General features: G+C 37.3%; 7 protein-coding genes and 1 long non-coding RNA gene across 12 annotated transcripts in view; 4 read left to right on the forward strand and 4 right to left on the reverse strand.

Annotated features, from left to right (window-relative positions):
- Positions 1-1712: 1712 nt before the first annotated feature.
- Positions 1713-7577, forward strand: LOC133727145 (kinesin-like protein NACK2). The gene is made up of 15 exons (XM_062154768.1): positions 1713-1900; positions 2315-2570; positions 2676-2765; positions 2869-2969; positions 3194-3307; positions 3395-3476; positions 3747-3814; positions 4136-4195; positions 4292-4416; positions 4633-4831; positions 4941-5030; positions 5126-5215; positions 5302-6216; positions 6620-6930; positions 7018-7577. The coding sequence occupies exons 2-15, from the start codon at positions 2339-2341 to the stop codon at positions 7343-7345; spliced, it is 2805 nt and encodes a 934-aa protein (XP_062010752.1). The 5' UTR covers positions 1713-1900; positions 2315-2338; the 3' UTR covers positions 7346-7577.
- Positions 7578-8090: 513 nt separating this feature from the next.
- On the forward strand, positions 8091-9932 carry LOC133714561 (eukaryotic translation initiation factor 3 subunit K). The gene is made up of 8 exons (XM_062140697.1): positions 8091-8367; positions 8446-8502; positions 8593-8643; positions 8746-8808; positions 8964-9014; positions 9087-9153; positions 9291-9373; positions 9518-9932. The coding sequence occupies exons 1-8, from the start codon at positions 8224-8226 to the stop codon at positions 9719-9721; spliced, it is 720 nt and encodes a 239-aa protein (XP_061996681.1). The 5' UTR covers positions 8091-8223; the 3' UTR covers positions 9722-9932.
- A 363-nt stretch (positions 9933-10295) lies between these two features.
- On the reverse strand, positions 10296-18299 carry LOC133714547 (phosphoinositide phosphatase SAC3). 2 transcript variants are annotated; one of them, XM_062140689.1, is made up of 16 exons: positions 17572-18299; positions 17148-17352; positions 16888-17053; positions 16448-16670; positions 15988-16064; positions 15392-15579; positions 15220-15317; positions 14831-14964; positions 14599-14727; positions 13502-13862; positions 13219-13340; positions 12865-12978; positions 12174-12359; positions 11460-11636; positions 11207-11318; positions 10296-10894 (listed from the first exon to the last, which is right to left on the reverse strand). In XM_062140689.1, the coding sequence occupies exons 1-16, from the start codon at positions 17692-17694 to the stop codon at positions 10775-10777; spliced, it is 2535 nt and encodes an 844-aa protein (XP_061996673.1). In that variant the 5' UTR covers positions 17695-18299; the 3' UTR covers positions 10296-10774. The 2 variants fall into 2 exon arrangements, with proteins under 2 accessions (XP_061996673.1, XP_061996668.1); XM_062140684.1 differs by having other exon boundaries at positions 12174-12365; positions 17572-18295.
- A 28494-nt stretch (positions 18300-46793) lies between these two features.
- LOC133725148 (uncharacterized) lies at positions 46794-47921 on the forward strand. The gene is made up of 2 exons (XR_009854283.1): positions 46794-46867; positions 47704-47921. It is a non-coding gene; the product is annotated as an uncharacterized LOC133725148 (long non-coding RNA).
- A 12015-nt stretch (positions 47922-59936) lies between these two features.
- Positions 59937-61040, reverse strand: LOC133737396 (cyclin-A1-1-like). Its single transcript, XM_062164976.1, has one exon. It carries the CDS (start codon positions 61038-61040, stop codon positions 59937-59939), a length of 1104 nt encoding a protein of 367 aa, XP_062020960.1.
- A 1835-nt stretch (positions 61041-62875) lies between these two features.
- On the reverse strand, positions 62876-65052 carry LOC133714572 (E3 ubiquitin-protein ligase RSL1-like). Of its 3 annotated transcripts, none has more exons than XM_062140712.1 (3): positions 64899-65052; positions 63812-64788; positions 62876-63126 (listed from the first exon to the last, which is right to left on the reverse strand). In XM_062140712.1, the coding sequence occupies exons 2-3, from the start codon at positions 64678-64680 to the stop codon at positions 63045-63047; spliced, it is 951 nt and encodes a 316-aa protein (XP_061996696.1). In that variant the 5' UTR covers positions 64681-64788; positions 64899-65052; the 3' UTR covers positions 62876-63044. The 3 variants fall into 3 exon arrangements, with proteins under 3 accessions (XP_061996696.1, XP_061996708.1, XP_061996702.1); XM_062140724.1 differs by having other exon boundaries at positions 63812-64713; positions 64899-65042; XM_062140718.1 differs by having other exon boundaries at positions 63812-64784; positions 64899-65041.
- An 8-nt stretch (positions 65053-65060) lies between these two features.
- LOC133714565 (GDSL esterase/lipase 5-like) lies at positions 65061-67533 on the reverse strand. Its single transcript, XM_062140702.1, has 5 exons — positions 67128-67533; positions 66911-67029; positions 66362-66592; positions 66000-66264; positions 65061-65615 (listed from the first exon to the last, which is right to left on the reverse strand). The coding sequence occupies exons 1-5, from the start codon at positions 67390-67392 to the stop codon at positions 65317-65319; spliced, it is 1179 nt and encodes a 392-aa protein (XP_061996686.1). The 5' UTR covers positions 67393-67533; the 3' UTR covers positions 65061-65316.
- Positions 67534-68219: 686 nt separating this feature from the next.
- The window catches only part of LOC133714585 (suppressor of mec-8 and unc-52 protein homolog 2-like), a 3885-nt gene continuing 2318 nt past the window's right edge, over positions 68220-69786 (forward strand). The window contains exons 1-6 of one of the 2 annotated variants that reach the window (XM_062140735.1): positions 68220-68383; positions 68613-68753; positions 68852-68901; positions 69118-69232; positions 69368-69416; positions 69529-69618. In XM_062140735.1, coding sequence (XP_061996719.1) covers positions 68337-68383; positions 68613-68753; positions 68852-68901; positions 69118-69232; positions 69368-69416; positions 69529-69618 — 492 coding nt within the window. In that variant the 5' untranslated portion in view covers positions 68220-68336. The remainder of the gene's footprint in view (positions 68384-68612; positions 68754-68851; positions 68902-69117; positions 69233-69367; positions 69417-69528; positions 69619-69786) is intronic. The other variant, XM_062140732.1, reaches the window with a different exon arrangement.

Consider the following 69786-nt stretch of genomic DNA (forward strand, 5'->3'; position numbering starts at 1 on the left):
TGAAACTTTGAATAAAGACTTTTCCGGATTTCACAATTTGATATGCTATTTTGAGTGCAATTATATGACACTTTTTTATTCTAAAATTATCTTTACCGGGCGTTCCTAAATTCTTTAATGCGTATATGACGGAATGTGGTAAAACATTGGCAAATTCCATTTTAAAAACAGCTGTGATAGTTACTTGGAAGAGTCGTTGATAAAACAAAAGCAAATCTCACTAATTAATTATCTGGTGACCGTATAATTAACATAAAAACGAATATGGAGAAAAGTTGAAGTCTTCATCTAGTCAAGTTCAATTTGGAATAACATAAACCTATCTGATGGACATCTATCTCTACTACTATAATTGAAGGCCCTCTTTTAGTGTCAAAGAGTTTCACTAAATTTTGAATACCCTTCAATAACATAATTATCAAATTAAGTTAATAAAATATAAATAAATAAAAGAGTAAATTAAAAAAATAGCCAAGCCACCACTACTCTATGCCTAAAAAATAAACAACCACTATTTAGTCGATCTATTTTCCATTAACATCATTATATCATCCGCGAGAAACGCGGGCACGTTGCTAGTTTCTATAAAGATTAAGGAAGAGGAAATCAAAATGTTCACCTTTCCCAACAAAAGAAAGAAAAGAAAACACTACTAAAAGGTGGTATATCATTTGCCTCTAGCCCCATTAAAATGGAAGTATCTGCATATGTAGAAGAGGTTTGGAATTTGCCTTGTGCTTGAATACAAAAACGAAATCTTAGAAAAAGAGTAACAGAATTTTATGAATCATGAATAGTTGAATCATCTTAACACGGAGTCATATACATATAATATTGAACTCTTTAGTTGGGCAGTGTTCATTTTCCGTTTGACATGGCTATATAAAAAAGTGGGAATCTAATTAATAAAAGGTGGTATAACTTGACAAAAAAAAAATAAAAGGTGGTATATCATTTGCCTTTAAGAGTGTAGTCCCAATAAAATGGAAGATGTATATTCGTGGAAGAGCTTTGGAATTTGCCTTGTGCGTGAATACAAAAACAAAATCTTAGAAATTCCATTACTTTTTTTTTTTTTTTTCAAATCTTAACACGGAGTCAATATACATACGTAGAAATATTTAAAGTCTTTAGTTAGGTCATACTCGATTCTCAGACGAAATTCCTAGACAAAAAAGAGGGAATCAAACCGAACACCTCTGCTCAACAAAACAAAAGAAAACTCCGTCAGAAAATGACATGTATAAGAGTGCATCTATAGGAATAACATGGAAAGTATCGAGGTAGAAGAGGTGTTTGGAATTTGCCTTGTGTGCTTGAAAAAAGACTCCCTCTTCTTGAAATTTGACTCCTTCTCAATGAACTTTGTAAGACTTGGAATATGCTTGCACATTGGGTGGTTTGAATCTAACGTTAGCCTAGATGTGACTGATAGTGATTGCTAATTTTCACCAAGCCTACATCTTCCTTCTTTTCGTGGGCCGTCTACTCTGGCCTTTTTCCTGGCCTCTTTCGGCCCGGTTACCAGTTCCGCCCGCTCGCACGTCGGGCATTAATGACCCGTTTTCCGTTACGACGCAGAACGTGACTACCGCACGTGCGCTGCGTTGGGTGTGGGTCCCATCTTCAGGCGCCAGTAATTCAAAAAAAAAAAAAGAGGAAATATTCAGGTGCGCCATAATCGAACGGAAAATAAATAAATAACACTAGTAGCCGTTACTTCACTGCCATATCTGTCCTTCTCTCTCTCTCTCTCTCTCTCTCGCTTCCCTGTAAAATTTCATCACACTCTTCACTGTGACCAAACCCTATCGGAGCCAAATCGGAGTGAATCGGAATCTTCCGCCGGCAGTTCTGGACTTCGGCGACTCGCGGTCTCTTCAAGAACTCCATTTCCACCGTAAGCATTAGGGTTTTGGGATTCTCTTTCTTGGTTTTGGATTACTGCAGTGCTGTAGATTCGTCAAGTTTTTCTGTAGAATGTAGCCGTTTTCAGGTTTTAGTGATTTTGTTTTTTTGAAAGAACGAAGGAGTTTTCAGGTTAAATTTGTTGAGCGGACAAGAAATTATTTCAAGAATCGCAAGGAATCTGATTGATGTTTTAGGTTTTAGTTGACGATTATGAGCTTGATTTCGTTATGGAAATGCTTGATTTTGTTCATTAATTAAGCTAGGGTTTCGTTTTCCCCAATTTGTTTCTAGATTTTGCAATGCAAAAATTAGTTGCGTTAGTTAGTATCAAGAAACAGATGAGATTGCTGACATTTTCGTTATGGCCTAGATGAATGATATTATAGCATGGTTGATTTTGTAGAGTGGAGGCTAGTGAGTGAAGAAGATGATGGCTGGGACACCGGCGACGCCGACGTCTAAACTCCATAGGACTACTTGTTCCACTCCGGGTGGTTCAAGAGTTCGCGAGGAGAAAATCTTGGTCACTCTTCGATTGAGGCCGCTGAATCGGAGAGAGCAGGCAATGTATGATCTTATTGCCTGGGACTGCCTGGATGAGAACACTATTGTTTTCAAGAATCCAAATCATGAGAGACCTGCTAATCCATACATATTTGGTATGTCCTGCAACTACTGTTGTGTAAAAGTTCTCATTAGGAAAGTACATTTGTCCATTTTTTGGGCACAGAGTTGATTTATTTGTTGTTACTTATATGTGACAGATAAGGTGTTTGGCCCAACGTGCTCAACTCAGAAGGTCTATGAAGAAGGGGCTAAGGATGTTGCTTTATCTGCACTTACAGGAATGAATGGTAACTTAACATATAGTTAGTTACTGTAGTTTTAGTTATGTTTTATCGTGAGTGGAAAGGACTTTAGGCCAATTCTAAGAATTCCAAATTCTTCTTTTGGCAGCAACAATTTTTGCATATGGGCAGACTAGTAGTGGAAAGACATTCACCATGAGAGGAATCACTGAAAATGCTGTCAAGGACATTTTTGAACACATCAAGAACGTAAGGCCAGTTCTGTCAAGATCTTTATATGGCTTTCGAATTGCTCTGCATATTGTGAGGGGAAATTTTAGGGTCAAAATAATAAGAAACACACTTATATGGTTGGAAGTTCCTATGACGTCTTATTACTTATGCCTTGGTTGCTTACATTTAATGCAATGGGTTTGTTTGTTATGTGGTGAGTTTATTTGATTCCCTAATTTTGAATAGTTTTGATCTCACAGACACCGGAGAGGAAGTTCATTCTTAAGTTTTCTGCATTGGAGATTTACAATGAAACTGTTGTTGACCTTCTGAAACGCAAATCTGGCCCCGTTCGGCTTTTGGATGATGCTGAGGTATTTACAAGAAACTTTCCTGATTGAGATCAGATAATTTTTATCATTTTTTCTGTTAACTTTTCATGCCTTTTTGTTCTAATGTAGAAAGGGACCAATGTGGATAAATTACATGAAGAAATTATTGAAGATGGCCAACATTTGAAACATTTGATTGGAATTTGTGAAGGTAATACATTGATTCAAGTGAATTATGTTCAGCCATCATTTGAAGTGATAACTTGAAATGAGGCTTTACACTTGTCATTTTAAGAAACAAATTATTTTATGTATCAGGTTTCATTCCCTTGTATTAACTTGTTTTCATCTAGTGCTTAGCGAACATCTTTCTTGTTTTCATCCCCTTCTACAGCATTTTCCATTACATGATATATTTGGGTAATTAAGATGACCCTTTCTATTCTGTATGATCCTCTAATAGTAAAAATTGTGTGTGCAGCTCAAAGGCAAGTGGGAGAAACTGCCCTAAATGATAAAAGCTCAAGATCACATCAGATAATCAGGCTGGTATATTTTAATTTGAATCTTTGCCTGAGTTTTTTCAAATAAATGTTTCATGAATGGTAAATATACTCTTTGCACTTTCATGCAGACTGTATTATTACTTCTCCTATCATTCATCGTTCTGGGTTCTTTTTTCCTAACATTGGAATTTACTATTACAATCTTATGAGTCTTTCTAGTTGCTGGAATATAGATGGCTTTTTCACTTTTTCTGTGTCAAACAAGGTTGCAGACAAAGCTATCATATATAAAACCTTTTTTCACTAGCAGTGGTATATGTCCACGCTTAAGGATACTAATCACCTTTTTTTTTTTTTTCTCCAGACCATAGAAAGCAGCCTCCGAGAGAGTTCAGGCTCAGTGAAGTCTTTTGGAGCCAGTTTGGTATATTTATATTTATTTCCTCACTCAGATTCTTGATAGTAGACAACAACAAACTTTTGTAGAGTAGAAACTGACTAGAATTTTGGAAATTTGCAGAACCTTGTGGACTTAGCTGGAAGTGAACGTGCCTCCCAGACAAATGCAGATGGTACAAGGTTGAAGGAAGGTAGTCATATAAACCGCAGCTTGCTAACACTCACAACAGTTATCAGGAAGCTAAGGTAAGCAACTGCCACTGCCAAATTGTTGATGCCTTAGAACATCTCATATTACAACTTTAGCTTAACCTAACCCTGCCTTTTGATGTGGTGGAACAAAAATCTTGAAGCTTGTAATTGCACTTGGTTAAGAACTAAAGATAATTGTGGAGATTTTCAATGTTTCTTAATTTGTTGAACATGAAAGTATTTCTCTCTTAATAGTTTTTTCTAATGCAGTGGTGGAAAAAGAAGTGGCCACATACCATACAGGGATTCAAAACTTACACGAATTTTGCAGTCTTCACTCGGGGGGAATGCTCGGACTGCTATTATATGTACTGTAAGCCCAGCTTTAAGTCATGTAGAGCAGACAAGAAATACACTATCATTTGCAACTAGTGCCAAGGAGGTCACCAATGCTGCAAAAATAAACATGGTAAAAGGATTAGCAGCTATTCATCTTCTCTGATATTTACAACCTCATATACATCACTTCCAAATTAGCATAAGGTAAACCTGCCTAACCTTGTTTCCATAATTCGCAGAGAATAGCCAGACTTGAAGCAGAGCTGCGGAGTCCAGAGCCTTCTGCGCTTAAGTCCATACTAGAAGAAAAGGACTTGAAAATCAAGCAGGTGTGATGCTAAAAAAAAAAAAAAAAAACTGAACATTTATTACGTCCTCCTATCTATTTGCTTATTCTGACATGTAAAGGACTTTCATTTTCCAGATGGAGAGGGAACTGGAAGAGCTAAAGCGACAAAGAGACCTTGCACAATCACAACTTGAATTAGAACGGAAAGTAAACAAAGTGCAGAAGGTACTATGATATTGTATTTGTTATTTCTGTTTTATGATTTTCATGCATGGTTATTAACTTAACTCTTTGACCTATAAAATATGCAGGGATCGAACCAATGCGGACCTTCTTCTGAAGTTGTTAGGCGTCTTTCTTTTCCAGGAGAGAATGAAACAGTTGCTACTACTCCACAGTCTCGTACAAGAAATGCAGTTCGAAGGCAGTCAATTATGAGGAGATCAGTAACTTCTACAGATCCATCCATGATTGTGAATGAAATCCGAAAGTTAGAGCAGAGACAGAGGCAGCTCGGTGATGAGGCGAATCGAGCACTTGAAGTACTGCACAAGGAGGTAGCTACCCATCAACTGGGAAATCAGGAAACTACTGAAACTATAGCAAAACTGCTGTCTGAGATAAAGGACATACAAGCAGTTAGCTCCATTCCTGAAGAATCTATGATTGGAGGTGAGACCAATCTGAAAGAAGAGATCACTCGATGGAAATCTCAGGCAGGCAATATTGAATCTTTAGAAAGGAAGCTTGAGAATGTTCAGAAATCTATAGACCAGCTGGCTTCTGCTTTTGCAACTAGTGAGGAAACTTCAGAATGCAAGACCCCGTCAAAAAAGAAGAAACTCCTTCCTTTCACCCTAAGCAATAGTACAAATATGCAGCATCTAATCCGCTCTCCTTGCTCACCTATGACCCCTTCGCGGAAAGTGATGGATTATGAGACTGAGAACAAGGTGCCTGAGAACAACGATGCTATGCCTAGCGATGGCATTGCCATGTCTGGGAGGTCTAAATCTACTCCACCAAAGAGTGATGAAAATGGTACCCGTAAATCATCCAGAGAGAGAAGTCCTGCTGCTCCGCAATCATCAGTTAATGTGAAAAAAATGCAGAGGATGTTCAAGAATGCTGCAGAGGAGAATATACGCAGCATTAGAACTTATGTTACTGAGTTAAAAGAGCGGGTGTTGAAGCTCCAATACCAGAAGAACCTTCTGTTATGCCAGGTAATTATGCATTTCACATAGAGTTCAAAAATTACCATTAGAAATCCATGCCATTTCAATGTCAGAAGTGCTAGTGAAGAAGCATAAGAGTATATTGATTGGGCATGAATATCTGGTTTTTGAGATTGTTCAGTTTTCCTTGATCAGAGTATTTACTTTGCTTTCATTCTCTATGCCTTTCCGCAAAATGAATACAACTGTTTCAATCAGTGTTACAACTCATGAGGACTGAAAACTAGAATCTGGATTTTTTGTCCCCAAAAATTGTTGACAATATCAGTATAATACCAATGTGCCATGACATGAAAAAAGAAAGAAAAAGCAAAAAAAAAACACTAATGCTATGACTCGTATCTGTTAACTTCACCATTTAACATTTGCTATATTACATATATGGTTTCAGGTCATTTCAATGGAGGAGGACAAAGAAGCTGGAACAGACGAGACAGATAAAATCGATGAATCTATTCCATTGGCATGGCACCTGACTTTTGAAGAGGATAGAAAAGAAATTGTCATGCTATGGCATTTGTGCCATGTTTCAATTACTCACCGCAGCCAATTTTATCTGTTGTTCAAGGGCGACCCTTCTGATCAGATATACATGGAAGTTGAACTGAGAAGACTGCAGTGGTTGGAACGACATTTCTCCGATCTTGGTAATGCTAGTCCAGCACTTCTAGGTGACGAACCTGCAGGCACTGTTTCAGCAAGGTACAATTTGAACTAGGTTTTTAACTCAGCTATTTCATTATTTGTTATAATCTGCTGAAACATTGGCATGGCTTTTGGCTTTTGCAGTATCAAGGCTCTTAAGCAAGAAAGGGAGTATCTGGCCAAGAGGGTGAGCTCTAAGCTAACAGCAGACGAAAGAGAGATGCTGTATGCGAAATGGGATATCCCTCCAGGCGGAAAACAAAGGAGGCTGCAGCTGGTAAACAAGCTGTGGACTGACCCTCATAACATGCAACATGTACAGGAGAGTGCTGAAATCGTCGCCAAGCTGGTTGGATTCTGTGAATCTGGTGAACCTGCTAGCAAGGAGATGTTCGAACTCAATTTTGCGTGCCCTTCTGATAAGAAGACATGGTTGGGCTGGAATTTGATATCGAATCTATTAAATCTGTAAAACAATAGCACTCTAGCTAGTAGTGTCAGTTCAGTTATAGTCTTTCATCATGCCTGTAGCCCTGTATTCTTGTATAGAAAGTTTTGTAGTCTACAGGAGTCAGAATGGTGAGTTTCTGTAATTAATTTTCTATTGTAATGAATATGAAGGGCTGTTTCAGTAGGCATTGAGGAAAAAAAAAGGGCTAACTCAAATTTTTTTTTTTTTTTCTTTCCAAGAAAATAGAATTAGTGTTCTTCCCATTTGGAGACAGGGCAGACATGAGAATGACAAGTTTGACCTTGCCCACCCAGCTTTACCAACAGTCCACAATCCCTTGCATGTCACACATTCATAACCCATAAATTGAATTATAATCATAACTTTTAATTTCTGTTTCATGTATCCATTTCTACTTCATCAATCTTGACTCCTTTTTTTTGCATAGTTATTTTTCATGTATCTTATACCTCTTTTTAAGCAAACACAAAAACTTGTAAACCTATCAAAAAAATTATAATTACAGTGAATTATAATTTATTGTGAGCAGGGTTTTATTACATCAACAACGAAGAATTATAATAATTAGACTTCCCTAAGTTGTACCATCCTCTCACTTATGAAGTGAAAACTTATGCTACTAGATCAAATCTCTCGAGTCGGGTGGTTTTCCAAACAAAAAACAAAAAAAAACAAAAATTTACAAAACTAAGGGGGTATATAGGTAATTTCGCATGCCTTCAATCGTTAACTTCCCCTATAGTGAACCAAAAACCCTCGAGGCTCTCTCGCTGTTTCGTTTTGTCAGAAGAAGAAGACTAGGACTGAGAAACCCAAAACCCCTCAAAATCTCTAGGTTTGTTTGAGAGGTAGGGTTTGTTGAATTTCAAAGGCCAAAAATGGGAAGAGAGGCTCCACAGCAAACGCCGCCGTCGCCGCAGCAGCAGCAGCAGCAAGTGTCGTTCACGGTGGAGCAATTGGTCGCCGTCAATCCCTACAACCCCGATATCCTCCCCGATCTCGAAAGCTACGTCAACGAGCAGGTCTTCTTCTTTCTATTCTATTCCATTCCATTCGATTCCTTGATTTGATTGATTGAAATTTTTGTATTCGATTTTTAGGTTTCGTCACAGACCTACAGTCTCGATGCGAATCTCTGCCTTCTTCGTCTCTATCAGGTGATTTAGGGTTTTTGGTTTTCACTAGTTTCTGTTTGGAATTATGAGCTTTTGTTGTGATGGTTTTGCTCCTCTAATTTTTGCCTGCAGTTTGAGCCGGAGCGTATGAGCACTCAAATTGTTGCTCGTATTTTGGTTAAGGTCTGCATTTTAATGTCAAAAAGCTTTCGACGTTTGGTTTCTGATTGTTATTGTTAAGTGGTTGAGAAATGTGTTTGAAGTTTTGTGTATGTTAATGTATAGGCACTGATGGCAATGCCCGCTCCCGATTTCAGCCTCTGTCTCTTCCTAATTCCAGAAAGAGTGGTATTATTCTCGTAAACGATTTACTATTTGATTGTTCTCGTTAACAATTGGAAAGTGTGCTGGCTGGTTGTTTGTCGATATATTTGAGTTCATCGAAAGTTTGAGAGTTTTGATCAACTAATCGCCTCGTTTGTTTTTGTCTTTTCGTTTATCAGCAAATGGAGGAGCAGTTCAAGACACTAATTGTCCTATCTCACTATCTAGAGGTACAATTGCTTTACTGGAAATGTAGATTCATCAGCTATGCACTTCCTAAAACTCTAGTTTTTGTTTCGCAGACAGGAAGATTCAGTCAATTCTGGGATGAAGCATCTAAGAATCGTCACATACTTGAAGCTGTCCCAGGTATTTCAGATGCTTCATTTGTTATTGTGTTTTATTTTTCTGATGTGGTCCCTGTCATCGTATTTCTTTCAGTATTCTGTCCATCATTTATGCTATCCACGCGATACAGTTTTGGCTTACAAGAGAATCGATTGCAGGTTTTGAGCAAGCTGTCCAAGCCTATGCAGTTCATGTTCTTTCCTTGACTTACCAAAAGGTTCCCAGATCTGTGCTTGCTGAGGTATATACTTGTTCCTCCCTTCCTTACTCTAATAAGTCTGTAAACTGTCTTGTATTGTCTGGTTAGTTTATTGAATCTCTGTAGATTTACCTACAGCTTTGTGCACCTCTCTAAAAACTTATAATATGTTGTGGTATGTCACAGGCAATCAACCTTGAAGGTATATCCTTGGACAAATTCCTTGAGCATCATGTTGCCAATAGCGGTTGGGTTCTTGAAAAAGGTCATGGTAAGGGCCAACTCATTGTCTTACCTCGAAATGAATTTAACCATCCCGAGCTGAAGAAAAGCACAGACGGTGGAATTCCATTAGACCATGTGGCTCGAATCTTCCCCATCCTGGGTTGATTATCTTTCCTGCCCATTTCTATGCTTATGGACTTTGTTCACATATTTCAAGCTTTGGATTCCAAGACTGATGATTACATGGCTTAGGTGGTTGGTTCATTATGGCTCTGTAGTTTTCTTTTATTTTGTTTCGACTTTGAGTATATGTTGAAAACCACATACGCTTAAGCAGCAGCAGGATTCAATATTAAGTCTCTCTTTGTTATTGATCCCTGTATGGTCTTCTTTACCTTGTTGGCTTGGGAGTTTGCAAGAAAATCTGAAAATGCAAATCATTCCTAGGTGTGCGGATTACCACTCACGACTCACCTAAAACCTATTGCATTTATATTGATGATGAAGTGTGCCAAAGTAGAATCTGAACAAATTAATCCTTGCTATAGTGGACTGTGTTTCTTTCTTTCTATCTTTTTTTTTTAATGAATTATGGCGCTTTATGTAAACATGCAAAGGAAGATGTAATTGTCAATTGTTTAGTACATGTAATTGTAATTCTTATTGGTTTGAGTAGTCGCCTTAACCAAGGACTCTTGAATGGGATGAATGGCTACTATGAGATTTCTGAACATTCTCCTTAACCGTTCATAAACCCCACTTATTGCACTGAAAGGCCAATAAACATTTCAACAACAGTAAGATTTCAAATACATTTACCCACATGGTTAGTTTTATGCACGTCCACAAACATGAAGGTATATAAAGAATCAATGACCTGGGAATTCTAAAGTGGAGTGTCAAACAACAGAGCAAAATATTTACAAGAATCAGATCTTGAGTCTACGAACCGATGGAGGAAGAGCTCCTAAAGAATCTCAACTGTTGACTATGTACTCTCTACTTTGGTATAGGTTCCCGACTGAAATTTTTTTATGACCAAATCAATGCTGTATCGTACACAACCCCCCGGCTCCACTGCTTTTGTTTTCTCCTTGTTCCGGATATGGCTAACATGCCATCCTATAGTTTCTCATCCATGGATCAGCATTTTAGTAAACGGCTAACGTGCCATCTACAGAGCCGAAAATGCAATACAGGGGAAAAATGATCCAAATTTCAGTGGCAGAGTGTCTCTCCATAATTGACCCAGTTCGAGAAGCTATCTGGAAAGTCTTCAGGAACATTGGAACTCTCTCCGTTACTAAAGGATAATCCTGTTCCTGTTTGCTCCTTTCCCTGCAGATTATAAGACAGCAACAGCAAGTATTAGGAAATGACATCCGAATCCATTCTGTAGGAGAGACGGGTACAAGTAACAAAGTTTATTCTCTGACGTCATATTTTGCCAGAAAAAAGAATGACCATCCAAGCTCAAAAAGAAGAGAACTGGATAATATGGAAATTAAGTTTTCCGTCCTGCAACTATTTACATACAGTAAAATGAATCAACTATCAGGTTTCAGACCAAAAAGGGGAAAAGAAGAAAGAAAAAAGAACTACTATCAAGTGGGAAATTACTTCTAGCATTCCAAAGGAAAGTTTACTGACCTTCAAGATGGATCCATACACACTTGTGGAGGGTGTAGAATCTCCTATTATTCCGTTGACAACATTTTCCGATGATAGCCCCTCAAGTGGTGAGTTGGTAAGTATTGACGATCTGCAACCATTACATCTCCACTTTCAGGCAACAGTTTAGTTATCTTATTTGATGGGAATCCCATTAGAATAAAAATAACTCTCTTTGGTAATCAATGAAAAAGATCTGTTTTAAATTTTAATTGGTAATCACAGTAGGTACCTCTCATACGGCTCCTCCTCGCATGAATTCCCAGAGGAAGATAGCCAGTCTAGATCCACAAAGTTTGAGAAATTATACCCATCTCCATGTTCAGAATAGTAAATATGATCACTTTCATGACACCGATATCTTTGCAACTCTCCGAAAAGTTGTCTGCGAGGCATCGAGGGAGTGTACCTATACAGAAAAACCAAAATCACAATCAGCTGAATGAGAACTGATTGAAGGATCACAGTGTGGATGTTCACTTGTAGTTACTACTGTCCTCAACTTCCTTGTATTTCCTTCTCATTAAAACAAGTTTTTACGTTTCCTCAGATTTACTTGTGTTTGCCTCAGCAATGGGACTAAAATTCTACTTACTCGTAATGTTCGTAATGTATTATGGAATAATAGACAATGTTGAGCCTTTCTTGATGAGTAATCCAATAAAAAAAATTAAGATCAAGACAGCATGCCCTACATTTATTCATAGAACCCTGAATATTAGTGAGTACATATAATATCACACAGAGTGCCATTTTTTATATTGCTTCTTTAGACTTCCTAATTTCTATCATGCGCTCTTTGAAAAATTTCTTCTCTTGACTGATTTCCATATTCGAGATCAACAACGGAACAGTACAGATTTCATATTCTGTTATGCTCCATCATTACAAGTTGTCATACAAGAAAAGGATAATTTGAACAGAAGAACAACGGTGGTTTACAAACCTTGAATATGCAATATCACTCTCACAAGTTGATATTTCAGGTGAGGATTCTGAAAGTATCTTGCTTTGTTGAGTTTGATCAGGCAAAACCGGATAGTTAGTAAATTTCTCCTGCTTTACAGTTGGTGCTGACATAGGTGAGCTATTTGGATGGAGAATGTTTCCATCGGAATATGATCTCTTGAAACTGAACCTAGATACAGAGAAGCAATTAGTTAGGAAAAGATTTGACAATGAATTTGAAAGAGGCAAGCATCACTGGTATATAAGTGAAAATAATATTAAATCAAGCATAAAGCAAACACACACAGTATATAATTTCCTTGCTTTACGACTTTCTCCATAAATATTCTGGAAACAGAACAGATGCAAGGAGAGGAACACCAATACAGGCCTTTATTTTCTCCAAGAAGCTTCAATATCCTAACCTTTTGTCCAGTCAAATGTTGTAGGCCATACAACGGAACTAAAAAGATAATTAAAATCACTAAATACCAACAAGAATTTTACCATTCATGGAGAGCAAACAATACCAGGTTAATGTAAACAATCATGCAACAATTAAAAACAGACCATGTGAACTTGATATTAGAGAAAGCACGTTGGAATTAGGCTTCCCAGGATGAAGTAGCAAAACACTCTATTGCAACAAGTTATCAAATCTCAAGGCATTTGATTGGCCTACTACATACCATCCATCTTCATCCGTGTCTTTTGACCCATGCCTCCCATCATGGTAATGCTGGTCTGAATCCAGTTCCCAGAGTGCAGGTTTATCTTGCTGTGGTTGAAAATACCCGAGAAATCTGCTCCAATATCAGACGAAGAAAGACTTTTAGCATTGGCATGCATAATTGTAAGTGAATACATCCATGGGAAAAAAAAAAAAAAGCTGCAGGAATGTCAAAAGCGGAGCCGCTTGTTTTAATGTATGCATAAAATATCACACACACACACACACACACACACACACACACACCAACACCCACCCACTTACTTTTTTTTAGGAAGGTCATACAAAACATGACAAAGATTCGAGAACTTACATATTAATTGCATCTTGCTTCTGTGCATCCATATACGCATTGCTGTAATACCGTTGAAGAGTTCTGAAGAATTCCTGAGACTGAGTTGCTGCTCTCCACTGACCTCTTCTCTCAGAAAATATCTATACAGCATAGGAGTTCAATTAGATTCAAAGAAAGTAATGGGTATATGACCGTCAGCATTTGGTAATAGATTGCTAATGGGTAAGCAGGTCCAATATTAGTCAATCTTAAAGCCCAGAAGTTATTCGATCCAATTTACACTTCAAAACATATTCCTCACCTTATTGTGAGCAGCTGAACCACCATACTGGTGTGCAAGTGTGTCACCCATTCTTTCATAAAATCCCATTAAATCATCAGCCAAGGGATCGTCAAGGTCTATCTTGGGATTCTCTAAAACTTCCAAAGCATGAAGCTGGTGTCCTAGAGCAGCCAACCCATATGCATACTGTGCAACATTTGTCCGATCAAGGCAGTCTATGCAATTGGTCCTCAGCACCCCATTCTGGAATGTGGCTGGTTTGGTAGAATGATTTCCATTTGCAATGTTGATGCCTCCAGTTGGTTTCCCCACTATGCTATCAACATCCTCATCTCCATTAGCACAATGTCTTTGGGGAGACATACAATTGTCAAAATTCCTGTTCCATATATACATCGTCAAAGAACTATCAAAAACCAGAATTATTTCTTAGAATTTACGATAGTTAGCCTATATTGAGGTTGTATGTGAATATGTGATCATTTAGTATATCTTGGTGATGTAATGAACTACACAGAAAATCCACTTTCTGAAGAGGAGTGCCAACACGTAACTGAAATTGATGCAAAGAAACCTTTTGGACCTAAACTGACAATAAGAGCTTTTCACTATAAGTACAATAGAACTAGATACTCTAGAAAACTAATTAAGAAAGTGAACAAGGAATCCATAGACAATAGACCTGAAAAAAAAATGCAAAAATCTGAGACACACACCAAGAAGAAGCTGAACAAGACCTCAACAACTGGACATACACTTAACATGATTAACCTACAAGAGCGACATCACAAGTCTACGGCCCAGGACAAAAGGAACAGTATTGATTGTCAGAACTTGGGACAAATGTTCTCAATGAATGTTCCATTTCTACCACCCGTGGCATTGATACAAGTACTAAGCACGCAAAATATGAAAACCTAAAAGAACGTTAAATGAGATGACAAAGTACTCGGGAATTTTGGTGTGAAAAACTTCATACCAAGACAAAAATGTACTTGTGAATACAGCAAAGTGAACAGAACTTCTACATAAATTTGCAGGTAAGTTCATCCAAGTGCTAAAGATTCGTACAGATTACTTCAACCTGCAAACTAGTAAAATAAATGAAAACTTACTCTGATGAAGGCCAATTAATCATGCCCTCGGGTCCCATTTCTGGTGTAACTTGACAATAGAAGAACCCAGTTAAAGTCAAGGCATATGTAGCCACCTTGCTCAAGAGTAGTAAAGCATTTATAGCTTTGCTGGAGGGAAGGACAAAACAATGTCACTTCTTTGTTTAAGGAATACAATGTCAGACTACCATATTATTAAAATAAATGTTGGCAATTAATGAAATCAGACTACCTTCGAGAATGTTTGTGCAAATCCCAGTGGAGAAATCTGAGACGGTTCTCCTCAGATAGTTCTTTATTAATGAAATCAATTGCATTAGCAAACTCTGTGCGTAGAATGGACTCTCGAGGCCTTTTTTCCTGTGTCTGTTGATTACAATAGATAAAAATTACATAAGTAAATCAAAATGCATAGGTCAAGAAACTGGTAGAACTAACAGCAGTACTACATTACCAAACGCCTCATTTTGTAACAATTGTACGGTAAGCATATTGTAATTTAGTGCATATTTCAGTTGGGATTGTGCAGAAGAAAGAAACAAAAGGAAAAGAAAGCATGGTATATTTAACATGAATACATGATTAATAGCATCAGGATAGGACTCTCGCTACATAAATTACCTTGATGAGATTTAAAATAATTATGGGGTTCCCATATCTATTGGCAAGATTTTCAAAATGAAGCCTAGTGGCTTCGTAGTTTGGATCCTTCTTTGACACTGGAAGAAGACAAAAGTTAGTTACACGAATTCACAACATAATCTTGAGAGTTACATCTTATAACAGGACATACATATTATATCTGGTTTAATGTTTAAACGCGATGTTTCTTGTGACCAATAGAGAGGGATTGAGCCACGGTTCTGTACAACAGAACTTATTTGCACGGGAAAGCCCTCAGGAACATCCTCAAAAACTATCTGTTCAGTCTCAACATCATTAGCTACTCTTCCCTTCTCATTAACACCACGTTTTAGATACCTATATGAGTAAAAGCAACAAGTGAGACATACACACATGAACATATTGTATGTGCACAAGATTGTGAGCATGTTAGCTAGCATATGTTATCATCCCATATTCAAAGAAATGGAGAAAAAAAAAACCTATGATTTAACCATGTTAACAGCTTCAAAATATTCCTAAATCCAAGAGAACCAAGAGATAATCCATTATGCAAGAGAGAGAGAGAGAGAAAACACCATTTTACTGTTTTTCAGAAGAGCCACATTCAGAACAAGACATATATGATAAACCATCTAACAAGGTTACCCAAACTTACCTATTTCAGTAAGGAAGACGATCAATTTTCTTAACCTATCCATCAAGACCAATAAAATCAAAAATACCTAATTGAATAAGGGAATATAAATTTGAATGCACCCTCACCTGGTTCCCGCATAGTGACGTGAACGTCTTGCAATGAGGGTCAGTTTGAAGTCACGTCCAGATGTAGAGAGAGTGGCCTACATCAAGTTTCAATAAGCCATCAGTCCAAAATCCAAAAGTGAATAAACAAGAACAGAACAATCATGCACCAGATCTGTCTTGCAATTTTTATAGCTGAAAAAGCTACTAAAATTAAAATAAATCTTGAAAATATCAGGTAGAGCAAATCTTCAAAGAATTTAGTAAAACACAAAATATAGTTATCTGAGCAGGTAAGCTGAAGTGAGTTACGTGAGATAGTAACGCTTGTTCCATAAGCAAAAATTTAATGGGACTATTTGAAACTTATTGAAACTTGTACTTGAAGAAGGAAGTTAGTTTCCATCAAGAAACCGAGAACAATACATACTAACTGAAGTACTGTTCAGCAGGTATATTGTGAAGGGAAGTACACCCTCACCTGTCTAAAGAAACCATAAACCAATGCAACTGTCCAAACAGTATTTTGCAGGTGATTCCTTATTCCCCGAGTTAAGAACTCATTCCAGACGAACATGGTTTCATAAACAACATGTCCCTTCTTATGATCACACATGTTCTTTTGAAGACTACGCATAACATTGTATGAGTAGCTGAAAAAGAAGTCCTTTGTGAGGTCCATTGTGCACAAGAGCTTCTTGTATCTGAAACCATCAATGAAAAAGAGAATGCGATTATGCTTGAGATCTTATATGTCTAAGATACAGAGGGCGAAATTTTATGTACTAGAGAGTTACTAATTCAGACGATCAAAGAATGACAGATCATTAAACTTAATTCCCTCGTAATGTAGCGATCAATACATTGTTTTGGGGACGATGCCATGCAATAAGTACATCTACAAGCAAATTGGACAAATACCTGTTTTCATCTCTAGAATCAGCAATACTGCACTGAACAGGTGAATTTGGAAGTGGGATCATCTCACTTTTGGAGATGGCATACACCGCGTGGCCACGAATGGCACCTATCTTTCTTCTCTTTGTTATAAGCAGCATGTAATAGGGCCCCAGAAATTTAATGAACCCTACAACCACCGAGCCACAGTGAGTAGAGAAATAATTTTGATTTTTGTGGAATGCGAAAAAAAAATAAAGAGTGAACTCAGAGAATCCCCATACCAATAATGCCGTAACAAGTAGTGACAAACTTCAATCCGCCAGTGACCTTGTTCCCTTCATGTACCCGCCTCAAGAGGTCAGAACATTCACGTTCGGTATAAGTAGTAGAATCTTCAAGAACATTGAGCTCACAAGGATCCAATCGATCAATCTTTAGTACCCTCCAATACGTTCTACTCTTGTCCCTTCCAATCATGTAAAAGTTCTGTAGGCATCAAAACGAAAATGCACAAGTTGGTATCCATAAACACCCAGTTTTACAATAGAACACTTAAAAAACTGATGAATTGCAAAACTTGATTAGAGCGATAACAGTTCATTCCTAGGCAAATACAGCTAAAATAAAACACATTCTTAATTCAATTATACCAATCTCCAGAAAATAATATAATGATTGCAAAATTGAGCTGAACTGAGAAATTACCGATCGAGTCTCGTAAAGCCTGAACTTCTGCATATCTATGTGCTGAGGAGGAGTAATAACTTCCTCGTCTCCTCCGGCGTGGGAGGACGGCGGCGGCTCCGGCGCATTTTCCGACGAGGCCATTATAAATATTCCCGAAAGGTCAGATCCCCGAGCACAAGCTCAGGGCCCTATCAGAATATCATGCACAGCCGAATCAAACCCCCCAAGAACCCAAAATCCAATTCCGACTCGTCGTCTTCGAAATCATTCACCAAATGAACCCCAAATTGGGGAGTTTGGCTGCTTCAAATACAACATTTCACAACCAAATTCCCAATTAGTAAACACAAACACGAAAACAACGAAGCTCCTCCTCCTCCTCAGCACCAGACCTTGCCTCCTCTTCTTTCCATTCACGAAAACCAGACCCTGGGTGCCGCCGATTTGATTCAAATCAAAATCAAAATCAAATCTTTCCGAAATCCTGATCTCGAATAAAGGCGACGGAATATAAATTCCGGGATCGAGTAATAATCAAAATGAAATTGGAAATTACTACGTAAATTTAGGGAGACAGAGAGATAGATATACAAAGAGTGAGAGAGAGAGAGAGATACAAGATGGGGTTTGAAAATGGAAGCTTTATATGGAAGGGAAAAGAAGCTATAATATTATCAAACCAGAAATGAAAATATAAACTTGGGGGGCGCAAATATCAATTATATATATATATCATACACACAGAAAGAAATTGTAATTAATTAAATTAGAAGAAATAAAAAAAGAGTTTGGGAGGTTCGAGAAGAAAATAGGGTTGGAAACCAGAGAAAGGAACATAGACCTAATTATTGATCATCTTAAAATTTTTTGGTTGCTGTTGTTTGTACGACACATCTGGACCAAAAGAAAGCCACAACTTTGGGTGACCGCTCTCAGTTTGTCCACACATTATTTTTGTTTTTGTTTTTTGTTCTTTAATTTTTTGGTTCTTATTTTTTTTTGTGAGATGAGATTGATTGGGGTTTTAATATAACCGACATTAATACCAATTATTGTAGATGACCCTATCATTTAAATTGTCATTGTGGAGTAAGTTTTGTGACTTGTGCTATATATAATCCTGCTTATATTTTTGGTAATCTTGATTTAGAAATATAACACTATCCTAATCAATGTTATTAGACAACACTTGATTTGGAAACCAAGGCAAGTATAAATTCGTTAAAAGTCTATGTAGATGTAGACTTACAGTATTTAGACTAATCATGTAATCGAACATGATTTAGTGTAAAATGATCGTTTTTTTCTTCTTGATTTTATCTCATTAAATGATGTGACAATTTATTGACCATCTGCTTATTTTTTATTGATTTAGAATATTACAATTCAAACATGTAAAAGCGTAGGGATTAAAGAGAGTAGGAAAATTCGCATCAAACTCCATAACTGCACTAAAAAAAAATAAAAGATGGTAAGAAATAAATATATATTCTTTAGAAGACAAATGAGAGCTTTCTTTTCTTCCTTTTTTTTTTTTTTGGTTGGGCATTTCTAAGTCAATTGGCTTTGACTTCGATTGCCGTACCAGAAGCTATTCATAACTTAACTAGTGTTTATTTTGGCCGGTGTGTTTGAATTTATATAACTAGCCCCATCGCCAGTGGTGACGATCATGAGTGTAACCAAACCACCCAGATTTGGTCCTCTCTGCTGCTACCCACGATTGCATTGCCCGTCATTTTTAATACCCGTCACTCTATCAATTATTGATCACCGTTCACATTGCTCATCATTTTTCTGGGTTACACACTTACATGGTCCTGGTCCATTCATAACAAAAAACAAAGACATGTCGCATTAAACCCAGAAGACTAAGATAGAAACGTGCATCATGCATGGAAAAACCCCAACCCTAGTTAACCCAAGCTTATCATCACCCTGGTTCAATCATTGATGCCTGGTCTTCTTCGTAAATTTCCTGCATGTGTGCTTGAATTTTCGTATATGCCATTGGGGCTGCGGCAACCTCCTCGAGCATATTCTACGACCTATATATATTGTGAACCATATGCTTTTCTTGTATAACTGGACTTTTATATATATATATATGCAGAAGAGGTCCATCATTTTGGTAATACCAGGTCCTTGTTCCTTATTAAGCACGTGGCAAATTATTATTTTGTCACATCAAAACAAGGGTGTGATGAGTTGTGTGACCAAATAGTTTAGTTTAATTATAAGAAAAATGTTTGAAGTTTAATCGGGATAAGTTATTAAAATTGTGCATTAAAACGCGTGATCAAATTTTTTTGTTGAAATATATGGCTACATATATAACACAAAATACATTGACATTAAATTTAGGGAAAATGATCATTTACCCAATTTTGGGGTTAATTAATCTCACTTACCCAAACACTCTAAAAGATTGTCCACTTACCCAAACACTCTAAGAGATCATTTCCTTAATACCCAATTAAGTTTTTTTTTATTCATTTTTATTTATTTTTGGGACAATTTTGCCCTCTCCTTCTTTGTCACTTAGAGAGAGAAGTCATTGGAGACCTTGCTGGACTCCGGTGACCAATGGCCGGCTGCGGACTCCAGTGACAGACTCCGACGACCGGTGATAGGAATCCGGCGACGGGAGACCGGAATTCGGAGACCGGTCACCGGAATCCCGAATCCGGCTACCGGACTGGTGACCGGATTCCGGTGTCTGATTTTATTACCCCCCAATAATACACAGTAATCATATTATTGCCCCCCAATAATCTTATTATTACCCCACAATAATCTTTTTATTGGCCCTCAATAATGTTATTATTGCCTTCCAATAATCGTTTTTTTGCCCCCCAATAATCTTATTATTATCCCCAATAATCTTATTATTGTCTTCCAATAATCGTTTTTTCCCCCCCCCCCAATAATCTTATTATTGCCCAACCAAATCATAATAAACAAAACAATCACATATACTTCTTTAATCTCTCTCTCTCTCTCACCAAACCCTAGAGAACGCCGCTAGTGTACCTCTGTCCTGTCCGGCTGCTCCTCAGCGCCAGTGATGGCATCTGGCCTAGCCGGTGCACGAGCTGTGCGGCCGGATGGGAGGTTGTTGGCTTATCTCAGGTCGGGAGGCTGGGGTCGGGACGTGTTCGTCTTTCTCGTTTGGAAGGAATGGTCGGGGCGTGGTTGTGTAAGGGGAGCAGAGTCGAATCGGAGTCAGATCGGCGTTGGGGCTGAGTTGTGGCAATGGGCGTTGGATCGTTGGATCGGTGGTTTGGGTGACGGCGGCGCTCGGAGGTTCAATTCGGATCCGGATGCAGTGCTCCGATCTTGGGGCTGGCTTGGGGTGGGACCCATGACGGTTGAGATCGTCTCTGATGGTGGTGGAGACTTGATGGAGGTGTTGGCCCGAATCCGGTGGTGGGGCACCGGAGCTGCCATGGCAGAGAGAGAGGACCATGCAGATCGGAATCAGAGGATGAGAGAGGGAGAAAGCGCAGATTAGAGGGATGAGAGAGAGAGAGATATGAGTGTAATTTATAAATTAAAATGAGGGCAATGCTGTCAATAGATGTTAGATTTGATAAATGGGGTTAAAAAACTCTTAGTGGAGTAAGTGGGCAATTTAAAAGCTGAAATTGGGTAAGTGGTCACGACCCCTTAAATTTATGGATGCGGCTGTTGCCACCCTTCTGCTTACTTATTTCAACAACAAAAAAATATATTCCAAAATATCCGATTTTGCCCTCAATTAAACATAAAAAAGAAATAAAAACTGAAAAGAAAAACAAATCATACACCATTCTTGCAATTAGTTCCCTAGAAATATGAAAACTATTACCGAAGTTCTGTTACTATTGATAGCCAAGCTATCAACTGCTGGTAACTTTACCGGTTCCTTTCTCTTTGTTTTTCTCTCTTATCCTATTTCTTTTTAGATATCTCTATCATGATGGTAAATATACTAGTTAAATGATAGTTTTAATCCACCCTTCAAAGAAAGTAATTGACTTGAAGGAAAATCTACTTTTGGAATCATTAAGCTTGAATCAAAATTGATCAGATGTTTTTTATCATCTTTTTGTTCTTCTTAATATTGGAATTGGTCAAATTGACAGTTTATAAATATGGATTTTGACAATTTACCCTAATTCTAGGGATTTTTTTCCCCCTTACACAACCCAATTATTTTTTTCCCACTTACCCATAAAGACTCTAATAAGGTATTCCCTTAGAGCATCTTAACAATACTAGCTATATTTGAGTCAAATTTTAGCTAAAGTAGCTACAAAGTTATTTTGGCTAGCTACTTTTAAAATACGTCTGCATCAATTCACTCTATTTTAGCTAGCTTTGAATTATATTATTTTTCGAATGAAGATTAAATAGTTTAAATGTATTTATATATCACAAAAAATAATTCAAAAGGAATGTTTTAAATTAACATAAATTATAGAGAGCCTCATCTCGCTCTCTATATTTAGGAGCGAGATAGCTAAAAGTTATAATGGAGAGCCACTTAGGAGTCTGGTGCAGCTACTAAAATAGATAAAAAGCTAAACATGCTCTCCAAAATAGCTAAGAAGCCAAAATAGAGAGTTTACTAAAGATACTCTAGTACTCCATTTCAAAAAAAAGAAAGGTATTCTCTAATTAAGTTTTTTTTTTATTTTTTTTTTATTTATGTTTTTTGTTTATTTTTGAGACTATTTTGTCCTCACTCCTTTGTTACATAGAGAGAGAGAGAGAGAGAAAATGGAAGAGAGAAGACATATGAGATTTCACCGGAGTCCAGTCACCAGAAGCGGGAATCCAATCATCGACTGCCGGAATCCCATCACTAACTGCCGGCCACCGAACTTCTTTGAAAACCTAGTTGGAGATCCCTAAAGAGGTCGTCAGAGATCTCATAGGTCGCCGGAGAGGTTTATTGCCCCTCCAATAAACTTTTATTGCCCCCCAATAAAAGTTTATTAGGGGCAATAAAAGTTTATGAAACCTCGCCAAAGGTCCCAAAAGAGATCATCGGAGATCTCATAGGTCACTGGAGAGGTTTATTGCCCCTCAATAAACCTTTAGGTTACCGGAATGGGAACTAATCTTCCTAAAATTAGACAAATAAAACTTTGATTAAGGAAAAACGAGGAGATTACATCAATTCAAAACATTTATGGGGCAATAAACGTTTATTGCCCCCCAATAAATGTTTTATTAGGAGAGTAGGAGACAATAAAACATTTTTTTCTTTTTTATTTCTTTATGGGCCTTCTACCCCCATTTTACCAACAAACAAAAAAAAGAAAAAAGAAGGGAGACGAGGCCTGAGCACATCCGACCCGGCAAAGATCTTGATCATCACTGACTTCATGCCCTAATCAGACCCCTTGTTGAAGGAGATCTGTCAGGCGTCAATTATACTTTGTTGAACCTGAGATCAGTTTTTTCTCTCTGATTTGATTCAGAAGAATCCATCTATCTTCCTTCCATACTGTGTCAAATCTATTGCAGAAATCTTGAGTAATCAGGTACTGCTTCCCGAATCTCCATTGGAAAAGCTTCTAATCTCTATATGCTTCTTTGTACTTTTCCACATACGTACATAATTTTCCTCCTTTGCATCTCACTCAAATTTGACCCTGACACTTCTCCTGAAATTTCAATCGCTTCAATGACAATTGGGATGCAGGAAAGCAAGTTGTGGATGTGAAGCTCAACGCAATCGGTGTTCTAATAGAGCGAGATAGCTTTTGCCCACCATTCCTTGTTGATCACAATCGAAGGTCTCGGCCTGTTCTTGGAACCCGGCAACTACTAATTGCATGCCTGAAGTCTAATAGTCTGATTCTGATTCCCCTCTCTGCAACTACTAATTACATCCCACCGTCAAAAGGAACCAGAACTTCGCCGCTAAGGTCACCGGAGTCGTTCCACCTGAGCAGGGGAGTGGTGCGTAACGCCGGCCTTCTCAATCTCGCGCCATCGTCTTCATTCCAGACAACCGGCGACCACCACCACGAAGACAATCAGCAGGGACCTGCCGAGAGAGAGAGAGAGAGAGAGAGAGTGGCAGTGGCATATAATTAATTAATTAGATTGAGGGCATAATAATCATTTCTCTTTAAATTAGGCTAGTGGGCATAAAAATATGTTGGTGGGGTAAGTGAGATAATTTTGGCTTATTTTGGTGCTTTGGGTCAAGAACCCTTATAAATAAACAATACCGATTCTTTTATCATGATTTTGAAATTATGGGTCCGGATCAAGGGACACATAAATTTACACAATTTTTTACACGTCTTATAGACCATTGGATTTTAAATCTTTTAATGGCTAAGATTAATTGTGCATATTACGTGGCATCAATTTAATTTCACAATAATGAAATTGAATTAGATTTTATTTCAAAAAATAAAGAAAATTAAATTAGATTAATTTTTTCTTTATATAAATAGAAGATGAACATAAGTATTACAACTAACAAGTTAATTGAGCAGAAGTACAGAAGAACACAATCAAAAAAGAAGAAAAAAGAAACAAAAAAGAACATGAACAAGAACGCCCAGATGAAGAATTCTATCTCTATCTCAATTAGTAATTAAACTAGTTTAATCCATGAACTTGTCAGTATCAATTTGGTATTAAAACTAGTTCAATCTTGTTTTGTTTCCCACGCTGGGAATTTCAGCTTTGATGGTTTGATCAGCCCAGAAACATTGGCAGCTGCAAGAGGCTATATAGGTTCTGTTAGAAAGTATATATGAGAACTTGATCAAATCCTCTTGAAGAAAAAGCAAAGCACATCTCATTAGGAACTTAAGAGAAGAAACACCTCCAGACCATTATAGGTGAAGTCCCTAATCCATATGAAGAGAAGTGACTGGAGGCTAATAGTATGATGGTTAATATATCAATGAGAAGAGTAGTTGAAATAACAAGTTTATTAAAAGAAAGGGGAAGAGCGACTAATAGGTTCTTTGACTAATTGTATAGGTGAAATTGGGCAAGGGAAACAGAATCTAATCCATGCTTTTGATACAAGCTTGGAGAAGACGATAGGGATATACAAGAGCTAGGGTTCTTTGTTTATTGTTTATGTTTTTCTGGGAAGTATTCATCTAATTGCATTTTTTTTCTTTAAAAAAAAATTTAATCTAATCTTTTTTTTTTTTCTGATAGGTTAATCTAAGGGCGAATGATAAAAGAGGTCATTATGAAGTATCTTATGATAATCCAGATAACACAAATGTCTCCATGATAATTAAGGTCACCCTTTACCAATCTAACACTAAAAATAACAATAATTACGAAAACTGCCCCTGGCATTTCTCTCTCTCTCTCTCTCTCTCTCTCTCTCTCTCTCTCTCTCTCTCTCTCTCTCTCTCTCTCTCTCTCTCTCTCTCTCTCTCTCTCTCTCTCTCTCTCTCTCTCTCTCTCTCTCTCTCTCCCCACCTCCCGTTACCCAAGCTCGTCTAACCCTTATTCGAATCTCTCGACCCTTACCAAAATGTCTCTCTCTCTCTCTCAAATTCTCTGCATCTGGATTATCTATTCGTTCGCGAAGCTCAGAAATCGATGGCTTCTCTGTCCTTGAGACCTTCATCGACGACAACGGCAGCGGCGAACAATGGCAAAGCTGAAAGTTTCGAGAGGCAACAGCTCCATCTCGCTTGGTAAACGACGTCGTCTGTTCGATCCAAGCCGGCGTCTTCCTCGACTTCATGACTGAAAGAGGAGGAGGCGTTATTGTTGAGCATGGAGGCTTCTATCGCAGATTCTGAGGCCGTTGACGTGGAGGGGACCATGGTCACGGAGGTAGGCATCGCTGCTGGGCCTGAGAGAATCATGAAGATCATGCCGATTCAGAAGCAGACCCGTGCCGGTTAGAGGACTCGCTTCTTCTGGTAAGTAACAATCTCTCGCTCATATCGTGGTCATAGAAATCTTAGTTGTTGTTCGTAGTTGAACGATTGCCAATTCAATTGAATTTTGGTTGAAGAGACCCTAGATTATCATGATTGATTGCTAGGCGTTTAGTTTTGTATGGCTGAGATGAAGCAATTGGCAATAGTTTTGTGAATTTGGAGTCTGAATACTATAGTGTTTGATGTGAATGTTAGACATGGAACCTGCTTCGCATTGCTATATTCAATATCACTGGGTATGATTAGAATTTGCTATCTTGTTGACTTTTGCATTGTACATAGGTTTACTGTTAGTGAGTATGTATGATGATGAAGCTCAATGCAAGAGTGGCCCCAACTTGCTGCCACTCTTGCCTCCCATGCATCCCTCCAAAATTTCGCTCCACCGTTTGAGATCGGTCAGTTGCTTCTCGCATTTCAGCTTTGTATTTATATTTTTCCAGCTCTATTTTTTTTTTGGTGATTATGTGAGGGTTTTATTGTTTATACTTCATCTTTGATATTGGTGCTGGGTTTACTTGTATGTCCTTTTTCTTTTCTTTTTTAATCATCGTGATTAATAGTTGTTGGGGATTTGTTGCATTTTGTTTTTGGGGTTGAGTATTTCACTGGGTATGATTAGAATTTGCTATCTTGTTGACTTTTGCATTGTACATAGGTTTTACTGTTAGTGAGTAATATGTATAATGATGAAGCTTTAGATTGTATTTTAGTGTAGAGAATCCTTAGATGCTATTGATTTGTTAAAATTGATTTTGAGGCCAATGATAATGATGCAAAACTTGAACAAAAAAGAACAGAGAGTTGGGGAGTGGTCTTCCTGGCACCCATTATCTTGTTGGTGCTTGTTCAATGATTATAGGATTAATGAAACATTGGATTTAGTGGCAGTTCCTTGCATGCCTAATTTTGTTGAAATTAGATTATCAACATATAAGCTATTCTTTATTAGTTTTGTTTTTATGTACCTTTTCTTTTCAAAAGATTTTATGCATTCTCACTAATCTCATTCTATCTTGATTACCCATCCATATGTGTACTCGTATTTCTCCCTTACTGATTCTGAGACCGAGATTGAAGCCTCTCGAGGTAAATCGATTTGTTATCTTCTTCTTTGATTAAGTTTTTGGGTAACTTGATATGTCTTGCTTTTTGTGATTGCTGATATTTGGTATAATAATCTCACTTAGTAAGAATTATGGTCTTAGTTTTAAAGTTCATGAATAATTGCAACAATCTAGTGCTGCTTGTTCATGGGTTTTTGTTGTACTTGTTATAGCTATGCAGTTTCTTTTGTTAAGTTTATGTAGAATGTAGCAGAAAATTTTAGGAGTTGTGGGTTTTGTAGTTGATGAGTGCCAGTGATGACCAGACTATTCGTATATGGAATGCTAGCAGTCGCTCACTTGTATTTCAGTTTTGATAGGCCATAATCATTATGTTATGTGTACGTGCCTCATTCCATCCTAAATGACCCTGCTTTACTGATGTTGGTAGTTAGGTGTCATTCATTTCCCTTAGTTTGGGTTATTTGTTCTTCAAATGCAATACAATTGGTTTTGTCATGACTTTCTTATGTAGTTTCTCATTTTATTTATGAGTTAGATATCGTGAACATCTGCTTAGTTTTTCTACTTATACTAAGTATGCTTATTAATTTTTGTATGGATTTTTGTATGCGTGCAGCTTTATAGTTACCTCCAGACCAAAGGCAGAAGCCGCCTGCCCTTCCAATCCACCTGCAATTGATTTTCCCTTGATTGATTGAATGGGATTTTGATATTCTGTAATATTGTTTCAGCTTTGTTACTTTGTCATACAGTATATGTGCAATGGAAAATCAAGATTATACTATTTCATTTACAGTTTTAGATCTGCTTTCTATTACTGAAATACCTCATATGTGACACTATTAATTGATCATTCATAGATCTTGGAATAGTAATTGAGAATCTTAGTGGTAACGACACTACGAGATTAAATGTATCGACAAGTTACCCAAGCCAAGTGGAATTTTGTTATTTTTTGACAAAATTTTCTTGCAGAAGAAAAGCAATGTTCTTTAAGATCCATATGGTTTTTTTTGAGATTTTGGGTTCTTCATTTTTATGCATTTGCTTTTCAAGTAATCATTATCACTGCAATATTATTCTTTGCAAGTTAGTAATATATTGTTCAATGAGCCATAACATTAACTGTGAAACTATAACTTCCCCTAGCTAACTGAAGATATTTTTTGGCAAAGAGACGTTTTATATCCATGTCCTTAGCCAAGTCATTGTTAACCTCAAGTCACTGGTTAAGTTACTAGCCATTTCATAGTTACGACCATGTCATTGTCAATCCATGACCAAGTCACTGTTAACCTCAAGTTACCGGCAAATTCACTGACCATGTCACCTCACTAATCATTTTACTGTCAATCTCTGGCCATGTCACTGTTAACTGCAAGTCACTGTCCATGTCACTGTCAATCTCTAGCTAAGTCACTGTTAATCTCAAGTCAACGACAAACTCACTGATCATGTCATTGTCAATCCCTGGCCATGTCACTGTTAATCTCAAGTCACGGGCAAAGTCACTGTTAACCTTAAGTCTCAGATTATGTAACTGATCATGTAACTGATCATGTCACTTACAATGTATGTAACTGATCATGTAACTGACCATGTAACTTACAATGTATGTAACTGACCATATCACTTACAATGTATGTAACTGACCATGTAACTTACAATGTATATAACTAACCATGTAATTGATCATGTCACTGACATTGTCATTGACATGGCCTGTGACTTCACTAGGCCAACTCCTTGGCAACGTGTGTTAACCTCATGTCACAGATTATGTAACTGATCATAATCACATGTCACTAATTAAGTAACTGACCATGTCACTAACCAAGTACCTATCAGTAGCCAAGTCATAAGTTAATAGCCAAGTCATTGTTAATCACATGTCACTAACTAAGTAACTGGCCATGTCACTAACCAAGTAAGTAACTGACCATGTCACTAACCAAGTAACTGTCAGTAGCCAAGTCACTATTAATCACATATCACTAACCAAGTAAGTAACTGACCATGTCACTAACCAAGTAACTGTCAGTAGCCAAGTCACAAGTTAATAGTCAAGTCACTGTTAATCACATGTCACTAACTAAGTAACTGACCATGTCACTAACCAAGTAACTGTCAGTAGCCAAGTCACTGTTAATCACATGTCACTAACTAAGTAACTGACCATGTCACTAACCAAGTAAGTAACTGACAATGTCACTAACCAAGTAACTGTCAAAAGCCAAGTCACATATTAATAGCCAAGTCACTGTTAATCACATGTCACTAATTAAGTAACTGACCATGTCACTAACCAAGTCACAAGTTGATAGCCAAGTCACTGTTAATCATATGTCACTAACCAAGTAACTAACCATGTCACTAACCAAGTAACTGTCAGTAGCCAAGTCACAAGTTAATAGCCAAGTCACTGTTAATCACATGTCACTAACTAAGTAACTGACCATGTCACTAACCAAGTAACTGTCAGAAGCCACTGTTATTGGTCAAAGTCACTGACTATGTCACTGGCCAAGTTACTGGTCATGTCTATGTCACTGCCATGTCACAGTCAAGTCCTGGTCAAGTTACTGTCAATCTCAAGTCACTGTTAACCTCAAGTCATTGGATAGTGACATGTTGTTGGCCATGTCACAGTCATGCACATGTTATTGTCAATTGTTGGCTATGTCACAGTCATGAACATGTCACTGTCAATCCATGGCTAAGTCACTGTTAATTGACTTGTGATCAATATTGGACATGACCAGTTGTTTCACATCATCAATGAATATTTGTTTTGGTTCATCATGCATATCCATGTAGCATAGATCGATAATGAAACAGTCGGGAGTTGCGACTTTTTTTATACCAAGGCGAGCATACAAGCTCAACCTACTTTGACAAAAGAGGCAAATACATCATGGAGTGCATATACAAGTGTAAAGAAATGAGAATAGAAGTGGAGGAGTAAAGAATTAGAAGTCCAACTATCATTTAACAAGTATCATTATGAAAAAGAAAAAAGAAAAATAACATGATGAATAACATTAGAAATTTCCAGACAAAAAGAAATGAAATATGTCGAAAATAGAGTTTATTATCTTCAAGCTCCAGCCACATTACATATGATTCTAAAGAACTACTCAACTCATATCCTATAAATTATGACACGTCCACAACATTAAAAAACATAGATTTGACTCGATGATATGTTGTTTTAAACCAATCTCCATTCTCTCAAAACTGATGACATATAAGTGCTTCAAACCATGAAAGCTGAGGGGATGCCACACTTCTTCACAAAAATCCAATGCATTCTTAGGTTAAGACCTCATCAATCGCATTTGGACCTCATCAATCACTCCCACCATCCATACATCTTCTACAAAACCTATGCTGGTATCATAAGAAAGATAGCCAATCACTGAAGGAAAGAAGGTTAAGACTTGAGAGGATAAATGTTTTAATTCTATCAAAGAGAAAGGACAAAATAAAATGCATTCTGGTCCAATTTAAGAATATATAAGTGCATCAATTTCAGAGAAGCTTCATGAATCATTTTCTAAGAACTAATCCTCTCAACTTATCAAAAACAACATCAATCCCATACAAACCAGACTCGAAAACTTCAACAACAGAAGCCTTCTAACAATCTTAACATCAATTCAATACACATCTGAAAAGGCACAAAAGCAATTTCAAAAATTCAATATCTAACTACTTGGACATTGTGATCTTTCTAGAATGAGGGGTCTTCGCCAAAATCGATCGAAGCTAATAAAATTACTTCATTACAACCACAACCACATGTAATAACATTATACTTCATTTACAAAATAATTCTAACAAGTTATTATCAAATATCCTTGAAAGTTAATAAAATATAAGAAGAACTTCCTCCAGCCTCACCTAAGGAGATGGTCTGTAAAATTTTCTTATCTAGGTCATCCCCTAGCTCAGCAGTCAGTTGAACTAATCAAACTAATCGTCCACCTAATTCATTCACCAAATCATATCACTATAGAAGCATTGATTTTCAAATAGCAAATCTGAACCTAGAATTTGTGCAAGTGAAACCTTTTCAAGGAAAGAGCAAAGTAGCCATATATAGAGATAAACCTTTGTAAATACAAGCACAAACAGAGAAAAGTTTGTCCATGGAAGAACTCATTAGTCTCAGGTATGAACACAAATCCATAAATTGACTTTCAGATTCAAATTATGTAGGGAGGTGATCTATAATATCATCATAGCTGCTACCAATAAGTACATATAAATATAGCAGCACACATAATCATAGGTCTATAATTAAGCATTGATTCCATACTAAAGATTTGCTTCTTCAATTCGACTGCAGAGAAAACAAAAATTCAAAAATGAAAACGCTGTTATAAATATTATATATATGTGGCTGTCCACTGTAAATACTCATTAGTTATGTCATTATGATGTAAACATTACTCCTATATAAAGGGGTCTAATGAGAATGAAATATACACTTCTACCTCCTCCTATATTCTGTTTCTCTATTCTATCTCTCTCTAATTCTCTAGTTTATAACACGTTATCAGCACGAATTTGCTCTTATTTTTTTTCTTCTTCTTCTTTGAACTCCATGATGATCTGCAAGCCTTATGGTGCAACATAGTTGCTTATGACTAAGGCTAATGATCTATGAGTTTTTCTTCTTTCTCTCCTAGATGAATATCAATTTTCTTTATGCGATCATTTACATGTATTTGTATGTATCTTTTATATAATATAATTGTTGAAAATTTATATTTCATATACGACAATGAGAACTACATGTTCCATTGCTCAAGACTCGAGTCCTCTGACCGAGTAGTCTTAGAACCTATGGTTCTATAGACATCACACGAATGTTTTTCTCGTGTGTTTCCTATGGGATCCATTGTTCATATTTATGAACTCTTCGAAACATTTGTTTCGTATATGAATTTTTCATAGAACATAGTGTTCTAATAATTATGGATCCTAATATATCTCATATTTTCTCTTTGTAGAAAGATGACGCATCTAACAAAATTGGACTATGATCCTCTTAAAATTTCTGGCAAGAACTATTTGATGTTGAAATTCACCTTATGGCCGGCTAAAAACCTTGGAAATGCCATCAAAGTTGACAATAAGTCATATGTGCAAGATCCCGCCAAGCCTATGATTTTCTTGCGTTATCATCTTGATAATATCCTAAAATATGATTACCTTACGGTGAAAGATCCACTTGAGATTTGGCAAGCATTGGCTGATCGATTTGCTCACCAGAAAACCATTGTTCTATCTAGAGCACGATATGAATGGACGCATTTTGCGCCTTCAGAACTTTAAATCTGTCACTGATTTTCAATTCCGCTATACATATGATTACCTCCCAACTAAAATTATGTGGAGAATCTGTCAGTGAAGATAACAAGCTCAAAGTCTCTGATTTTTTTTGTGGACAATGGAAAACATATTGATTACATGATTAGCGGCGGTTTTTCTTGACACCGATAAATTTTAAGCCTATGTTTAGGCGTTTTTTTTGTCTCTATTTATTTTGTTTAGTCATTTTAAGCCTATGTTTTGGCACCGATTAAACGTAATTATGTTTCATTATCTTTATCTGTTTAATCACATTTATTATGTTTAAATTAACTTTATTACAATTCTTTCATAACTGAATTTGTCATGAGAATTTGTTGCAAGAGTTACAATTATCATGATAATATTTTTAATTGCCATTATCTTGTAGTTATTGTTATTAATAACTCATTTTATTATCAATTTTATTACCATTCTCCGGTAATTATTGTTATAAGTAACTCATTCTATTACCATTTTCGATACTTACCATAGTTATTTATTTTATGCAATCATAATGAACATTTATTACTTATGATTATTTTTGTCATATCTACCTCATATGATTATGTCGTTTGTGAAAAAATAACAAAATTATTTTCCATAGCTGGGACTTGAACCCTGGTCTTTTTGGATGCAAACCAAATATATTAACCAACTAGACTACACCAAATTTATGATTATTTTGTTACAATGTTATATTAATGCATGTTTCAATTACTGACTCTAAATGAATCTGTCTCTATTTTAGAATATTCTGTTACTCACCAATTGATATCAACAATATCAGTTATATTTTCAACAGAATCGAGGTATGTATTTTTCATGAGTTTGACGACTTCAATTTGATCTCATCTTATTATCTTATCTAATAATTTGATATAAAATTGTCAATTTATAATGAGATCGAAACTACATGTTTCTTGATTCAATTTCATGAGGACTTAAAATTCCTCCGCTGATTGTTATACAATCAAATATATCGAAACCTCTTGTTTCTTGATCTCCAATTATGTTAGGACCTTTGTCCCTTCTCTTTATGAGTACATGTGAACCTCTGTTCACTCCACTCTTAGAACATGCTTCTAATTGTGAAGACTCAAACCAAATGTTTTGAGTATGAGGGCTATGATCCCTAAATCTATTATTTATTGGAGGATATGCTTATACTCATATGGACTATTGTCCCAGACTCAAATTTGAGTATATAATTTTGACATTTGTTTTCAGTGTCAAACAATAATATGAACCACGTGTTCATTAATAAATTCATTTTGAACCATGAATTTTCATGATAAATATAATGACAAACATAGTTGTCTTGCATGCATATAATGCAACTATGGACATGATCCATTGCAATTGTTGATAATTTTTCACAATTGATGCTTCCAAAAGCTAAGGTAACAATCATCTCAAGAGCTGCAGATCTTGATTGATGGCCGGCTCCAACTGAGCTCGTATTATGTTACCTATGTGGAATGCCATTACATATATTTGGTGATGAAAGTTTCACCTACATTAAGTTGTATTAATCAACTATAAGTATACTACTGTATACTATATCATGAATTAAAAATTTCATTGAGCCAAATAAAATTATTTTGGCGTGACCAATGTGTCATTATTTTATCTACTATGTCATGTAGACTTATCTGCATACTTTACATTGTTGTATGATACAACAATAATTGCAAACTTTCCTAACGAGGATATTATAATTTATCGCATATCTGCGAGTTGTCACTTTAATAAGACAATTCTCCCGTCATTAGGGGGAGAAATATTATGAAAAACGATATGAATTGGTGTGTGATATTTATGCACCATGTCTTATTATTATCTTAAGAAAAAGTCTCAATCAATTATGAGAAATTGAGAAAGTGACACTTATTAAAGACAAGTTTTTGACCTAAAAATTGGTTTGGGCTCGCCACCCACTAATGGATTTCCAATCCAAATTTTTTGCACACATATTTTGCGAATGGTCAAACTAGATGGTCTTCCCGCCGTTAGGGGGAGGAAACACTATTGTAACGGCGTGCATTATGTGGGATATATCCACCAAGTCCAATGTTTTAATCTCCCTATAAGGGAAGATTATACAAGCCCTATAACACTCGTTATGAGGTTATACAAAGATCCACATTCTTTAATTAATTTGTCCTTGAGAGCCAACAAATGCCCTAAAAGAGGCATGGGTACCTGATATGAATAAGCTTATTATAGCTAATGCATGCATATATTTTGAATGTGTGATAGATCTCTAATTGATGATCATTGATGATATCTCATCTGTAGTTGCAACTAAATATCATCAAGGGCTATATACTACCACGTTTCATTGTGTCGACAAATCATACTATTGGCCAAATTGGAAAGAGGCAATTCCAATGAATTTAAATATTGTAAACGTGATGATATACTTGGACTTTATCTACCTTAAAAATTACAAAGGGTGTACTAAAGTGAATTGAAATCACTATGACACAAGTCTCTTTATAGAGACATGGGCTTATCATTCTTCTCCAAGCGACAACTTTTCTATAAGTACAGTGTTACATATAGCTGTTATATTGATGAGAGGCTTATAGCAGGTTGTCATAGTTATTATGAAGATCTTAAAGGCAAATTACTAAAAGCAAATCCCCAAATGTGTCATTATAAGCATGCATATTGCTTAATCAAATCCTTGACCGATTCATATTGCCCAAGGGCAAGTCTATTAATGAGTAAAAGAGCTTAAGGCTCACTCATGGAATCAAAAGGTCTAAAGTTTCATAGATACTCATTCATTTACAGTCAAAGTAACTTATTGCCTCAATGAGTACTATGACAAGACTAATAAATCGAATTCGAATCACGCTCACAATGTTGCAACATATTCTAACTTTCGCGAAGTTATGAATTTTTCTAAAGCTCATATTGAGCCTATATGAAATTATCAATTACACAAATTGATATTTATGGCTAAGTATGCCATACATAAATTTCAATGCTCGGAATATTGTATAAAGGTAAATGTGTCAATTGTTGTTCCTTTATATTGTTATTCTTTAACTAATATCTTTATCTATAATTTGAGCATATGAAATTGGTTCTACTTGAGGTAAGATTTATTATCATAGTTTTATTGGTATTACCCTAACCTTCGCAGGAATTGCAATTCATGATGAGTCCCCTTTTATGCAAAGCACACATAGTCTCACCTATGTAATCGACACACCATATCTAATATACATGGTGCATGTATTTTATTACATACATGATTGAAGCTTGCAAAAATCAGGGGGAGATTCTCATCAGGGGGAGCATTCAAAATATGCTACCTAGGACATATGCGCGTTGTACTCTTTTTCTCCTTCGACCAGGGTTGTTTTTGTCCCACTGGGTTTTTGTTACCTGGCAAGGTTTTTGACGAGGCAACATTAAGAGCGTCCAACACCATATCATTTAGTGGTGAACATCCAAGGGGGAGTGTTATAAATATTATATATATGTGGCTGTTCACTGTAAATACTCATTAGTTATGTCCTTATGATGTAAACATTACTCCTATATAAAGGGGTCTAATGAGAATGAAATATACACTTCTACCTCCTCCTATATTCTGTTTCTCTATTCTATCTCTCTCTAATTCTCTAGTTTATAACAAACGCAACATGCAAAAATCGAAACGAAATGAAGAAAAGCATGTTGTGAAAATTCAAATTCACTGACAGGGAATTAGAGCTCGAGAGCTTGATGCTGAGAAGCTCGCCGGTGCTTATTGGATTGATTGGAATTTTGGTTTTTCGATTCGGGAAAAGAACATGAACAGAGATATGCTGGACCTCTGGAAGGCCGTCATGCTCCGGCGATGGTGACATTCTCAGCGGACTCGTAAAACAAGCCGAAGGTGTTCCATACGATGTTAACGTCTTACGTCACCATCAACGAGAACGAAGAGAGCTACAGATCGTCGTTTTCAGACGCCGATTTGTCAGTGATGGCGGACGGTGATGCGGATTTCGGTGGATCTCAGAGAGAGAGAGAGAGAGCTGTGATCTGGTTTTTTTTTTTTTTTTTTGAAATGTAGCTGTGATCTGGTTTTGACGGGTATATTAATACCAAGGGTAGAATGAGAATCAAAAAAATTGAAAACTGACATTTTTTAACATAACCTCATTATTCATAAGGACTAAATTAATATTAGGAGGGTAAATTCCTCCTATGGTACCTAAGGTATTGCTACTTGGACAGTTTGATATCTGATGTATTAAAGGGGACAGTTTGGTACTTGAAGTTAGACTCCGTTTGACACTTTGGTACTTTTGTTAATTTGTTTGTTAAATGTAAGGATAAAATTGACATTTAGAATTTATGTATAAAAACATAATAAAAAAACATGAGTTTGTGGGTTGATTTTCTTCATAATTTTATAGGTATGAAGACCTAAAATAATACCAAATAATATCATCGCATTGTGTTTATGAAGAGGAGGAAAAATCTAAGTTTTGGAGGAAAATCAGTGGATTCATAGAGAATAGTACAAAAAAAATATCTGATTATTATATTTTTTTAACATAAAATTCGAATATTTCACCTTCAACATAACTCATAAACATTAATTCATACCTATAAAATTATGAAGAACGGCAATCAACCCACAAACTCATGTTTTTTTATTATGTTTTTATACATATATTCTAAATGTCAATTTTATCCTTACATTTAACAGAAAAATTAACAGAAGTACCAAAGTGTCAAACAGAGTCTAACTTCAGGTACCAAACTGTCCCCTTTAATACATCGGGTATCAAACTGTCCAAGTAGCAATACCTCAGGTACCATAGGAGGAATTTACCCTTTTAATATTATTGACAATTCATTATGGACCTTTTTATCAAGTGGGAAACTAGGTGACTTTTTTATCATTTCACACTCTAATGTGACCTTTTCCATCATTTCCCTTTAATCTAATCCAATTTTGTTATTGTGAAATTAAATTGATGCCACGTTTATTCAAAAAAAAAAATTGATGCCACGTCATATGCCCTGTCATTTTCTGATATGTTGACATCATTCACACAATTAATCTTAGCCATTAAAAGATCTAAAATCCAATGGTCTATAAGAAGTGTAAAAAATTGTGTAAATTTATGTGTCCCTTGATCCGGACCTTGAAATTATATATGGTGATGACTCTCGTACTTAAAAGTTCATCCCAAAAAGAAGAAAGATAGATAGAGAAGGAGAGGAAGAAAGGAAAATGAGGAATGTTAATAGTGTTTGTTCCTTTTTTGTCTTTTTGTTTTTTTTTTTCCTATTGGTTGGAATATTTGTTTAATAGTACTTATTATTTTAATTTAATTCATGGTGGGAAAAATAGGGTTTTTATAATAAAAGTATTTTTTGTAGGGTGAACTAAGTAGTTTGTAGGGTGTGTATAGCCTCACTCTAAATTTATTTGATCATATGTTTTTATTCATCTTAATATTGGAATTGGTCAAATTTGATAGTTTATAAATAAACAATACCAATTCTTTTATCATGCTTTTGAAATTATATATGGTGATGACTCTCGTACTTAAAAAGTTCCTCCCAAAAAGAAGAAAGGTAGATAGAGAAGAAGGAGAGGAAGAAAGGAAAACGAGGAATGTTAATAGTGTTTGTTTCTTTTTTGTCTCTCTTTTCTTTTTCTTCTATTGGTTGGAATATTTGTCTAATACTTATTATTTTAATTTAACTCATGGGTAAAAAAAGTTTTTATAATAAAAGTATTGGTTGTAGCGTGAACTAAGCAGTTCGTAGGGTGTGTTTAGCTTCACTCTAAATTTATTTGTTTTGTGCGATATAGAATTTGTCATATATATATTATAAAAGTTATATATATGTATAACTAGAACTTGAGAGTTTATGTCTAGACGTCCAGCCAATTCAAATTTCAAGTTATTGGGATAGTTCCCTAAGTTATGTTGGTTTAAAAATCCATTCATATATACAATATAATAGAAATTAAATTACAGTAACAAATAAAAATTCACAAAAAGAAATCCTCCCGTTCCGATTAGGAATGATAATTAAGCATCAAAATCTATATACTAAAACTGATCATTTGAAATCACAACAACCAGAAAATCGCCACCTTAACATGTTCTGTAATACCCCGGAAAATCCAAATTAAATTCCGTGGTTTTTTTAGAAATGATTTCACGATAGTAGGAGCGAGTACGAAGCTTGGAAAAGTTGTGGAATTAGTTCGAACGATTTTATTTTCGAAAACGAACGTTTTTAGGGGGTCAACAAAGTTGACTTTTTATACGTTCAAAATTTGGGAAAACTTCCTTCATGAAAGTTGTAGAGCTCGTCGATACGAGTTCGTGGACATGTGGAACGCAATATTCGGAGTTCGTATGATTAAGTTATGAATATTTGAAAATTGGGAATTTTCTATAAATAGGAAAAATATCTGATTTTTTTCATTAAGGACAAAAAATTTGTTTTTTTGCGGAATAGTCCCCCCTCTCTCTCTCTCTCTCTCACGCAAAACCCTCCCCACCCTTGCCGACCCGCCGACCCGACCCGACGCCAGCGGCGCCGTCGCTCTTCCTCCGGCCACGACCCGGCCCTCCCCGAGGTCACCTCGAGCCGCCCAGCCGCTCCCTGCCACCGCCTTGCCCCGCCGCTGCCCCCAGATGGAGATCGAAGACACCCCAGCTAGGTGAACCCGACCCGACCGGAAAACCATTTTTCCGGCGTTGCATGGGCCGATCGTCCCCATTTTCGTGATCTCCTCCTCATGCTGATCATCCCCATGTAAGCCTTTCATCACGATTTTTTGTATAGAACGCTAGATCATGGTTTGACTTTTTCGACGTCCCTGATTTAATCTGGAATCTGATCAGACGCTCCGGATTAATCCAACTTCAACGCTTGATCTAGGACGATCTAGGCCAAACCAGACTTAGCTCCAGGTATGGAAGTCGATCACCCTTTCATTTTGAACCAGTTTGTAGTTGGTCACTTTGCCATCTGAGGTGGTTGACCGGCGTTGACCGCCGCGTTGACCACCCACTGACCACCGCTTGTGGCGGCGCATCAGACCATATTTCGAGTTTTCATTATCTAGGCGATGATCTATGCATCCATACGAGCGTTTTGATATATAACATGGTCATGTTAGAAAAAGTTGATAAATAGTGGATTTACGTTTTGACGTTACTATTTAACGTTTTTACGTTTATCTTCGGTTTACGATCTGTGAAGATCTGACCATCGGTTTTGCTTCAATTTTGGATATGTTGATCGTATGACTGTCCCGGTGACCTTGTGAGGTCACGGGCGAAGATCCGACCGTTGGATCTTCGTATAATTGAGAAATAGTGATTCGGAAGGCGATTCGTGAGAATCTGACCGTCGGATTTTCATATAATTTTGTGGAGATGTTAGTAAAGGCGATTCAGGAAGATCTGACCGTTGGATCTTCGTGATAATTTTGGAGGATGATCCTAAAGGCGATCCGTGAGGATCCGACCGTTGGATCATCATTAAATTCAGATCCGACCGTTGGATCATCGTTTAATTTGAATCTGAGCGTTGGATCGTCGTTTAATTACATATTTGAGTTGTTGGCTAAGTCAAGATCATTATTGGACTAGGTGATTGACGGTTTGAGTTGGTGGACGATTGTGGATCGTATTTTGAGCTGAATTGAAGACGCAGCGGGATTATCGAGGTGAGTAAACCTCACGTGGTTCATATTACGAACCCAATATATTTAATTGCTTTATTTTGCAATCATATGAACTATTGTTGGTGTATTAGACATTCCTGTGTGAATGTCTGTATATATATTATTACGTGAAATAATATGTATTGTTGGAGTTGTGTTGAGTTATTGTTGAGAAACAATATATTGTGAGAGGTGTTGAGTTTTATTGTTGAGGAACAATAAATTGTTGTGATCTGTGGAGATCACTAGGTCACGAGGTGACCATGGCATCTATTAGTGAATCACGCTCTCGTACCGGGCTGGTGGTTATTAATAGTATTAAATCGTAATCACGTCTGTGGCCGGACGAGTGGTTACGTTCAGTTAGAGCTCTAGTCTGTCTGCCAAATGTGGAGTGACCTTATGAGTGAAATTGAGAGTAACTCATAAGTGTCAATATATATATGGTAACCTTATGAGGGAAATTGAGAGTAACTCATAAGGGTCTATATATATATATGAGTCTGTCTACCAAATGTTGGGAAATCTTATGAGCGAATTTGAGAGTAACTCATAAGTGTCTATATATATATATGAGAGTGAGGGATCTTATGAGCTAAATTGAGAGTAACTCATAAGTGTCTACATATATATATGAGAGTGAGTGATCTTATGAGCTAAATTGAGAGTAACTCATAAGTGTCTATATATATATATGAGAGTGAGAAAGTAACGTGGGTTTGTGGTAGTCTTGAAATCTAATAAATCAACAGTTCTTTCTTGTTTACTCATACTGGCTGTAAAAAGCTTACCGGGTTTTGTGTTGTTGCAACTCCCGGTACACTATTCAAATTGTGTAGCGGGTAATCCTACAGGACAGGAGAACCAGGACGGTGATCGTGCGGTTAGAGCAATTGTTAGAGTTTTACAACAATTGTAAGTTGTGAGGTGTGTTATGCTCATTTGAGCTTTATAATATATTGTGAGAGTGAATTGTAATAATGAACTCGAAGTTTCGAGATTTGGTTTTTTGTAATTGTAATTATTCAGGTTTCGGATTTGAATTTATTATTCAAAATTCGGGGCGTGACAGTTTGGTATCAGAGCGTAAGGTGCATATTTGGTGATGTGTCAATACCTTCCGAGTGATGGCCCGTCTGCAGCGGATCCCCATCGTGTGCTCTTTGGTATTGGCTAAGTCATTGGGTATGCGTGAGTGTTGGGAGTTGTTTAGGCCGCTAGGTCGTTTAGGGAACGTGAATACATTCCCTATAGTATTGACTTGGTTAATATGAATTTGTATTTGACTTATACTGTGTTTTAAGTGTTATACAAGTATTAGCCAAGCATACTATACTCCTTAGGTGATGGATATTCGAAGGGGTTGTACTTAGAACCTTACAGTTGTCTTGTAGGTTCGTATGAGAATAAGTTCAGTGGCCGCGAGTTACAATCCTTGAGGAATAGGAACCTCTTGATTCAACTCTGTTAAGTCAACGAGGATTGTTTTATGGAAATGAGGTTCTTTTGATTGTTGAAGTGTTTGGTTGAAGGCATGGTCTGGACCTATGCTCGTCTGTAATGTGGATACGAGTATTAATCGATGGTAATTTTGCCTTTTTAAGTTGGATATACTAATGTTCTTGAATAGATTCTTGACTCATGTGGAGTTGTGAGTAGTGTTGCGGTTAGGGAAGGAATTATTGCGGTTACTTCTTCCTTGTGCTTGTAAGTTGTTAAGGAGGGTTTAAGGTGCGAGACAAGAATTTTATTTTGTGCTCGATGGTTAGAGAGGAGAGACCATTGTTTTGGGTTGTCGTTGAGTACTATAATTCCTTCAGAATCAGGATTGTTGGTAGAATTGGAATTAGTAGTAGTTTTGGTGATTCTGAATTTGAATTGAGTTCGCGAGATGTGTCTTATATACGTGGTTGATGTTACTTGCATCATTTTGGAACGATACGTTACGATTCACAAGGAAAACTGGATTTGAAATTTATTCATTTGAACACCATGGGTTGATGACCTGACCGTGACTTGTGAATATAGTTTTGTTCAAGTGAATGAAATTGAATTTTGTGGCCTTTGTGTGGTGAACTAGTTTTCTTAAGTTTTGGATCGTAGTATGGAGATGGGCTGCAGTGAATTTGAAGTTGTTGTGTGTTTTAAGTTTAAGTAGGCGGGACACTTAAAGTTTTGCAATGGAGTTGATTTTGGTGTAATTAATTGGGAGAGTTAGAATCAGTTCTTATGAATGATGTTGGATGAGAGTGTGTGCCTTTGGTGATTGATTTTAGGTGTTATAGTTAAACGCAATTTCGGATATTGATTTTAGTGATTTTGTTAGGTATCCATAGTGGTTCAAGTGAATTACTATGTGATATGGAGTTTGATTTGATTTCTGAATCGCTAAATGTTAGGGATTGAATTGTGGTGAGTTTTTGTTGAAACAATTGATAGATGGAATTATCGAGATTCTATAAGAGTTGTAAGAGTAACTCTAAAAACGTGGGTTTTTCCTAGCTAACTCAGGATGTGTTTAGCTTTATAAATCCCTAATCTTATCGATGAAATTGTTGTGTTTGGTTTGACTCAGAGGATACTAGCTAGACCTCGATGCGACTTAATTGATTGTTGGATTCTTTTTGAGTGATTGTTTTTATTGCATCATTATGAAAGATGTGTGCAGTAGAGTTGTTTATGGTTTTGAAAACAGTATTGGGTGACCAAGGTTCGATCCTTGGTGTTGTTGTTGGTTAAACAAACAGGAAAGAAAACATGCACACCATCTTATTGAGTTTATATTACAAAAAAAAAAAAAAAAAAAAAAAAAGCGAGGACTATGCTATACTAAGCCTAGTCAGCAGCTCCGGATGGGTTGAGGCTGAGCTCAAGAGAAACGTTTGAGCCACTGTGGTAACCGCCTGAGCCACCAGAATAGTAACCAAAAGCGCTACCTTCCTCGGAAGTAGCCTTCAGGTTACCAAAGACGTCCTCGCCGTGCACGGGGAACAGAGGAAGAGTTTGAACCTCCTGGTGATCTCCTCCTCGTTGTTGCAGGGATGTTTGTCCTCCTGTTGTGCCAAAAGAGTTGTACTAGTATTAGTGTTGAAGTGTGAGGAAGAATATGAAACAGAATTTAAATCAAGAAATCCTTCATTACCAGTAGAATAGGTGGAACCAAAGTTGAGATCAATGGATCTACCATCATCAGTAGAACTAGTGGACCCAAAATTGATGTCAATGGATCCACCAGCTGGCCCAAAATTGATGTCGATGGATCCACCAGCACCAGTAGAACCAGTGGACCCAAAATTGAGATCAATGGATCTACCAGTACCAAGAGAACTAGTTCTCATGGGCACTGGAGCAGCCTGATTACACCTATTCATCTGCTTCTCTCGAGCCCTGACGTTCTGGAACCAAAAGTAAATGTTCTTACCCTCAACATACCCATACTGGTTCAGCTGGAGACAGATCTCGTGAATCTGCTCTGTAGTTGGGCACTTAAATCCCTTGACATAGTAAAGATCCTTGAGGATTCTTATTTGTTCTGGAGTAGGAATCCACCTGGTACGGCTTCGCCAGAAATCCATGTTGGCACTACTTCCAGCTGCTTGGGTGTTTCCTCCCTCCTCTGTTGGTTGCTGTTGTTGTGGTTCCATTTGTTGCGGGGTTTGGAGCTCCATTAGTTGCAGAGTTCGTGGCTCTTGGGTCATGGGGTGAGAGGATGTGGAAATCGAGGAATACATGGTTTAGTGTTTGAGGGAGATTTTGTTAGAAGGATTGGAGTTGTTGAACTGGTGATTGGAGATCTGAGATTCTCAGAGGAAAGATGAGATCGAATCTTCAAATGGAAGAAAAGATCTGAGAAAGAAGGATTGAAGATTTGGAGGAAAAGATTGAAGATCTGAAAGTTCAGAGGAAAGATGGGATTGAATCAACTAGATGGGAGAGAAGATCAGAAGAGAAGGATTGAAATTGATGAAGAAAGGATTTGAGAAGAGAAAGGCTGAAGAGTTGAGAGAGAAAGGCTTGAGCTCGGAAGAAAATTTCTTTTCTTTTGGAGTGAACAGTTTTTCCCCAGAATGCACCTATTTATAGAACAAGGTGAGCAGATCTCCACCGTTGGATGAACGATCTCAGAATTTGAATCCACGCGTTGGATTAAAGTCATCCGAAAACCCGGAAAAGTTGTTGGCGCGTGGAGAGCGTGTAAGGGGACAGGCCGAACCTCGAGATGCTGTGGCAGACAGCTTTAGCCGAAAGCAGATTTGACTGCCGTAAATCACGGAAGGGATAAGCCGTGACACAAGTGGGCCGTACTTGGGCCTGTCTCGGATCAAGGCATCACTGTAGCTGTGGGTGGAGGCCTGATGGGCCGAGTTTCAGAAACAGTTTTGGACATGATGGGCCGAGTTTCTGAAACAGTTTTGGATACGTTGGGCTGGGTTTCTGCAACAGTCTTGGATGTTTTGGGCCGAATTGTTGAAACAGTTGAAACAGTTGGTTTAAATAAAAGGATTGGTATGGATAATAACGTGAGCAGCCGTGCTCGAGTGGTTGAGTGTACAGTTCGTGTACAAGAGGTCTGAGGTTCGAACCTCGCCTCTCGTTTATTTTTATTATGTTCGTTTATGACAGAATAAGTATAAAATTTGTACACATTATATTAAGCACAGCTTGTGCTCCAGTGGTTGGGGGACAAAGGTTTCGTGCGGCAGCTTGAGGTTTCGAACCTTGCCTTCCCCGTTATTTCATTTATGTCACTTATGACATAATAAATATAACACGTGAGCATATATTAATGAAGGCAGCTCTTGCTTCAGTGGTTGGGAGCAAAACCTTCGTGTTTGAGGTCGGGAGTTCGAACCCTACCTCTTACAAATATTTTTGGGTCTCGTATATGCTTGATATACGGACGTATATACGGTATGTACGGTATACATACGTATATACGGTCTGTACAGTATGCATACGTATATACAGTTGTACGGTATGCATACGTATACACGATCTGTACGGTATGTATACGTATATACGGTATGTACAATTTCATACCGTAGCCGAGCTGGAAGTTGGTGGGCCGATTGGTAGGCCCAAATAGTAAGCCCAATTGTTCGGCCCGAATAGTAGGCCCAAATGTTAAACCCAAAGTGGTTTGGGCCGGTTCGAAATGTGGATGGTTCGGTTTCTTCGGCCCAATTGGCCAGCCCTAGTGCTTAGCCCAAGGATTGAGCAAGCCCAAGTCATCATCATTGGGTGACATAATTAATTGGCGTGCTTTTGGGGATGATTTGTTTTGAGTGATGCATCTCTATGGTTGTGAAGAGTGGTGCATGCTTAAGTTTTACTATGGAGATTTACCGTGATGCTAATTGAGTAGCGAAACACTTTGTGGGAGTGTTTACTGTGCTTGTATGCCAGTACAGAGTGAGGATCTATGAGATGATCCATGTGACGATTTTGTGTATGTGATGTGGAGTGTTGTTGAGCAGTTGTTGTGTGAGTTTACGTTTGTGATGAAAGGATTTAGTGGCCATAGGAATGTATTTTTATACAAGGGTTGAGGCTTTGTAGATTACTACAGCTTTGGGAAAGATGGAGATTCGATGGTTAGGTCAACCTTAATCAAGAGGAATTGACTTACGCTCAAATTTCGGGACGAAATTTCTTTAAGGAGGGTAGACTGTAATACCCCGGAAAATCCAAATTAAATTCCGTGGTTTTTTTAGAAATGATTTCACGATAGTAGGAGCGAGTACGAAGCTTGGAAAAGTTGTGGAATTAGTTCGAACGATTTTATTTTCGAAAACGAACGTTTTTAGGGGGTCAACAAAGTTGACTTTTTATACGTTCAAAATTTGGGAAAACTTCCTTCATGAAAGTTGTAGAGCTCGTCGATACGAGTTCGTGGACATGTGGAACGCAATATTCGGAGTTCGTATGATTAAGTTATGAATATTTGAAAATTGGGAATTTTCTATAAATAGGAAAAATATCTGATTTTTTTCATTAAGGACAAAAAATTTGTTTTTTTGCGGAATAGTCCCCCCTCTCTCTCTCTCTCGCAAAACCCTCCCCACCCTTGCCGACCCGCCGACCCGACCCGACGCCAGCGGCGCCGTCGCTCTTCCTCCGGCCACGACCCGGCCCTCCCCGAGGTCACCTCGAGCCGCCCAGCCGCTCCCTGCCACCGCCTTGCCCCGCCGCTGCCCCCAGATGGAGATCGAAGACACCCCAGCTAGGTGAACCCGACCCGACCGGAAAACCATTTTTCCGGCGTTGCATGGGCCGATCGTCCCCATTTTCGTGATCTCCTCCTCATGCTGATCATCCCCATGTAAGCCTTTCATCACGATTTTTTGTATAGAACGCTAGATCATGGTTTGACTTTTTCGACGTCCCTGATTTAATCTGGAATCTGATCAGACGCTCCGGATTAATCCAACTTCAACGCTTGATCTAGGACGATCTAGGCCAAACCAGACTTAGCTCCAGGTATGGAAGTCGATCACCCTTTCATTTTGAACCAGTTTGTAGTTGGTCACTTTGCCATCTGAGGTGGTTGACCGGCGTTGACCGCCGCGTTGACCACCCACTGACCACCGCTTGTGGCGGCGCATCAGACCATATTTCGAGTTTTCATTATCTAGGCGATGATCTATGCATCCATACGAGCGTTTTGATATATAACATGGTCATGTTAGAAAAAGTTGATAAATAGTGGATTTACGTTTTGACGTTACTATTTAACGTTTTTACGTTTATCTTCGGTTTACGATCTGTGAAGATCTGACCATCGGTTTTGCTTCAATTTTGGATATGTTGATCGTATGACTGTCCCGGTGACCTTGTGAGGTCACGGGCGAAGATCCGACCGTTGGATCTTCGTATAATTGAGAAATAGTGATTCGGAAGGCGATTCGTGAGAATCTGACCGTCGGATTTTCATATAATTTTGTGGAGATGTTAGTAAAGGCGATTCAGGAAGATCTGACCGTTGGATCTTCGTGATAATTTTGGAGGATGATCCTAAAGGCGATCCGTGAGGATCCGACCGTTGGATCATCATTAAATTCAGATCCGACCGTTGGATCATCGTTTAATTTGAATCTGAGCGTTGGATCGTCGTTTAATTACATATTTGAGTTGTTGGCTAAGTCAAGATCATTATTGGACTAGGTGATTGACGGTTTGAGTTGGTGGACGATTGTGGATCGTATTTTGAGCTGAATTGAAGACGCAGCGGGATTATCGAGGTGAGTAAACCTCACGTGGTTCATATTACGAACCCAATATATTTAATTGCTTTATTTTGCAATCATATGAACTATTGTTGGTGTATTAGACATTCCTGTGTGAATGTCTGTATATATATTATTACGTGAAATAATATGTATTGTTGGAGTTGTGTTGAGTTATTGTTGAGAAACAATATATTGTGAGAGGTGTTGAGTTTTATTGTTGAGGAACAATAAATTGTTGTGATCTGTGGAGATCACTAGGTCACGAGGTGACCATGGCATCTATTAGTGAATCACGCTCTCGTACCGGGCTGGTGGTTATTAATAGTATTAAATCGTAATCACGTCTGTGGCCGGACGAGTGGTTACGTTCAGTTAGAGCTCTAGTCTGTCTGCCAAATGTGGAGTGACCTTATGAGTGAAATTGAGAGTAACTCATAAGTGTCAATATATATATGGTAACCTTATGAGGGAAATTGAGAGTAACTCATAAGGGTCTATATATATATATGAGTCTGTCTACCAAATGTTGGGAAATCTTATGAGCGAATTTGAGAGTAACTCATAAGTGTCTATATATATATATGAGAGTGAGGGATCTTATGAGCTAAATTGAGAGTAACTCATAAGTGTCTACATATATATATGAGAGTGAGTGATCTTATGAGCTAAATTGAGAGTAACTCATAAGTGTCTATATATATATATGAGAGTGAGAAAGTAACGTGGGTTTGTGGTAGTCTTGAAATCTAATAAATCAACAGTTCTTTCTTGTTTACTCATACTGGCTGTAAAAAGCTTACCGGGTTTTGTGTTGTTGCAACTCCCGGTACACTATTCAAATTGTGTAGCGGGTAATCCTACAGGACAGGAGAACCAGGACGGTGATCGTGCGGTTAGAGCAATTGTTAGAGTTTTACAACAATTGTAAGTTGTGAGGTGTGTTATGCTCATTTGAGCTTTATAATATATTGTGAGAGTGAATTGTAATAATGAACTCGAAGTTTCGAGATTTGGTTTTTTGTAATTGTAATTATTCAGGTTTCGGATTTGAATTTATTATTCAAAATTCGGGGCGTGACATGTTCACCTCCTAAATCTCGATCAACTTGGTCTGCAAATGCGACTGCATGTGGTAGAACAATACTTTTGAAGAAGTACTTAAAATTTGAGCACATTCAGAATAATGACACGGTGCTGACGTGTATATATGTCTGAAGATTAATGGAGCCTATCAAGAGGAGGTGGGTCTGGTAATGGAATCGATCCCTCACGATGAAAATTTCAGCACAAATACCCGCAACAACTATATCTAGCAACAAGGTTGTTGTCGTAGCAGGTTTATATTGCTATCAGAATAGTGAATAACAGAGAAAAGGCTAGGGATTCCTTAAATTGGGATAGACAGTGAACAAAGTTATCTTTGTCTTGCCTCAAATCTGTCTCATGAAAAAAGATAAATCTTGATAAATGACCACTATTAAAACTTAAAGTTGAAAATGACCATATTTTGTAAAACAGTTAAAAAATGATCATTTAGAGAGATAAAATGTCTTAATTATCCTTAATAAATGCAACTTCTCGGAAAAGTGTTGGTCATTTGCACTGTTGGTGCATAGAAGAATTTCCACATTCTCAGTCCCATCATCATGTTCTTGTTCTATTATATTTTTGTTTCTTTACCCCACTCTCATTGATAAAAGATTTCTTCTGATCGTCTCTCAACTCTCACCATCCATGACTTCAATCAATACACTTCTCAAACCTTTAGATGAGTTTGTCTGAAACTACGGTTTGAGAAGAGCATTGAAGTGGAGAGACGATAAGAACAAATTCTCTATCTATGAGAGGGGAGGAAAGAAAAAAGAACGAAAAACAAATATAATAGAAGAAAAACGTGATCGTGATGAGACTGAGAATAATGGTCATTTTTCTAAAAAAAAAAAAAAAACTATGGTCATTTTTCAACTTAGACATTTAAAAGTGGTCATTTATTAAAATTTCTCCCACATTATCGACCCTAGACATTTCAAATACAAAAAAAAAAAAAAAAAAAAACATTTCAAACATTGCAGTACTTTTGGATATTTTCTTGTGCCTTAACATCTATTGTATACAATCATTTCTTTGTTTGAGCGTGATTGAGAATATGTCCTAGCAAGGATATTTTTGGACCACCTTCCTTCTCCTTTTGGTGCAGGTGAGTTCCTGCTCCCGACAAGTCGCCAATGTAATGTGTCCATTCTATTTAACATCTTCAACATCAACCACGTAATAAGAACGAACAAAATAAAGAAAGACACAAAAACTTTGCATGTTTTATTTTTCTTTCATCATAAATCATGATCTCAGTTAAGATGAAGAAGAGAACGATGCGCATGCCAAGAACACAAGCCGTTATGCCAAGTCTTGAAGAATGACCAAATACTGCATATGTGCTAGTAATAAATGCAATCACCATTGCAACTAAAGCCAAAATTGTGAACGATTGTACTACGAGAAAGGTTGAAGACAACATCATCTGCTTTGCAAACATGGATGAATAAAAGTCTAACAAGACAACATAACTCGACAAAGTCATGGTTATGGTATTTTTTTATTACAAATGCTTGGAAAACTGCACTTTTGGTTAGAATTGTACAAGCTTGTTATGATCATTTATCATTTTGGTAACGGCATGGTAAACCCTGCTGCAAAACTTATAATTGCTAACTTGTTATTATTGTAGCCACTACCATATTAGTAGCTTTCACTTTCATGTATATTTCATTATCTTCATTCTTCTTAACTATCTTGACAACATTTTTTTTTGCTTACAATTTGGCAGCCAGGTGCAACACTATTACGTTTCAATTTGTTTTAAATACCCGTCTTTGCAGCACATGTACATGTATATGAAGTTACTAGTTTTATCCTCAAAAAAATTTTAAGACCAAGAGATGAGGAAGATAATGAATTCCTTAGTTTTTTTTTTAAAAAAAAATTTATGACAAACTATTTTTTCAATTTTTCTTCTTTTATCCTTAACTCGTTTGAATGATCTTGAACTCACACTCTTGGCACTATAAAATTAATATCTCAATCAACATTATCACATACAATTAAGCAAATGAATATGACAAACATATATTGTTGTTGAGTAAAATTTATTATCATCGCCTAGAAGGATGCCAAAAGCATTTTGATTTTTTTTTTGTTAAATGTCATCTTGTCAACTCGAGCATCCTTCGGACTTTTCTATAAACAAGATGATGGAAGGGTGTGTCTCCATTATCATCCTTGCCATTCAAGAGGAAATTGCTAGGCGTTGGATTTCCTAAAATATTTGCATTGAATTTTTCGTTCTCAATAGCACTGTGTAGGATGTTTTGACATTTGTGATTGGTCAATTCACAACAATCTAGACATTGCTTAATAAACTCTTTCATTACCTCTCCATGGCCACTGTAGGCTGCAAAGTGAAGACCTGTCCTTTTCTTTTATTTTTCCGTAACATAGGCAACAATTTTATTATGTTTGAGTAGCTGTTTTACAATCGAAGTGTTGACCCAAGGATGCAGCAAGGTGAAGCGGAGTACATCCTTGTTCATCCACTGCTTTTGTCAGCTCTCTTTTACATTCTAATAACTTTGTTGTCATTTCTTAAGTAACAAAAAGAAAGACAATTTTGATAAAAAAACAACAAATATAGATAATTAGTACGTATATGCTCAAATATGGAAAATGATTGTTAACCTCAAATGCCAAGAACACAAGCTGTGATGCCAAGTCTTAAAGAATGACCCGTAACTGCATATGTGCCAGTAATAAATGCAATCACCATTACAACTAAAGCCAAAATGGTGAACGACTGTACTACGGGAAAGGTTGAAGTGAAGACCATATGCTTTACAAACATGGATGAATAAAAGTCCAACAAGACAACACAACTTGACAAAGTCATGGCTATGGTATTTGTTATTATGAAATGCTTGGAAAGCTGCATTTTTGGTTAGAACTGTATAAGCTTGTTTTGATCATTTATCATTTTGGTAACCATAAGACATGGTAAACCCTGCTGCAAAACTTACAATTGCTAACTTGCTATTATGTGGCCACTACCATATGAGTAGCCTTCATTTTCATGTATATTTCATTACCTTCATTCTTCTTAACTATCTTGGCAACATTTTTTTTTTTTGCTTACAATTCGGTAGTCAGGTGCAACACTATTACGTTTCAATTTGTCTTTAAATGCTCGTTCTTGCAGCACATGTACATGTATATGAAGTTACTGGTTTCATCCTCAAAATTTTTTTAAAACAAGAGATGAGGAAGATAATGTATTTCTTAGTTTTTTTTTTGTTTTTTTTTAGTACAAACTATTTTTTCAATTTCTCTTCTTTTATCCTTAACTTGTTTGAATGATCTTGAACTCACACTCTTGGCACTATAAAATTAATATCTCAATCAACAATATCACATACAGTTAAGAAAATGAAAAGGACAAACATGTATTGTTGTTGAGTAAAATTTAGTATCATTGCCTAGAAGGATATCAAAAGCATTTTGATTTTCTTTGTTAAATGTCATCTTGTCAACTCGAGCATTGCTTACCAACTCGAGCATCCCTCGGACTTTTCTATAAACAAGATGGTGGAAGGGTGTGTCTCCATTATCATCCTTGCCATTCAAGAGGATATTGCCAAGCCTTAGATTTCCTAAAATATTTGCGTTAAATTTTTCGTTCTCAATAGCACTGTTTAGGATATTTTGACGTTTGTGGTTGACCAATTCACAACAATTTAGACGTTGCTTAATAAGCTCTTTCATTACCTCTCCATGGCTATTGTAGGCTGCAAAGTGAATAGCTGTCATTTTCTTTTCTTTCTCCGTAACATAGGCAACAATTCTGTCATGTTTGAATAGCTATTTCACAATCGAAGTGTTGACCTAAGGATACAACAAAGTGAAGCAGAGTACATACTTGTTCATCGACTGCTTTTATCACCTCCCTTTTACATTTTAATACTTTTTTGTCAGTTCTTAAGTAATAAAAAAGAAAAAGACAATTTTGATAAAATAAAAAAAAAACAAACAAAGATAATTAGTAGGGCTAAATACTAGTTACTACCCTACGATTTTGGTCCAAAATCAATTCAGTCCATGGACTTCCAATTTCATCAAAAACACCCCTGGACTATAATTTATCATCTAATAGGTCATTCCGTGAAATAGAACCGTTAAACCCCTGATATGGCATGCCACACAGCTCCGGTGGGGCCCACTTGGTTGGTAAAATTTCCAAATTAACCCTGACTCTGATCGGGGTCATCCTCCTCCCTCCTCGCACGTTGAGGCCGCAAGGTTGCTCTGGGCATTGAGTAGTAGGCAATATGAATCCTAGCATCACGTCTCCAGCTGCGCCGAATTGAGTTTGGCCAAAATCGTCCTCATCCGGTCTCGCCTTCAATCTCCCGTTCTCTGAACAGAGTCCTGGGCTCACCGAGATGCCGGAAACAAGTCCTGACGGCGTTGTCGTTGGTGGGGACGGCCACGACGCTTCATCAAGAGTTGCTGCATTGCTTTATCCTGTTGCTCTCGCACCACTTTGCTTTCTTTCGATATCTCGTATTCTCTTTGTTACTTGAAGGCTTGAAGCGGTGGTCTGATCAACAAGAAGACAAAGTGAGACAAGCTTAATTCATTAATGGAAGCGGTGGTGTATAAGTTTAATTGATTAATAAACAATTGCTTTGTTTGTAGAAGTGGTGCTGTCGGTGATAAGCAAGAAAATAATGGAGGCCAAGCTTCATTGTTTAATTTGACCAAGCATTCAAACTTGAACATGTCTTATTTCTAGAAACGGTGCTGATCGAAGACAAAAGAAATGGAGGCAGAGTCTAATTGATGATCAATTGCTTTGTTTTCCAGAATCAGTGTTGTGTGTGATAAGAAAGAAGACAAAAGAATGGTGGCAATTATAATTGATTTCAAATTTTCTGGAGGCAGTGCTATACATGATCAACAAGGAGATGAAAAACAAGTTTAATTGATTATTTTGGTGTATTCATAGAGGTGGGTCGTACCAGAGGATGAGTGGCAAGCTCTCTACACGCCAATTGATCGACGAGTTGTCGCAAGAAAAGTTTGATTATGCAGCAGCAAAAATTGGAAAGCCTCTGTCAGTTTCCAATTGATAAAAGTTTCCGTCAAGAAGGGATGAAGAGTTCAGAGGGGTACCAGATTCTACGCTGAAAATCAAGAACAGGTGAAGAACTCGGTATTGAAGCAGAGTTAAATGGAGGATTCCTCCCTTTTATAGAGAGTACAGGGACGTGTTCCCTTCTCTAAATTAGATTGAGGAAGTTTCTCCTCCTCTTCTTCCTCCATCGTCATGATACCTAACGAAGAAACTGCATAGTGTAAACACTCACTAAAAATCTGGGTCAGAAGAGGAGCCAGAATTTCAAGGAGGGTAATTTAGGGATTGTGGCTCTAATCTGGGTTAGAAGAAAGCTGGGGTTAATTTAGGAAATTTCTTTGTCAAGTGAGCCCCACCAGAGCTGAGTTGGCACTCCACGTCAGCGATTTAACGGCTCCATTCCACGGAATGACCTATTGGATGACAAAATAATAGTGAAAGGGTGTTTTTGATGAAATTAGAAGTTCAGGGACTGAATTGATTTTAGACGCAAACCACAGGGTAGTAACCAATAATTAGCCCTAATTAGTACGTATATGCTCAAAATTGTTGGCCTCAAATGAGGCCTAAGACTTGTGGCCTCAATGCTAAGTGTCATGCTATGTCACCTACACACGTAACCTATTTGCCAAATCATGCAATGTAATTTTTAAGATCATTCCAAAATCTAATGGTTCTAAATTATGTTGACTTTCTTCTAAAAAAAGAAAAAAAAAAAATTGGTTTTTTTTTTTTCCGTTTGTTTCCATTACACTTATGCTTAGATTTACAAGATAATTCTTTTTCTTCAATCAAGAATAGAAAAAAATTTGCACATACATTCGATCAATAGATTTGCATAACACATGTATATGAATTCGAAGTTTGTTGGGTTACTGCAAATTATGAAAATATAATATGAAAAATACATGTTTATTTGAATATATATACTCATCCACAAAAGTCATTTTGCAAGTCGAAAACATACTTCACCTAATTAAAACTCATCAAGTACACTTCTTTCCCCCGGCGGTAATTGTTACCCTCATCCAAAAACTTAACTACATAATAATGATAGTAGAAAGCAATTTACCAACAACCTAGGGAAATTCTATCATTGATATTATGTACTCTTCCTAATTGTTCTAGGACAACTTCAATTCATCTAATCTATTGAAGGTATGTCATTGCCTTTGTTGTCAAATTTATCGCTTCTCTATCTTAATGTTAGTTCGATCTATCAACTACTATGATTTGATTTACAATCACCCACATCTTTCTGATATCATCTTATTGCCTGCTACTAGTTTTAGTTGAATCATGTTTGATGTGGTTTTACCAAATTTAGGTCACGCCCATGAGATGGTTTATTAGTTATTATCGTTGGCTGGTACATATAACTGATAATAAATTAGATGAAAAAGGGATTTGGTATTGTTCCTAATTGTTCTAGGAGAACCTCTTCTGTTTTCACCTAATTGTTCTAGGACAATCTCTTCTCTTTTTAACAGATTTGTTAAAGGTTTTGAAAGCAAGACCTCTATTCCAATTTAGAAAGGGAGTACTGATCACTTAGTTATTTTTCCATGTCTTAGTAGGAATCAACTCAACAAGTGTTTATATAAAGGTCACTTTTAGGCTTGATCACAGGCCTCCTCTCTCTTGATTCCTTTTCGAGTTTTGCTGGAATAATGTTGTTCTAATCTTTGGCTTCAAGGAGGGTATTCTTAAGAGCGTGAAAACTTTAGGAACACTGAAGGGTATGAAGTAAATTGGCAGAGAAGTGGTAGATCATCCCTACGAGTAGAAAAGTATACGTGGAACAGAGTCTAGCTTCGGATTAGAATTTCGACCCCGAATATTATGATGATACTAAATATCTCATGACCCCGCTACTGTCGAGCAATAAGAATGAAAATTCTTCTGATCCTGAAAGCTCTAGTATTGGCGAAAACTCACGGAAGACTAGTATTAGTACTTTTAGATGTGATATATGTGTTGAGTCAATTCCTCTGGAAGACTCATTTGCCATCAAGGGTTGCAACCATCTTTATTGTCGACAATGCATTGTGGATTTGGTACTGTTAAAGCTCCAGGACCAGGACAATGTCAAGTGGATTATGTGCCCAGAACCGGACTGCAGGGCAGTATTAGACCCTGAGCACTGTTGTCAGATCCTCCCAAGCGGGGTCATTGATAGGTGGGTCGATGACATAAATGATGAAAACTTAGAGGGTTGTGTAGTCATCACAACAATTGGTGATGACACAGAAACTCACGAGTTTCCTGAAAACAAGCCCTCTAGCAACAGCACTGCTACTCATTCTAAAGAGAAGTACTCTAAAGCGAATTTGCAGCACTTAAACAAGGCTTATCGTCTAGCCATCAAAAAGCCAATAAATTTTGCAAGATCTTATGAGCTACCTGGGATTAAGTGCTCCAAGGCGATTTTACAACACCTACATGGTTGTGTAAAAAAGCCAACAACAAATGGTAATGATGAAGAAACTCATGAGTTTTCTGAAGATGATCACTCTGATGAAGATGATGACTATGAAGCTGAAGATGAAGAAGGAGAGGATGACCCGGATCAATCCAGCGATTTTTTGATGAATTTATTTTAAAAGTTTCATACTTGTCTCGAGACAAGTATGAAATTTTTTGATGAGCTCATTAATGACTGTTGAGACACTTCCAACTTAAGTATCATCAGTCATGCGATAAATTGTTGTATTGGATTGTTGGTGCCCAAATATATGAAGATAGAAAAGGAGATAGAAAATAGGTGAAGTTATACTAGGATAATCCCCTAGTTACCTCTTGATAAATCAAAATTTTATGGTCTCCTAATTCACATATATATTTGAGTTCTTGGCCAGATTGTTAGGTCCTTGTGATTTCAATTTTTTTGAATATGGCTTGTGATTTCAATTTAAGCAACTAGCAATTTTAATGGACATTACACGTACATAAAGGAGAGAATGTGATCAAAGAATCCGAGACTAGAAGCGAGAAGACTTGGAGTGCAAAGCTGAATGGTTCAACTGGGTTAAGGAATGAAATGAACCCATATAACAACCGAGCATGGTAGCATGTGGCATGCCCACCACTTCGAGTCGTCCCAACATAAACACAAGGCAAAAATTAAACCCTACCAGATCATATCACTTTCCAACTCTAAAAGTGGTTGGGTATGTGAGAATTTCTAGTTTATTTAGAATAAGAAATGTCTGCAAACACGTCGCTTGTTAAACAAATATAGTTACCAAATTTGATGAGTTTAGCATTTTGGACAACAGAATAAGAAGTTCGGTTGAACATTGAGGTATGAAAAATAATGGAACATCATGCTTCATAAACCGAAAATTGAAGGTAGGTACAAGGGTGGAAGTGGAAGTGTTGAACTTGATCTGAAGATATGCTATCATGTTAGAATGAGAAGTATACATGAAAAGTTAAAATCTTCTCTCATATGTTAATCTTCCAAAAAGGAGAGCAAATTATAGAATCTCCTAAAATAAACTTTTAAACAACATAACATATTTCAAATGTCTAGCCTTACAACTGGGACAAAAGTGGCCATGATTCTTGCTTAAAATTCTCCCACATCTGTAGCAGAATGTTGTTTCGCACCTGCAATCAACCCAAAATAAACAGGAATTTCATTCACATATATGGAAGTTAAGCACAGTTCAAACCAATGTAGCTCAAGAAAATTGCCCTGCAAATTTGCACCCTGAACAAGGATTCATGTAACAATACCAGTTCAAACACGACCAGCGTTAAGTCAAGAACAATAGAGTGTGAGCATATCTAAAACAAAAAAGAAAGCCTTTCCTATGCAGTAATTGGGATACATGCTAAAGTAGACTGTTATGTTTTCTCATCTCTGCACAATTTTTAAAGGAAGTGATCAAACCTTAAAGGCTAGCTAAGTTGCAAGAATGCCAAAACACTGACATTTACTGAAGTGTCAAATGTGAACGATTAATTATTGAGAAATTTAGAAAAATAACCTATTTTCAAGCATGAAATTGATTATTGACCTATTTTTAAAAATTTTGAAATCTAACCTTTTTAGAGCTGAGTGTGAAAAGACATAACTATCCAAAACACAATTTTTTTTTTTATTTTCTGTGTTGAAAAAGAGAACATACATCTTTTAAAAAAAAAGAGAACATACATTAGTCTGTCCTTTTTTTTTTTTTTTATTGAATAAAGGGCTGGTGCGGCTGCCCTCAAACCTTGATTAATAAAACTGTCGAATACAAGGGGGGGACATTGAGCCTAAACCCCTGATTACAATAAGCATCTAGAGTATTTCCCGAACTAATTAATATCAAGAATCTCTACAAAAGACATGTATTCTAACAAGCACCAACTAGCAAAGAGTGCTCTACTAGCTACTCTATTTGCTTGAACATTGTGGTGACATAACGGAAAGATAACTCGATATGTAACCCGATTACAACATAGCATAATTACCATAAGTACATCTTTCCTACTATGTTGCCGCCGGAGGATAGATTCGACGACACTTAGCTTCACCCTGTCACTAGGCAGGAGCGACCATTTGACGAAGCAAGGAACTCGCCGCCTACCTAGAGCAGACAAGGCACTTTGAGTGCACACACAGGCAATAAGCCCGACTAACCCTACACAACTAATGTAGGGACTTATTACTTGCATAAAGCGCAATAAAACTAAACAGCATAAATAAATAACAAACTTAAATAAACAAACAGCCTAGGCAAGGCCCAAGAAATGGGCTCAGAAACAATCCCTTATGCACCCTCCAACTCCCCTCTCGTTGGACCCCAACCCGCGACCTAGACCGGCGATTAGAAGAGCCGAGATTTGCCGACGACAGCACCAATTAACCCAGCCACCGCTCAAACAGAGACCAAACCAGCCAACTAAAGTCGAACCTCCACCGGACGACAACCACGATCTCCTCACCCACCTCCCTCCAATCACTGCGATCCAGATCGAACCCCTACAAGCAACAGAGCCCAATGCCCGTTAGACGACAACGTCTCGAGGACGCGCCTCCGGACGGAGAGAGAAACTTTTTTCAAAACCCTAGAGCGCGTGCAGCGCATTCTCTAGAGTTTTAGCCTTCTTTAATTCTTTCAACAAAAATACATTGGTCTGTCCTTAAACCCGGATGAATATGAAATTGTTACAAGGCATGAAATCGATCGGAAGGAAATTGGATAGTTAGGTTGCTGATGATGGTATAACAGCCAATGCATTAAAGCTCAAAGAAATGGTTCAACGGAGTATCAGTGAAGGAGAATCTTCTGCAAGGAATTTGGAACACATCATTGAACAGATGTAATTTTATATCTTATTCCTATTGACAAAATTTCTGGCTACATGGCATTAAGGTTTGGGTGAGTTTTTCTACCAGATATATACAACTTCCAAATATCTAACAGCTCCATGAGAACCTTGAAGAATATGCAAACCAATTATCCTTTGTGACACAAAATACTTCATTTGTTACCAAACCTAACATGAAACCAGCTCTTTCTAACCCACAGTGGCAAGAGGTCTAGATTTCTCATGACCAAGTAGCTGCTGGCTCTAAAATAGGAAGATCTATTATTCGAAACAACCAGAAACCTCATGTGTTGCATAGAGGCATACTGAATGCAGCACTAACCTGAAAAGCCTCTAAAGATGTTTTTGTTTTCTTTAATTAGGATGAATAATTTTCTTTATTTATTAACACTCAGTAGAATCATGGATTGTGATGCCGCTGCCAGAAATTGAAGTAATTTTTTTCTAGAATTTATGATTTTGTTGATTCATCAAAGGATTTGAGATTTAGGGTTGTTTCTTATATTTCGTGATTACTGGTGCGTATTTGATTAGTTGTAATTGTAGAATTGGTGCAATGAACATTGTTTCGTGTTTCTAGTTTTTATTGTTCTTAATTTAATGAGGTTTCAGAGTTGATAAGAAATATGTATGGGAGAGATCAGAAGTGATGAAAGGAAAAGAAAAAAAAGACACAATCCAACGTGTATTGGGGAAGAAGAAGAAGAATAAGAGTTGGAAGGTGTTAATTTTTCATTGAGAGTAATTATGATATTTTATCGCTTTATATGGTCAGTTTTCAACTATTTCAGAAAATAAGGTTATAATTCAATTTGAAGACTCAGAAGAGGAAGAGGTTGTTATTCAAAATTTCGCTTAATTATTTGTAACATCAAGACAAGGCTGTAATGAGTTGCGTGGCCAGTTAGTTTAATCACGAGGCCAATATTGTTGCTTTACTTGTTTAGTCAAACTACGCTAATGACACTGTCAGACGCCCCAAGTACGTCCGTGAACCTTTCGTTGCTCTGTCAGCTAGTAATTTTTATTTTTAGTTTTTATCTTACATGGTGAGATGTTATGATGAGTTTTATTTTCATAATCGTCTGCAAGTAGTTATATAGTAATTTTTTTTTATTCATTTGCTTCTTAAATTATAGAAATTAGAAGGAGTGCAAATGTATGCCAATCATTGAGAGATCGAAGACGGAAGCTTGTAGAGTGCAAGGTTGTCTAATAGATTGCTCCTATATCCAAATTTGTGTTCATCGACTTAAACATCAGTAACATCATTCATCATCCAAAAGAAAAGGTAACATTACAAAATGCAGATATTGGGGTGTTACGTACATTACATCAAAGATAATCCAAAGAAAGAAAATTAGCATGAACTTTACTGTGACAGGAAAATATTGAATCCATTTACAAGCTAAATTAACCCTATTGGAGTAGGAGTACAGTCAGTGGCGGATCCTTATAGGGGCGGGTGAGGGCCATGGCCCCCCCAATGTTTTCAAATTTCCTTAACCAGCCGTGTATAACACCAATAAAGTCAACAATTTTGTATATATATGGCCCCCCCATTGCCCCAATTTACTAAACTATTAATTTTTGGCCCCTCCAAGATTGGGCTCCAAGTTCCGCCACTGAGTACAGTGCGCTTGCTATGCTTGGTACGTACTCTTCAGGGATTGTAGCTGGGCACTGCTTCTCGGCAACACACTTGTACTCATGTTGACTATATTTCTCCCTGATAGCAGGTAAAGAGTTATTGCAACATAGGCGATGGAGATCCTTGACGCAGTTGCGCAAATCCGAAGGCTGGTAAAGCGTGTAGTGCTGCAAGGTAGCATTCCATGGCCTCTTTGAAGGTAGCATTATGTAATTGGCCAGGAAAATTGCAGAAGCAGCTATAAGTGATGAGGCATAACAAAGCATGCTGTAATCGAGAAGAGATAGTTCTGCAAGGTAGTTCGCTAAGCACTCCAAATGCAATGATGGAAGCTCATTGGCCCCTTGAGCAGCTCGAACAAATCGGCTTAAGAAACATTTAGTTGTTACGGTTGTCATTTCGTACTTCAAGTAACTCAACACAGAAGATTCCATTTCCAAGACCTCTTCCACCAAATAAATGTTATTAGTAAGGTCACAGAACTTTTCAACCGAGGGTGTACACATAAATTCATATTTTGATGCAAGCATCAAGCAGGCAACACCAAGTAACTTTAACCGTTCTCTATTGATAGGAATCCCCGAAAGATATCGATCTATGTAGTTCACAGCCAAATACAATGTCTCAGGTACAAAGCTGTAGCCTTCGGCTACCTCCACAAGCCAATCGACTAGTAATGCACGCATGCTTGGATTAATGTCTTTCTGAATTTTGTCCATATAATCAGTGGAAGGCCTTTTCTTGACCTCGGATGCTCGCAAGTGGTTGTAAATGTCACAAGCAAAGGTTGTACAAAGCTGCTGATCCATGAAGCTGTTATCAATATCAGCAATACCACCATCTGCTTCCCAGTCCACAAGTAGTTCTCTATTGCAGACAATGGCTGTTGTTTCATGCAAAATCGCTTCAGAGTACTTGTCTTCGGAACCAGTAGTAGTGCTGTTGCTAGACAAGTACTGCAGCAACATGGCTTTGGAGTAATTGTTTAAAGGAAGCTTATGAGTTTCTTCACTATAGTACGTTGACATCTTATAGGAAAATTAAGATGATAGCAACTTAGTTATTCCATATCTATATACAAACTACTCCTACTGAGAATAGAAAATACAACTCGTCAAGGAAAAAATACTTATTCCTCTTGAGAATAGAAAATAGGTTAATTCTCCTCGTACTATAAAGTATAAATGACTTGTCTATTTCCTAATCTCAGGAGGAGTTCAGATAAAAAAAAAAAAAAATAGAAATTCTCCTGCAGGAAGGCAGGAACAGTCTGCGTTAATATATTGTTTAAGGATCCATTGTTTAATTAGTAAGTTGCTTCTTTTTGGTTTTCTATTATCAGGAGGACTTTCCTTCATTAGTTACTTCCTATTCACAAGAGGAGGGCTTTTCCTTCATAACTTATTTCCCATCTCATAACAGGATGAGTATTTTTCCTTCGTATCTTATTTCCTATTCTCAGGAGGAGTACTAAATATACCACTATAAATAACTTAGCCATAAGTTGACATACTTGAAATCTGTCCTGCTCTCGATTCGATCTACATTCTCTTTTATCTTGTCCTACCATCTTATTTTCTTATAAATCATTCCTTTCTTGAATCCCCTACCAATCTGCTAATATTATTATCTTCCCAGTCATGAAGATGTTCACAATGAAGTGTACTTCACAGTTCTTACCACCCTGTAGCTTTTCATCTTCATCGAATAAGAAAATCAAAGGGGCTTTGCAACAGTACTTCAAGGCTTGTCGACCCATCAGAAAGCCAAAGGATCTCTCAAGAGCTGATGATAATGAAGAAACTCATACGCTCCCTAGAAACAAGTACTCTGAATCGATTTTGCAGCACTTAAATAAGGCTTGTCTAGCCATCAGAAGGCAAATAACCCTTGCAAGATCTCATGAGTTTCCTGGGATTAAGTGCTCCAAGGTGATTCTAGGACACTTAGAGGGTTGTGTAGCCATAAAAAAACCAATTACAATTGGTGGGGATGAAGAAACTCATGAGTTCCCTGAAAACAAGCCCTTTAGCAACAGCACTACTACTCGTTCCGAAGAGAAGTACTCTAAAGCGATTTTGCAGCACTTAAACAAGGCTTGTTGTCGAGCCATAAAAAAGCCAATAAATCTCACAAGATCTCTTGAGCTTCCTGGGATTAAGTGCTCCAAGGCGATTTACAACAGTTGGAGGGTTGTGTACCCATCAAAAAGCCAACAACAGATGGTAATGAGGAAGAAACCCATGAGTTTTCTGAAAAGAAGCCATCTAGCTAGCAATAACAGTACTACTTGCTTGATCAATGTGATGAAGATGATGACTATGAAGCTGAAGACGAAGAAGGAGAGGATGGAGATAAACATGATGAACCATCTGGTACGTACATTGTAGTGTTAAATAAAACCTTGAACAACAACAGCCTATGATACTAATTACTCTGTAGTCTGTACTGCTTTCTGCTGTTTTTAGTACTGTACGTTACTCTAGAAATTAAATCTATTTTGTTTTTGGATAAATGATGTTCTAAACCAACACAAAGCCCGGATCAATCCGAGAAATTTGTTAAAGAATTTAAATCTTGAAAGTTTTGATACTTTAGTCTTCTCTCATGAGTTGATGAGACACTTCCAGCTTTAAGTGTCATCAGTCACAAGATAAATTGTTGTATTGAGTAGTTGTTGCCAAAATAAGAAGATAGAAACGAAGATAGAGATCAGGCAAAGTTATACAAGGATGTTCTCTTAGTTACCTCTTCATAAACCAAAAATTTATGGTCCCCTAATTCACATGCATATCATCACCGTGAGAGCCCATCATATGGAACATCATGCATCATAAAACCGAAAAATGAAGGTACAGAGGTGGAAGTGTTGAACTTGATCTGATGATATGTTATTATGTTAAAATGAGAAGTATGAAAAGTTTTCTATACTTTCTCATATGTTAATCATAAAAGGAAAGCAAATTATAAAATCTTAAAGCTTATAAAATTTCCTAAAGTAAGCTTTTAAGCGACATAACATATTTCAAATGTCAAGCCTCACAGCTGGGACAAAAGTGGCCATGATTCTTGCTTAAAATTCTCCCACATCTGTAGCAGAATGCTGTTCTGCACCTGCAATTAATCAACCCAAAAATAAACAGGAATTTACTCAAATACATAGAAGTTAAGCACAGATCAAACCAATGTAACTCAAGACAATCGCCCGGAAAATTTGCACCCCGAATAAGGATTCATCTAACAAAACCAGTTCAAACACGACTACTGTTGAGTCAAGAACAATAGAGTGTGAGCATATCTAAGGGGCCCTAAAAGTCTAAAACAAAAATAGAAAGCCTTTCCTATGCAGTAACAGGGACATGATAAAGTAAACTGCTCTGTTTCCTCTGCACTAACGCAGATTTCCTCATCTCTGTACAATTTTTAAAGAAAGCGATCAAAATACTCGAAACTAGTTAAGTTGCAAGAATGTGAAAGAGTTTAAGACCACAGTTGTGAACTAATATACTTAACGTGTCAATTACAAATTGACTCTAAAATGAAAAATGGATTTAACCTCTCACATAGTTTTGGTGTCATGGTCTTAAAGTGTTTCCCAATCAAATACTAATTCACTATCAATGAGAATTGGAAAAGTAGAACCAATTCTGAAAAATGAACAATGTTATTAACAACAGAGCAATCTTTACGATGAAATACAACAGCAAAAACAATACACATGAATGAATTGGATAATGCCTTCAAGAACATGGATGATGATCAGCTAACAATGATAAGGGTAGTGTTAGATAACACTGACCTACACTTCATGAACTTGCAACCCTCCGATCGTTCGACATAGAACCTACACTTGGGGCATCTTCTCCACTTTTTATCCTTGGCAAGCTGTATCAACATGAAGTCTTCTTTCCTCCTCTCATCCTTATTCAGCTCCTGAAACTCCTCACAATCGATATCCGCGTGCCACGGAACCCTACACCGAGCACAGAACAACCTCCAGCAGTGTGGGCACTCCGATTCCCTCACAAGATCAACCTCTTCAATCCCATCCTCAATCAACATTGCCGAGCAATCCTTAAATGGGCAGTAGAAGATCCTGCAATAGTCATCTGAATCCGCAAACACAGCCTCACACAAGGCCTTCCCCCACAGGAGAAACAACTCCGGTGGGAGAATCGAAAGACAGTGCTCTGGCTCCAGGGATCCCCTGCAGTCAGGAACAGGGCACCCAATGGTGGTGACATTGTCCTGAAGCTTGGAGGACACGTAACTGACCACACAGTCGGAACAGTAAGCATGGCTACAGTTTTTGATCCCAAATGAATCAAGAACAGACTTGGGCTCGACGCAGATTTCGCAAACAAAAGAACCAACTTCAGCACTAGCATTATTACTGCTGGAGGGTTTGGATTTACAAACCCTAATTTCATCCAAAGTTTTGAGCCTTTTGGGTGCCCTAGAAACCCTAATTTCTCCATCCCCAACTTGGTTTGCTTCACAAGCACAGTGATTTCGTCGCCAGCGAGGATCGTCGCCGATTATCACAGCTTCTTGTGGGGTGTCAATATAGGGAACATGGGTGGGAATAGTGTCCTCCTCTTTGGGTTCGATCAAATTAGGGTTGAGGATGGTTTCTATAGGAGATTGACACTCTTCTCTCTTCACCATCCTTTCTTAGTCGGTAGGTCTTCTCAGTTTCTTCTGCGATGGACCATCTAGCTCCTTGTAGCTTAATCAACACACTACCTCTTGATTGGTTCCTCTTTTAGACACTACCTAAAAGAGACCCCCAGAAAAAAAAAAAAAAAAAAAAAAAAGACCAAAAAGGTCAAAAAGACATGAAATCTTTCAGAAATTGATTGGCATATGTAATCGAGATTACTTACCCAGTTAACGGGGAGAAATTGGACAGTGTTGAACTGTTGAAGCTTAGATTCTGCTTGCTTGAATCTACAAAATTGGGAAAGTAGTAGCTTTTTAAAGGGGGGCTTTCACTAGGTAGAAGGCTAAGTTTTGGTTTTAAGAAAAAGTAGCAACAAAACAAAACCTTCTTTTTAAATTAGAACAGGGCCTTTATTATTGGAGTAGCTAGCAATCCCTTTCATTGCACAGTTCCGATATGGGAGAATAAGACCTCTTCATGAGAGTCTCTATTTTGTGTTTCCAATGTGCATAAATTCTCTAATGATCACATCACATACAGATTTGAACTCAGGTGATCGAACAAATTTTAACTCGAAATTGTATCTGATGACCACAGTTCTATCCCTTGCATATAGAAATCATGATGCATGTCCTGCTATCTTAGAAGGACTGAAACTGATCTTCTTCTGGTTTATCAACTATGCTGCCGATGGTGAGCTTCTCCTTCTCAAAGAAGAGACCTTCTAGGTTGTATGGCCCGACAGAAGAAGGCGGTCCATTCCAGAGAGCCTTTGCAAGTTGCTCATGGATCCTCTCTGTTGGATGGAAAGAGTCCCACCATATATAATCATCAGCATTGCTACATAACTGGTAATCTTTATCCTCCTTTGTGCCTCCACAGGTGAACGAACCTCCATATGGTCCGCTTCCGCAACAAGCATTGATTCCATCCTTGAAACCTTTACACATTCAAAGATTATATTGATGATCACTTGTCTGTAAATGTTATGATCAGGTAGACTTTCCCATATACTTCTCAAAAGGAAAAAGAAAAAAAAAAGTAGACTTTCCCATAAGCATATAATCAATGAACTGCTAAGTTCCATATAATTTTCTCGATGCTACACAACCCAACTTGCGCCCTTGTAGCTCTAATGATCAAGACTTGAGATCATGCACTCATGTAACATTTGTTTCCCCAAGACGGAGTTTGGGGAAGAAAGAAATGTTGCAAAAAGTATCATTTTCTTCTTCGAATTCAAATAGTTAATAACCATTGTGTTTTTCAATGCATTGTTGCAAATTAAGTTTGGTAAAGATGAAGTAAGATAAAGGTTATGTACCATATTTGTAAGGATGATCTATTCTTTCCTGGAACCAGTCATAGAAATTGGAGGTGCAGTACTTGAACTCTTTGAGAACATATCCAAGGTTTGCGAGCACAGTATTAAGCGCATCATTATGAGCTAGTGCAAGGGCAGAAGCTCCTTCGAAACAGCCCCTTCCTCCTTTCGTGGCTCTGAGGTTCACAGCTCTAAAGGCAGGCAAGCAACCAAGCGGAATCAATCTTAGAAAACCAAATTTTCTACCTCCTTTCTCATACAGCACCTGCATGCATAAAAAGACATTTTCCCAAAAATCAATAAGCCCTGTTTTGGAGGAGATCATGTTCAATGACTACCAGTAGTAAATAATCGAGGCTTACCTGGATTGCCTGCGTCAAGTTTCCGATGACCATCCCCACATATTGTTCAGGGTTATATTGTTCCTGCATTTTTGGATTATCTAAGTAACCGCCCATATAGTCATTGCTTCCAATACTAATGAAATACACTGCCTCTGATATCACTTCCTTTGCTTTCTCTTCTCCCAATTTTTTTGTCAACCGTTTTTGCACCTCTTCAAAGTATCTCAATTGTGTCGGAAGATCAATCGCCTGAAAACCACAAAAGTGATCAAAACATTTAACACAAGCAGGGGACGAAGTTTCCTTCATGGAAGCAGAAAACTATAACACGCTGCCTCTTTTAAACATTTCATCAAACACATCGGTGGGGTGGTAGAACCACTTGCTCCTATGTTTATTGTCATCATGTTATAGTACTAGCAAACAGTCCATCTAGATTCAAGGATCGAGATACAAAATTCTATCTAATCATAATTAAATGATTCAGATTGACAATCAAACAGAGTCAGTACGTATATTATCTTAGTAAAAAGATTTCGATCATCAAATAAGACTCCACTAGCTTACGGATCCTTGATTGGTTTCCGGAAGAACACCAGCTCCACCCGATGCAAAGTTGACTCCATTTGTGTAGTCAGCAGATGGTCCCAAAAATGGAGGGATTATTGGCAGCTTTGCATACTCCGCTGCAAAAAAGTAACATGAACAATAATACACGTCAAAATCACATAGGTGACAACAAAGTACTACACGGATCCCCAATTACCATTGCCCCTTCACTCACCCATGTAGTCTACAATGACACGACCATCGGAGAAGCGTCCGGTGGGGTGGTCAAAGAAACCATTCTGGCCGTAGGGCTTGTAATGTGCTTGGTTTTCCGGGACGGTGGTGATGTAGTTGTTGTTGCCAGTATCCACAGTCGAGTCCCCGAAAATGAACAAGGCAACACTAGTAGCAGCAAATGCTCCATGGCAGCTACTCATCATCATCATCATCACACAGATTATGATTAGCTGACCCGAGAGAGAAATCTGCAGGCTAGCCATTTTAGGATCAAAATGAAGTTCGCTTCAGGGTCTGGTTTTATTATCTAGCTACTTCACATAGAATTTGTAGAGTAAATTAGCTAGTGTTGATCGAGCAGTACGTAGATACCAAAGTCTTCGATCAATTTCCTTTTTCTTATTAACCTCGTAATTGTCGGCCTAGCACTGTTTAAATCGTCTGTTAGCGTGTCACCATTATTCATTCATTTATTATATATTTATGGTTCAAGGTTAGCAGTTGGAATAATCAGTTCCTCTTTGATTGCTAAAGATAATGATGTTTGACTCTTTCTTTCCCGTTAACTATTAAAGATCATAAATCCATGACATAGACAACCAAATTATGTGGCAATTAATGCTAACGTACGTAGTTTGATGCGAACGGATGCAAAAGTTTAGTTGGATAATAATGTTGTGTACCATTTTATGCTCAATGGATAAATGAAGGGAGTTGCGACTAGATATTATAAGTTGTGATATATTTTGGTGGAACACAAATCAAAATTATGATCACTTTCATGTGACTCATACATAATATATATTAAACTTCAAAAATAAAATAAATGCTGTAAAATTTATTAAATCAAATGTAATAGACTTTTTAATTCCTGTAACTGAATTATTTCTTATCAGAGATAGATGACAGTGATGGCGGGAGTTGAATTTTTTATTAGTTTTTTGTTATCATTGTTATTAAAACGTTGAGGGGTATTTATCACACAATATAAACAAAGCAAGAAATAAAATGAAAAATCTAAAGAAAAAAAAATAAAATCAGAAAATAGAAAAGCATCAAAGCGGTGCGTTTTAAGGGAGGTACATAAACAGAACAAAATCCTCCTTCATCTTCTTCCACATCGATTCAGAAAGTTTGCTACTTCAGCAAACCCTAACTTCCCAAATCTCCATCCCCAAATTTCAATTCGAAATTTCTAATTGCACCAATGAAGTCCTCAAAGAAACACTACAAGGATAAAGTCGTTCGCCGCAAGTAAGTTAAAATCTTCAATAATTCATAATTACACACTCTAGCTTTCCTTTCCAATCTTTAGCTTCCAGTAATTTGCAGCATTAGAATCACACTATTCCGTTCCCAAGTTCAAATTTTTATCTCGAAATTGGTAGGGGTTTTGCATAATGAAGCTGATTTGCTAGAATTTGGGGTAAATTATCAAGTTCGGGAATGCGGGTTGTGTGTCTGATGTTGTGTTTATATGCAGAGAGGAGAAAGCAGAGCAACCGGAGTTGCCGAAATACAGAGACAGAGCTAAGGAGAGGAGAGATGATCAGAACCCTGATTACGAGGCCAATGAGTTGGGTTCTTTTCATGCCGTTGCGCCGCCGGGGAATGTTGATCTCGGGTGAGTGACCTAACTTTCGTGTTCGATTTGTCAATGACTCTGCTGTTTTGTTAGCATTGTTCATATTTGAAATGGGGTGTTTTTTTTTTTTTTTGCAGGGCAGCTGATGTGCACAAGTTGTCAATCGAGAAGAGCAAGTATCTCGGAGGTGTGTTATTTGTAGACTGTTGGTTTTCGATATGTGATGATTGTTTCTGTTTATCTTTCCATTTAACATCTTTCACAGTTTTAGTTCCCATGTATCTTTTATCAAGTTCATTGCAAAGAACAATGCATTTGTCGCTTTAATTATGAACAGCTATTTTGTGTAAATGCTAAAGGGGGTTGTTCTAAAATTATGCTGAACTGGGTTATTGTTCTTCAGGTGATCTGGAACACACGCATTTGGTGAAAGGATTGGATTATGCCTTACTTACCAAAGTAAGAAGTGAGATTGATAAGAAGCCAGATGTTGGAGATGAGGCTGATGCGAAATCTAGGTTAGTGTTGCTTATTCTAAATGTCAAGGCCTTGAGTTAAGATTTTGTTTGTGTTTGCACTTTCTGTAATATAATTTTGCAAAATAATGTAGAAACATTAAATTTTCATTTGCTAATATGTGCTTACAATGACAGAGCATCTAAGGAAGACCAAAAAGTGTCATTTCGAACAGCAACTGCAAAGGTGTGCAACCATTTGTGATATGAGGAGGCATTTTGCTTTCAAATTATAAGCTGTTTGCATTTTTTTAGCTAATATAAGCTATTTGCATTGATGTCTTGTTTCTGTTTTTCAGTCAGTCTATCAATGGATAGTTAAGCCCCAGACTGTTATCAAAACCAACGAGATGTTCCTGCCTGGTAGATTGTCATTTATTTTTAACATGGTAAGAGTCGTAATTTTTTTTTAACCTTTGTAATTTTAGAGCAGTGCAATCTTGTATGTTGGGATCTTTTTGTTATCTACGTAGCATCTATGCAAATTCAACTTTGAGTAGGAGTGCTTCTTAGTCTCTCGCTTGAGAGTACTTAGCTTGCTATTGTGGGATACTCAA

This window comes from Rosa rugosa, chromosome 1 (genome assembly GCF_958449725.1).
Source record: "Rosa rugosa chromosome 1, drRosRugo1.1, whole genome shotgun sequence".
Classification (NCBI taxonomy): Eukaryota; Viridiplantae; Streptophyta; class Magnoliopsida; order Rosales; family Rosaceae; genus Rosa; species Rosa rugosa.

Excerpts from the sequence above, each read along its gene's own strand:
- LOC133727145 (XM_062154768.1), top strand. The coding sequence starts at position 2,339 with ATGATGGCTGGGACACCGGCGACGCCGACGTCTAAACTCCATAGGACT. Across the intron at positions 3,815-4,135 it reads CACATCAGATAATCAGGCTG|ACCATAGAAAGCAGCCTCCG; the intron begins GTATATTTTAAT and ends TTTTTTCTCCAG. Across the intron at positions 4,196-4,291 it reads AGTCTTTTGGAGCCAGTTTG|AACCTTGTGGACTTAGCTGG; the intron begins GTATATTTATAT and ends GGAAATTTGCAG.
- LOC133714572 (XM_062140712.1), bottom strand. The coding sequence starts at position 64,680 with ATGGTGAAGAGAGAAGAGTGTCAATCTCCTATAGAAACCATCCTCAAC. Across the intron at positions 63,127-63,811 it reads TGCAAGTTCATGAAGTGTAG|GTGCAGAACAGCATTCTGCT; the intron begins GTCAGTGTTATC and ends GATTAATTGCAG.
- LOC133714565 (XM_062140702.1), bottom strand. The coding sequence starts at position 67,392 with ATGGCTAGCCTGCAGATTTCTCTCTCGGGTCAGCTAATCATAATCTGT. Across the intron at positions 66,265-66,361 it reads ACTTGACGCAGGCAATCCAG|GTGCTGTATGAGAAAGGAGG; the intron begins GTAAGCCTCGAT and ends TTATGCATGCAG. Across the intron at positions 65,616-65,999 it reads AGATCATCCTTACAAATATG|GTTTCAAGGATGGAATCAAT; the intron begins GTACATAACCTT and ends GAATGTGTAAAG.
- LOC133737396 (XM_062164976.1), bottom strand. The coding sequence starts at position 61,040 with ATGTCAACGTACTATAGTGAAGAAACTCATAAGCTTCCTTTAAACAAT.
- LOC133714561 (XM_062140697.1), top strand. The coding sequence starts at position 8,224 with ATGGGAAGAGAGGCTCCACAGCAAACGCCGCCGTCGCCGCAGCAGCAG. Across the intron at positions 8,503-8,592 it reads GCCTTCTTCGTCTCTATCAG|TTTGAGCCGGAGCGTATGAG; the intron begins GTGATTTAGGGT and ends TTTTGCCTGCAG. Across the intron at positions 9,374-9,517 it reads CCAGATCTGTGCTTGCTGAG|GCAATCAACCTTGAAGGTAT; the intron begins GTATATACTTGT and ends GGTATGTCACAG.
- LOC133714547 (XM_062140684.1), bottom strand. The coding sequence starts at position 17,694 with ATGGCCTCGTCGGAAAATGCGCCGGAGCCGCCGCCGTCCTCCCACGCC. Across the intron at positions 17,054-17,147 it reads TACTTGTTACGGCATTATTG|GGTTCATTAAATTTCTGGGG; the intron begins GTATGGGGATTC and ends CGGTGGTTGTAG. Across the intron at positions 12,979-13,218 it reads AAGCAAGATGCAATTAATAT|ATTTCTCGGGTATTTTCAAC; the intron begins GTAAGTTCTCGA and ends ATATTGGAGCAG.